This window comes from Euphorbia lathyris, chromosome 5 (genome assembly GCF_963576675.1).
Source record: "Euphorbia lathyris chromosome 5, ddEupLath1.1, whole genome shotgun sequence".
Taxonomy (NCBI): domain Eukaryota; kingdom Viridiplantae; phylum Streptophyta; class Magnoliopsida; order Malpighiales; family Euphorbiaceae; genus Euphorbia; species Euphorbia lathyris.
Genome location: NC_088914.1, coordinates 46,623,255 through 46,695,343, shown reverse-complemented (window position 1 = coordinate 46,695,343; position 72,089 = coordinate 46,623,255). Strand labels below are relative to the sequence as shown.

At 38.2% G+C, this 72,089-nt stretch overlaps 1 non-coding gene across 1 annotated transcript; it reads right to left on the bottom strand.

Annotated features, from left to right (window-relative positions):
- Window positions 1-46,677: 46,677 nt before the first annotated feature.
- LOC136231411 (U6 spliceosomal RNA) lies at window positions 46,678-46,782 on the bottom strand. The gene has a single exon (XR_010689801.1). It is a non-coding gene; the product is annotated as a U6 spliceosomal RNA (small nuclear RNA).
- Window positions 46,783-72,089: the final 25,307 nt, after the last annotated feature.

Below are 72,089 nucleotides of genomic sequence, written 5' to 3'. Positions count from 1 at the left end.
TACAGACCATTTCCCACATTATTCTTTTCGTTGGAGTCCAACAACTCCTCTACATCTTCCTCAAAGGATGCCATCACTACAGTTTCTGTAAAACCAGCTCCGATCGCGCTCACCCTATGATTAGGCAATGGATTGTGCCTAACGGAAGGGTTCGCTGACGAAGGATCAGCTATCTTCTTCTCTTCGATTAAATCTTGGATTTCGTGTTTCAGCCTCTCACAATTCTCTATTGTATGCCCATAACTGCTATGGAATTCACAATACCCTCTAGCCTGTATCTGCGGAGTAGGTTGAGCTTTGTTATACGGGGTAAGGGCTTTCAACAATCCCTTTTTCTGCAGACGCTCAAAAACTTTTGCGTAGGTCTGATCGAACTTGGCGAACCGCCTCTTTTCAATAGCATTAAGATCAACCACTTTCACTGCTGCGGATTCCATACTCGCACTAGGCCCTCCGGCACTATATCCAGACTTCGTCCACTTGGTATAAGCTTTCTTTGGCTCCCCATCCCCTTCAACAGTCAAGGCACAACTATACATCTGATTGAAATCAGTAAATGGCATATACCGCAACTCATTCTTGATATACGGCAACGTGTTGCCAACCACCATTCGGATCTGATCCTGCTCGAGCGGCTTTTGTTTCATCACTGCGGCCTTAGCCCTCCATCTTTTCACAAAATCAGAAAAGGATTCCCCAGCCTGTTGCTTAGTGCTCTCTAACTCTTTCAAAGTGACCTCAAGCATGGTGTTAAAGCTATACTGAGCGATGAATGACTTCGCTAATTTCTTCCAATCCCTCTTTGTCACCATCGGCAATGCATGGAACCATGTGAGGGCAGCCCCCTCTAGGTAGGTGTTAAACAACCCTAGGACTTGATCCTCAGTCAGGATCGTGTGCTTCATCACAGCAACATACTGATTTATGTGAGCGGTGGGATCTCCCGTTCCATCGAACTTTTTCATGTCAGGGAGCCGGAATTTCAAAGGCAAAGCTGTTGCCGACAAACAATTCTTCAAGTTATAGAAGTCCTGACTTCCGGAACTTCCTCCACGCAAGTCCTGCACTTCCTGTGTGATGTGTTGCTTCCACTCCTCTTCCTTAGCTTTCTCTTTCTCTAACTGTTTTCGGATATAATCCTGATAATCCTCCTCATTCCCAAAGCGAGGACCATCGTTCACCTCATTCTCAGCACGCTTACTACCACTCTTGTTGTCCTTCAGTGCTAACTCAGCTAGCTGGGCCAAGATCGCGGCCAGCTGATCATTGATATTGTTCACAGAATTCTCCAATTCAGCCACTTTCTCGTCGGTCGCAGACATACTAACGGAAGACTGAGTATACCCAGACGAAGATGATTCAGAAGCCACAACTACTGATTCTGAACTGTCTACTCGTAGCTGATCAAACTGTCTGACAAGCCGATTACTCTCGCGAAACCACAACCGCTTAATGATGATGTCTGCGCGAACGGTATCCATTAGTATGTATGCATGATTGTATATGCATGATTCGTGGTGTGTGCGTTTATTTATTTACGATTATAAGATAAGAAGAACAAACGTTAGTTCTATTTACACGTATCACAACATCTCTCTTCCACCCTTATTCCTCCACACACTCGTCGGTCCAGGTCTCTTTCTTAGGATTTTGGTTTTTTGGCTCACATTGCGGTCCAGGGGACGCGTGATGCCATCGATTATTGCGGAAAAGTAAATCACCCATCAGACAATACAGTTCATTTTTGACGCATCAGCGTTCAGTGACTAAGAAATCGACCAAGTTGGATTGTCCTTTCGGAATAACTCGTCTTTTGTCCTTTTGCGAGACGCATTAATTCGGGTTTTGACTCCCTTTGAGCACATCTCGTTTTTTAAACGTGGTACGAGTTATTCTTCTATTCCAATCGTTTGTTATTGCAAATGACTCGTTCCCTTTTTATTCACGTGGATTCGTGTCTCGATTTTTGGATTACAACGGGATCTTTTTGGATCTATCGAGAGACGTAACCATGCATTTATTTAGTGATGGAATCACTTTTGGATTTTATTTTAGGGAACGGACTCATCGCGTAACGTGTTTGTTCTTAGCGTCGAGGATTCGTTTGCTCATTTTGCTACACGAAAAGACGGCGAGTCTTATTTGAGCGCACGGTACTCTTTCGGCTAACAACAATCTCTTATTCTTTCCGATCTACAGGATATATCACCTTAGTGTGGTTATAGAAAATCAACGTTTCGTTGAATCGCATGCTTATTCAAAGCGAGGACATCACCGTTTTCTTTCCTTTAGGCACGAATTAAGCAAACAAGTACATCGGGCCATATTTCTTGCGGTTTTGGGTAACGGTCGAAATGATCGAGTCGTTAGTCAAAACTCGCAGTCTCGTCCATATGGCGCAATTATATGGTTTGGCTTAATTCGGCTTCAAAGTTTTAAACAGGGTATACACTCGATCGAGGCACGTATTCAACGGCATTGGTTTATTTTCTTTAACTACTCTTGAGATTGACATATATCGTAGACTCGGAATGATTTTGGTCGTTTAGTTTATTTTTCGCTTTTATTTTCTTAGTCACTTCTGCGGACACGTCCATTTCTCTTAAGAACGACACGGGGCATAACGTAAAAGCTCGTCTTTTATTCGGAAGGGATGGGCTACTTGTGCGAAACTTTTCACGTTACGACAGGGTCGTTCAAGACAGAAATGTTCTTCGTTTTCGTTTCGTCGTGATCTCGTTTTATCCCAATTTATTTAAAGAATGTGAATAACGGCTACTGTTAATATAGTCTTTTGAATCGAAGTATAACTATCCTCAACACCAAACCGATTCATACTAATACGTGCTTACGTCGTAACGCATTTCTTGAACATGTGCCTTCGTCGGGACACCGAAATGGACAAGGCGGGTCGCACATGTTCATTCATACGAGATAACTAAGTCGTCTTTAGTTCAAATCGTTTCGATGTTTTAGGGTAATTAGTGTGTCGATTCATGAGTATATATTAACGCATCGTCTCATTTTCTTTACATACTTTAGGATTAGACACGTATCATGGCGGTTTGAAAACACGAACTGATTCATTTATCACATCAAAAATAGTAACGGGTGATCCTATGGAAACTTCTAAGGCTACTATATCCTGACACGGCTGACCGCGGGACCTCACAGGACCGCACAAATTCGCCCCTAACGAATGGATGGGGACCCTTTGGCGCCTTACTGTAAGGGGGAACTTACACTAGCCTCTTTCGAGCGACGAATGGACTCTCGCTAGAGGTTTCGTGGAAATTACCCAAAGGGTTTGCAATAATGCACATGAATGCATACGAAAAGAAGTAAAACGATCCGTCCCCGTTAAGGGCTTAATACACGCCTTCCGGAATCAAATTTCTCGCTTTCCCAGCAGAGTCGCCACTTGTTAGACGAGGTGCCGCGGCCTAATCTCCCGGGCGGACCGGGGGGTGGACACCTCATGGCGATGTAAGCGGTGATTGGTGCCGAAAGCAACCAATCGTGGAATCAAGCTGCTCGGCAGGACCGGAGCTCGGAGATATGGAAGAGTCGCCACCCACGAATGGGAAAATGAACATCGATCCCTTGCGGGAGACCGGTGTGGGTTCGGGAAACTTAGGTACGAGCCGAGAAGGCTAGCTCCTTTCCGGAGAAAGGCTACTAGGCACCCCGACATCGCCCGGTTATGAACCACCGGCCTCCTACTCAGCATGTTAGGCGATAACGGACTAATCGTATACTTCTTTAAGTTTAAAATTCATTTGAAACCTTTTCTTTCTCTTTTTGGAAACCGTTTTGAGCATATATTATTGAAAAGCCACATTAGTAAAGAATCACCCATTTATATTATACATACACAGAGAAGGGGGAAGAAAGAAGTGATTTATTTACGACCTTATTTAAATGTCATGCTGTGTGTTTATTCTATGCTAACTTATTTCCCCCCAAAACGAGTTTATTTACGTGGTTCGCACCTTAATCGCCGTTGGAACGATTTAGGTGCGTTTTAAAACCCCGATTGGTGAAGTTTACTCGAATCGCCGTTGGAACGACTCAAGTGTTTGAAAACGTTTGAGATAAAAACCTTTAGTAAGAAAACGTGGTTAAACATACAAGTCCATTTTATTTTGTACAAATTCTTTTGAGAAAATGGTTCAAAATATTCGATTATTCACAATGAAAATGATTTTAATTACAAGGTTCACTTAATCCACCTTTGGAACGGATTAAGGTTTTAAAACGTGGTGTTTTGAAAACGATTTGAAATATTAACAAAACAACTATATTTATTTACATTAGGAACCTCTAAAAATTCATTAGTTTAAATAATTAAATTGAAAACTCTCTTTTTGTGATTTATTTTCTCCTTTTATTTAATGGACTCTTTACCTATTATAATTACAATAATAAACCCATTTAAACCAAGATTCACTCCCAAATAAAGCCCATTTGAAACATGGACCTATAAATGGTCCAAAAGAATAAAGAAAATAATTTAAGCATATATATATACATTCAAATCAAAAAGAGAATATGAAAATAAAAGTTAATAAAAAGAAACTATATAATACATATATGAAAATACTAGATATAATACATTCATACTTTAAAGAGGTGGAAATAGTAAATAAATCTCATTAGATAAGAAAATAACATTTATCCAAAATAGTTTCATATAATAAACAATAACATAACCCAAATATCCCAAAACTATATATATACATAACTAATATAGTTTTAAATACCAAAAATAACATATATCCATATACTAATACTTACTAATTAGTTCCCAAAATGCCCAAATAAATAACCTTTTAAAATAGAATCTAATATAACTCAAATGAATAAAAAAGGAGAATATATATATACATATACCTATGCTAAAAAAATTGAATAAAAAATAATATACAAACATCCTAAATAATTATATACACTAAATATCTAAAATGGTTTGAAAATATATATTACATAACTATACATATATATATTAAGGATTAAAAGCTTAAAAGTTAAGAAAAATGGACTGAAATGGCATTTTTTACGTTTTGGCAGATTTACCGACGAAAAATCCGTCGGTAAACAGCAATTAGTGACAGAAACGGAAAATTATAGCAGCACTCCAATTGTTTCCAGATTTATTCAAAAGCTTTAAATTAAGTCTAATTCAATCGTTTTGGATTTCCGAACTACCAAAAATGGATCATATCAATAACGGAAATTCCTAAAACAACGTTTTTATTTTAAAACATTATTCGGAAATTCTTTTAAATTAAAACTTATAATTACAACGTTTCTAACACCCGAACTACTTTTTTATCGAATCACAGTTCGTATTGGGATATCAAAACGAGGTTTTTTATTTTAAAGCAAAACCGAATTTTATTCAACACGAGACGGGAATTAAATAAATACGAAAAATTAAATAAAACATGATAAATAAATAAATGACAAAATAAATAAAATTATAACATAAAAATAAATAAAGGAAAAAAAATAAATTAAATAAAACGAGTCTAGTCCTCGGATAATACCTCAAGTTCGGTATCTGATAGTCGAAGCCGATTGATTCCACGAGTCGTGATTTTCCGGTTTTTTGTGTTTTTTAGTAAAAATTTAACTTTGGGAAATTCGGAATTTTTGAGAAAAAAAATATTTTTCTCAAAAAAATCACTTTCTCTCTCTAAAAATGTTTAGAGTGAGAAAGGCTCCCAAAATTCTCCTCTTTGCATTGGGATCCGTGCCCCTTTTTATAGGGAAACGGGTCCCGGAACAATGGGCGACGCCCGAGTAAAATCGGGCGTCGCCCAAAGCCGTTGGGCGGCCGTCCAAGGCTTGTTGGGCGGCCGCCCAACAATAGTTGGGCGGCCGCCCAACAATTGTTGGGCGGTCGCCCAACAGCGTTGGGCGAGCGCCCAACGCGCGGTTGGGCGCGCGCGCCCAACTGCCGTTGAGCGTCCGCCCGACGCGGTTGGGCGCTCGCGCCTGCCTATCGTTGGGCTTCCGCCCGACGCGGTCGGGCACTCGCTCAACGGCCGCCGGGGCGCGTCTCACGTCGTCGGGTGTGCAAGCCCCGCGGCCGTCGAGCTCGCGTCTCGCGCCGTCGGGCGTTCACGCATCGTGACCGCCGAACGCGTGTTCCGCACTGCCGGGCGCACACGCCTCGTGGCCAACGAGCGCGCGTCCCGTGCCGCCAAGCTCGTGTCTTGCTCGGACACCGAGCGCGTACCATGCATGGTTGATGCGTGCGTCCAACAAACGTCGAGAGCGCGCCTTTCGTCGTCGAGCGGGCGTCCGACTGTCGTCGAACGCGCGCCGGCCGCCGCTAAACACTCGCACCGTGCCGTTAAGCATTCGCGAGCTATCCGATCGACAACAGCGACCGAATGTAACTTATTTATTTTATTATTTTTGAAACTTTCGGAATCAATCGCTTTAACCGTCTTGTTTTCAGGTTTTCGTCACAGGTCCTCCGACTCGGTGTCTACACTAGCGCTTCTTGAAATTTCTTCCAGAACCGAGAAGTGAATTGAGCACCCCGATCCGACACAATAGAGACTGGAACTCCATGTAGTCTAACAATCTCATCAATGTATAACTGAGCAAGCTTAGAGAAATCATAAGTTATCTTCATAGGAAGAAAATGAGCAGACTTAGTTAAACGGTCGACTATCACCCAAACGGAATCGTACCCTCCCATAGTACGAGGCAATCCTACCACAAAGTCCATAGAAATATTCTCCCACTTCCACCCAGGAATGGGTAATGGTTGGAGCAATCCAGATGGTCTTTGATGCTTTGCCTTGACTTACTGACAGGTAAGGCATTTAGCAACAAAGTCTGCAACATCTCTCTTTATTCCACTCCACCAGTATAATTCCCTCAAATCTCTATACATCTTAGTGGAACCAGGATGAAATGTATAAGCTGAACAATGTGCTTCCAAAATTTCACACAGTCTAGTCCCATAACGAAGAACTCCATCATCACCAATCACGAAGTCCTAAACGTTACCCTGACAAACACCATCCCTAACTTTACACAATTGAGGATCTTCTTATTGGGCTGCCTTGATTCTATCTAATAGAATAGGTCTAACACGAAAATGAGCTACCAACGCTTCAGATGTTGCCTCAAATTCTACTCCTTGATCAATCAATTCATGAATATCACCAATCAAAGGTCTCCTCACTATAGAAAGATGAGCTAAGCTACCCAGAGATTTCCTACTTAAAGCATCTACTACAACGTTTGCTTTCCCTGGATGGTACTGAATTGTGCAATCATAATCCTTGAGAAACTCCACCCATCTTCTCTGCCTCAAATTCAAATCACACTGATCAAAGATGTATTTGAGACTTTTATGGTCAGTGAAAATCTCACATGTCTCCCCATACAAGTAATGTCTCCATATCTTTAGGGCAAAGATCACTGCTGCTATTTCCAAATCATGAAATGGATAATTCTGTTCGTGCTGCTTTAATTGGCGAGAAGCATACGCAATCACATGACCATGTTGAAGGAAAATAGGCAAACGTTTGGCAGCGGAAATATAAAAATTTTAACCTATTTCCTTTAACCAAGATTCGTTAAGCGTTATTTCATATAAAGAGGGATAAAAGGAAATACCTTTCGAAGTTCTATCTACTATTGCAATCGTAGTGCCCACAACTCTTACTCCAAGTTCCCGAGCACAAAACAAAACACAATTCAAAAGATGATTAGAACTCAACCGTATAAAAGCAACCAAAGCAGATTGCCTCTAATAAATCAACACAAGATCAAGGATAAAGAGAAAGAGATGAAAAATCAATTGAACGGAAGCAAGCGGTGGAGAATCGATCCTTTACGGTAGGAGGCCGAATTTTCTCTCTCCCAGGATTGCTAGGCATGGTCGAAATTCTCATGAGGGGGGGTATATATATTCTCTTCCATCTAAACCCTAGTCACATAGAATTAGGTTACTGAATAAGAATTTAATTCGGAATAAAATTCTTATTGTTATTATCTATAATTATATTTAGTTACAAAGATAATAATAACCTATTGATAGGATAATAATAGGAGCAATTTAATCTCCTTAAACCTCCTAACTTATTTATCCCATAATTAATTTAATTCATAATCTAATTATAATTGTTTAAATTAAATTAATTTCTTTATGTATTTATTATACATAAATCGCCCCCCTATACTACTGGGCCCTTAGTGGACTCAGTTGGGCTTCCGTCAATTAATTAACATTTGTATCTCTTTTGGGTTCCAAGTCTTATGTGTGACCCATTAGGTTCTTATTGCTTCTAGCCGTATGCAACTATTAAATTAATTTTCTCAGAATTATATTTAATCTTTGCATAATGGAATGAGTATGCGAACTGTGATTGGCAGATCCGAAACATTCCCCTAGAGCTATAAGAAGACAGGTTGATTGACCTTTCCGTATTAGTTACAGTATAATTTGATCCTTTGTCAACTACATCCTTGAACTGAATCTTATGACTATGGGCAATGTCAAGTCACATATAGCGAGACGTTCGTTTTACTTGTACAGGCCGAGTTAACTCCAATTAGATAGGTTAAGTGAAATCTGCATTTCAAGTCTTAAGCTATCACCTTGTAAGGATTTAGAGTTAAGTCTTCCACAAGCGATCCTTGGACGTATCTCCCATTTATCAGGAGTGACAAATGCTCAATCCAATGTATAACTATCTTGCAATTACTTCCTGTGATACCCAACGTCTACCGTACATACCCCAGAGTCATCCTTGTTATGGATCGTGTTACAACAAGATCAAAGTATCACATTCCATAATCCAGAATCACTAATTAACATTCCTTTGAGTCTTAGGATTACTTATATCTATTAATACCAATGAGATGAATATGTGACAAGGATAAATCTACCCATCCTGTTATCTCAAGTCGGGTCCCCAATCCTAATGAACTCCATTCATTGGATCCATGTAACTGTCCAGATATCTGCATATCTGAAGCTTGTGAGATCAGCTCTCTGTCTCGACAGAAAACATTGTTACATGCAAGTCTCAACAGTGTTATGTCAATCCCTATTCAAAACATATCACTTGACTTGGGGTTGCTTTAAGTTTATTAGTTTATTATAATGTTTTGTCTCACTTCATACTTGTATGAACACTTTATAATCACTTTAAATAAACTCAGGGATTTCCTTTTATTAGACTTATTTAGTTCTTTAAAGGAGGTTGCCTTTATACAGTTATGAAACCATATCTTATTAAAACAAATGATATAAAGAACAATTCATTTACATTAGGTTTATATCCTGGAACAATTGTCTATAGGACACTAAACCCCAACATACTCCCACTTGGACTAAAGCCAATTGTTTCTACAACTTATCCCAGTAGAACTTAGATGACGATCATGTACTTTCTGGGTTAAGGGCGTTGTCAACGGATCTGCAACGTTGTCCTCTGTAGGTACTCTTTCTATTCTCACATCTCCTCTTGCAACAATCTCTCTTACAAGGTGGTATCGCTTAAGGTAATGCTTGGATGCATTATGAGACCGTGGTTCCTTTGCTTGTGCAATGGCTCCATTGTTATCACAGTACAAAGTAATGGGATTCACAATGTCAGGCACCACACCAAGTTCTGTAATGAACTTCTTAATCCAAACTGCTTCATTTGCTGCTTCCGCAGCAGCGATGTACTCTGACTCGGTCGTAGAGAAAGCTACGTTTCCCTGCTTGGAACTCTTCCAACAGACCGCGCCCCCATTCAAGATAAACAGGTATCCTGATTGTGATCTAAAATCGTTCTCATCCGTGAGATGACTGGCATATGAAAATCCTTATATTTTCAGACCCCCTTCTCCGTACATTAGGAACATATCTTTAGTCCTTCTCAAGTACTTAAGAATGTTCTTGACGGCATTCCAATGCTCGTCACCCGGATTACCTTGATAGGGACTCGTTATGCTTAACGCGAATGCTACGTCAGGTCTAGTACAAAGCATAGCACACATAATCGAACCGATTGCACTGGCGTACGAAATTACAACCATGCGTTTCTTATCATCTTCGGTTTTAGGACATTGATGATTGCTTAACTTTATCCCATGTACCATGGGCAAGTTACCTCGTTTCGATTCAAGCATGCTAAACCGATTTAGCACCTTTTCAATGTATGTAGCCTGTGAAAGACCAAGTAGTCTTCTTGATCTATCTCTGTAGATCTTTATACCAAGTATATAAGCTGCTTCACCAAGGTCTTTCATGGAGAAGTTACCTAATAACCATACTTTCACCGACTGTAGTAGAGCTATGTCATTTCCCATTAGTAATATATCGTCCACATATAATATGAGAAATGCAACTGAGCTCCCACTTGCTTTCTTGTAAATGCAAGCTTCTTCGCAATTTTGTTCGAAACCAAACTGTTTTATGGTTTCGTCAAAACGTTTGTTCCAGCTTCTAGATGCTTGTTTGAGTCCATAAATGGATCTCTGAAGTTTGCAAACCTTAGTTGCATCTTTTGATGTGAAACCTTCAGGTTGCATCATATATACATCCTCAAGCAGGTTTCCGTTTAGGAAAGCTGTTTTCACATCCATTTGCCAAATCTCGTAATCGTAGTAAGCGGCAATAGCAAGCATTATTCTGATTGATTTGGACATGGCTACATGAGAGAAATTTTCGTTATAATCAATTCCTTGCTTCTGACGATATCCTTTCGCTACTAACCTAGCTTTGTAGGTACTAACCTTTCCATCCATGTCGGTCTTCTTCTTAAAGATCCACCTGCACCCAATGGGTTTTATCCCTTCGGGTGGATCAACTAAAGTCCACACTTGGTTAGTGTACATGGAATCCATTTCAGAATTCATGGCCTCAAGCCATGCTTTAGAATCTGGACTGGTGAGAGTCTCTTCATAATTTTCGGGTTTGTCATCTAACACGGGAACCTCATCATCATCTCCCACTAGAAAATCGTATCTAACTGGGAGTTCACGAACTCTTTGTGATCTACGAGTGGGTGGTGGCACTTGAGTCTCGTCTAATGGGACTGCTTCGGGTTCCTCAACCGCCTCTGTTGTTTCAGTTGGTGTTTCTTCTTCTTGAACTTCATCAAGTTCAATCATGCTTCCCTTTTCTGTTTCTTCGAGAAACTCTTTCTCTAAGAAGGTTGCGTGCTTGGATACTATTACTTTCTGATCATCTGGATGATAGAAGTAATACCCCATAGTTTCCTTAGGGTATCTTATGAAGAAACATTTTTCAGATTTAGAATCTAGTTTATCTGATGCTATTCGTTTTACAAATGTTGAACAACCCCATATTCTCATAAATGAGAAAGTAGGTTTCCTACCAATGAACATTTCATATGGTGTAGAACTGGCGGATTTAGTTGGTACTCGATTTAGGGTGAAGAGGGCAGTTTCTAAGGCATATCCCCAGAATGTCTTTGGAAGTAATGCTATGCTCATCATAGATCGTACCATATCTAGTAGGGTACGGTTCCTCCTTTCGGATACACCATTGTGTTGTGGTGTATAAGGGGGTGTCCATTGTGAGCATATCCCACATTCAGTTAGATAATTCAGAAAATCATCTGAAATATATTCACCACCTTTATCGGATCGAAATATCTTTATTTTTTTTCTTATTTGATTTTCTACTTCATTCTTGAAGCATTTGAATTTCTCAAAAGCTTCAGACTTGTGCTTCATCAAGTAAACATAACCATATCTGGTATGGTCGTCTATGAAGCTTATGAAGTATCTGAATCCTCCTCTTACTTGGACTGACATAGGACCGCATACATCTGAATGTATTAATCCTAGTGTGTCTGATACACGCTCGCCTTTATTGCTAAAGGGTGTCTTTGTCATTTTACCTTTTAAACAGGCTTCACATGTTTCCAATGATTCAAAATCAATTGAATCTATAAGCCCATCTTGATGTAGCTTAAACATACATCTTTTGTTTATATGGCCTAAACGACAATGCCACAAGTAAGTTGAATTATCTAGCTTATGTCTTTTGGTATCAATTGCGAATACAAAGATTTTATCATCTAACACATAAATCCCATTTGTGATATTCCAGAAAAATAGAAAATCCCATCTTTATAAAACTCGCAATGTTTGTTCTTGATTGAAATATTAAAGTCATCGTCAACAAGACAACTACTAGAAATAATGTTTCTGGACATTTTTGGAACATACAAACAGTTCCTTAATTCTATTACAAGCCTAGAGGGCAAACTCAAAGCATAATCTCTAATGGCGAGCGTGACAACTCTTGCTCCATTTCCTACTCACAAGTTTATGCTTCCTTTCATCAATTCCTTATTCCGTCTGAGTCCCTGCATATTCATACAAATATGAGATCCACATCCGGTATCTAATACCCACGATTCAGACTGTGAAATTGTATTTATTTCAATATAGAACATACCAGATGTCGAAGTTTCGGCTTTTCCCTTCTTGAGGGTGGCTAGGTACTCCAAACAGTTTCTTTTCCAATGCCCATCTTCACCACAAAAGTGGAACTCTTCTTTGGGCTTCTTCACTTCCATCCCCTTTGCATTGGTGAGCATGGCCCCCTTGCCCTTCTTAGGATAGATAGGATTGGGAGGGTTCTATTTCCTCTTATTTGATCCCTCAATAGCAAGGGTCGGTATTCCCTCGTTTTCCTTTATATTGGGCTCGACTGTCTTGAGCATATTTGCAAGCTCTTTAAGAGAGGTTTGCAAGCCATTCACTTGGTAGTTCATGATGAACTGTGAATAACTCTCGAGGAGGGATTGAAGAAGTAAGTCTACACTTAGTTCATGATCCATCGCATCTCCAATACTAGAAAACTTGGTAATAAGGCCAATCATCTTGACACAATGTGTCATTACAGATGTGCCCTCCTGCATCCTGCACCGATATAACTGCTTCGATATCTCATAGCATTTGCACCGAGTTTGATTCCCAAACAACTCTTTCAGGTGCACGACCATGGAATAGGCATCCATCTCCTCATGTTGCCTTTCCAATTTCGGTACACCGAAATCGATGCAAGTATGATGCATACCGATGATCGTCATCAGCCTTATGCTTCCGGTAAGCATTGATCTCTTCGATGGGAGCATCACAAGCCGGGGTAGGGGGTATCGATGTATCAAGCACATACCCTTGTTGGTCCCGTGTGATTAGTTCCAAGGGGGGGTTAGGAACTAATATAACTTTTTTGCTAATTAATCTTGCTGACTTAATTATTTTGGTGAGTTTATTAACTCAGCTTTGGTCAGCTTGGCCGAACTTAATGTAAGACAGCTTTAGTCAGATGCTGACTAAGACTGTTTTACTTGAGAGTTGGGAATTGACACTTATGTGGTCAGCTTCCAACTCAACACTCCAATTTACTCAGTGTCAGCTTCTAACAATTTATATGCTGAGTAAATATCACAAGCAACACAAGCACATATATATATATATTTAAGAGAGTTAGAAATTGCTCAGTATTACTTATCCTGGTTCGGCCTCTCCGCCTACGTCCAGTCCCCAGAATCCTCCGGGCTTTCAGAATCCAATACTGAGCTCTTTAAGGGTAGAGCTCAAACCGATTACAGGCAGTTGAATATGCAAGAGTACCTTCCTCTATTCGTCTACTCAACTCCTACTAAATGCTACAACCCAGCACTTAGATTTCTCTACCACTAAGTACTAAATAGCAAGTACGCAGCTCGTACACTCTCAATATTACAATTGATCACACACTTGTTCCTTTTAAGATAAAGAACACTTTAGATGATTACAAATAATCAATCTAACATTTACACAAAGAATAGAAGGTTGGTGTAAGCTTTCTCTTTTGTTTTGAGTGCTTTGAATTTGTATCTTTCTCACTTGTAATTTTCCGTGAATCGGCAATCTTCCAAATGATATCCTTGTCCCTTTTATAGTTGAAATGTGAGGAACAAATCATTTGAATTTGATTTGTCCGTTGAGTCCAAAACGGCTCTTTTGGGGGACAAACCTCTGGTCAGCTTCAAATGTGCAGGCCAATCCTGTCTTCTGAATTCTTCAGATGTCAGATTTGTCTTCTTCCTACAGTCTTTGTTTTCTTATGGCAGTTTGTCTTGTAGCATAGAACAGTTGACCCATGCATCTTGGAATTTGGCTTTTGCGTAATTCAAGACTTGTATTATTGGTGCAGACAGTTGTCGAATTTGTCTTTTAACTAACGGATCAATCATGCTGTCCTGGAGATTACTCAACTTGACTTCGATAATCACTGTTTTCGATTTTCACCAAGTTTCATACTGTGTTCTTTTTCTACTCAGCTTTCATGGTCAAATCCGTTCTGTAGAAACTATTACTTGGAGCAGACTTCTTCTGTGCTGAGCTTCGTTTCACTCAGCTTCTTTGTTTAGCTTTATTCTGAAGCTGTTATTCTGGAGATGACTTATCTTCTCTTATGCTGAGTTGCTCTTCACTCAGCTTGTGTTGTATTCTCATGCTGACTTCGTCCTGTCTTAATCTTTGTTTCTTTTTGTATGTATATTTATACTCAATATTGAACAAACGGATTAGTACAATTAAATCAAAGCACTTAAATTTAATTGTCGCTTAATCATGGATTAAACTTAAATGATTTTGTCAAATCAAAATCTTGTGGAAAGGTGTTTCAACAAACTCCCCCATTTTGATGTTGGCAAAATATTTAATTTATGGAACTCAGTATTGAAATTCCCATGATTGAATTACATTTTATTCTTCTGAAATTACTCCCCCGTAAGGGTTGCATATATTGTCTTGACTTTACTCTAAACCTTAGAGAAGACATGTTTATCCTGACTTAGTTCAATTTTCAGAAGAGTTTAAATGTTTACTCAGTTTGATACATGATTATTTTGGTATCAGAGTTAGGGAGTACTGAGTATTTAATTTGAGGCTATTTTGTTTGTTCAATTTTTAGACAGGTCAGCATATTAATGAGCATCGCAAATCGTTAAGTCAATTTGAAGGAGAAGATACTTAATATATATTCAAATCATCAAGCATACATACAGAAAAAGCTAAGTCCTAAGTTGACTAAGATATTACTTTCTAGCAGCCTGATACAATTTTCCCTTGCCTTTGTCTTTCCGCTGCTTACTTCCTGAAGCTTCACCCGTGTCTTGCTGAGTTCCATCAGCTTGGCTTTTCTCCCCCATTTTGCCACTATCAGACGGAGGTGCAATGAAGGTGTCATTGAGAGCAGCACGAGTTAGTTTGACGGAGTATGCCTTGAGACGTTTTGTGCTTTCAAACAACCCATCAAGCACGGGAACTCCATCATCCAGAACTGAACCTGGGACGCGAATGGAGGAGCTGATCATACTGAGCATGTATTCTTGTGACTTAGCGAACCAGGACATTGCTTCCGCGAGTTGGGCATAGGATTGATGGTACATTCGAATGATAGCCTTGTCATAGATATCACGTTGAGCGTTTGTATGACGCACATGGCGAAATAGGCTTTGAGTGGTTTGGAGAATGGTATTGGTTTTGACCATGTCAGTTTCCATCTCCTCTTTGCTCAGATTCAGAAGACGGACAACTTCACTTATTTCATCCATCGTGCATTGGAAAGATGAAGAGAGAAGATCGCGAGCGCCAATCAGCTCAGAAGTTAGTTTGGTGAAGCAATGATCTAACTCAGCAGAGGTAGCATAGCCCGTGTTGATGGTAGGCAAAGCATTTATCTGTCCTTGAAGGGAATTCATGTGGTTCACCATCATCAATATCAGCTCAGTCAGCTTAACAAAGGATTCTTGCTTGGGTTGCTGGAGTTGGACGGAAGTCATGACACTTACTAAATCTTTGAGATGCTTGATCTCATTGAGAAGCTGAGTGACAGATGAAAACTCTTGTGATTCAGCATTTGCAGACCCAGCAGCATCGGCATGAGAAGTGTTTATATCCTGGAGAAGATGTTGAGCCGAGTCGATGATGCGACGGCCGAACTCAGTGGCATTAAGATAGGCAAATTGTGCCTCAGGATGGACCTCAATGGCCAGAATTCTAGTTTCACCAGATTGAGGAGGTGTTTGGTGCTGTCCTTGAGTTGAAGTGCCAGTATGGTCAGCAACTGGACTTTGATGTTGATGAGCAGTAGGAGCTGACTGCTCAATGTTCTGCACAATAGGATGGGAAGGAGGTGGATCGGCAGAGAGAATTACCTGCTCAACATGGTCTTGAGTTGGTGCAGGGAGAGGCACCTTAGGTTGAGTAGGATTTTCCTTAGCTTGCTTTTCTCCCTGAGTAGCTAGAACTTCGAGTTTTTCCTCGGCTTGGTTTGGATTTTCAGGAGTCTTGGCGTGTTGCTCGGTATGAGTAACAGAGGCTTGGTTTTCCTGTATGGAAGGCTCGGGATGTGATGAGAAGAACCTAAAATGAGTAGTTGTAAGGTCCGTGATTTCATCCCTTGGAGGTGAGTCATCCAGGAGGTCAATAGTGGGAGATTTGTAGGCCTTCTTCTTAAGCCTTCTTAACTTTCTTGCCATTGGAGGAGGGGAGTCAGCAGGAATGGAATCAAGTGATGATTCAATTCCAAGATCAGTGTTGAGCCCTTCCCTGACTATTTCTTGCTCTAGAAGCTCAGCATCACCTGTCACATTCTGTTCAGCTGGACTTTCAACTTCCTCAGCATTCCCTGTTTGTTCGTGCTCAGCATAAGTTTCTTGATGTTGCTCAACATCCTCATTATAATCATGATGACCTTCATTGTCACTTTGTTCTTCTTCATCTTCTTCTTGATCAGCTGGAGTTTGCTCAAGGTCAATCTCTTGGCTTTTGATAAAGTGAGCATCATCAGGAACGACAAAACCAAGAGGAACAGCTTCAACTGGACTCAACTCAGCAGTTTTCTTCTTCTTCTTCAGAGGAGTTTCCTCACTTTTAGCTCCTCATGCTCATCTTACCTTTTCCTTTTCTCTACTGACTTACCTTGGTCAGCATCAATTTTCTTCCCCTTAGAGACAACCTGAATTTTCTTAGGGACAGCATCAACATCCTTTGAGCTGGTTTGGATTACCTTGCGTTTCTTTTCATGTTTGGCTTGGACAGGAACTTCATCTACACCAATATCCTCGTTCTGAGGTAGCTCAGCATCCTCTTCCTCCTGGACTTCCTCCTCAGCTTCTCCCTCAGCTTCCCCCTGAGCTGCCTCGACGACCCCTTTTCCCTTCTTGGGCTTGATAGGTTGGTTGTATACTAACCTAAACAATAACGCAGTAGTAATTTTTGTTCCCACCGTTTCTATTTCAGTTGTCACGTCGATTTGGTGCTCTTCAAGAATTCGGGTTATTAGGGAACCCAGCCTGAGTTTGATAGTGCTTCGTTGGAGTGCTCCTACCAGAAATACGGGCATGTTGAGGGGGCTGTAGGTCCGCATGTGCCAAATGAAGCACTGCTCGAAGTTTGAAGCGGATGATGTTGCGTTGAATTTTGGGAAGATGAAGTTGGTTAGTATATAGTGCGCCATCTTTTGGTTTTGTCCCATGCACGTGCTGGGTATTTCCCCTTTGTGCCCCGCAGGTTTACAGAAGGTGACTGTGTGGTCACGTTTTTCTTTGGTGGTCCTGAATTCCTTTCCAGTGTTTGGAAGTTGGAGCAAGTTTGAGAGATAGGAAGGGGTAATAGTGAGCTTCTTACCCTTAACGTGAGTAACTAGATGGTCAGCATCACTTCCATCAACGCAAAGGTTGGAGTAGAATTCACGTACTAACCTAGGGTAGGTTTTTCCAGGAAGCGAAAATAGTCCAGTCCATCCGTTTTTCGCAATCCATTCACAAAACGGTTGCTCATGTGTAATGAAGCTTGGGGAGAACCACCTACATCGAAGAACCTCATGATTCTTCACACTTGGGTACACCTTGATGAAGAATTTCTCATTCGGCTGCTTATCCTTCTTCTTCTTTGAAGAGGTTGCTGGGTCAGTTTTGGGGTTTCTGTCTGGAGTTAGGTCATGTTGACCTTGTTGAGGATGAGACTTAGGGTTTTCATCGGCGTGGTCATCGTTGTTACTGCCACCGGAAGGACTTTGGGATTTCACCATTTCTTTGAGAATTTTCTGGGATTTAGAGAGATGAATTCGAATGCCAAAGATTTCGTGTGTAAAGAGTGATAAGTGGGAAAACTTCCACTTTTTATAGAGGTGCTAATGAATCCTATATGTTGAAATAGCCGTTTAACCTCGAGATTATCAACCGACAGGGATTCTGTCATTTATGATACGTTCGGCGCATGGGATTTCTCATTATTGCTTACGTAATCCTAGGCAGCTATTAATGCGCGTGCCAGCATTTAATGTTTTAAATGTGTTTTACTCAGCATTAGGAATACCAAACGTTTGTGATTCTGAGCGGTCAGTTTTACGTAGGATTGTTGTTTGTGGACTTAGTAACTCGACTTAGAAGAGAAATCACTCAGCATATATGTCTACTCAGCATAGGATGATTTCATGTCATTCTTAACTCAGCATGCAATCAGTTACTAAAATATCACAATCACTCAGCATGGTAATCACTCAACATTCAATTTAGCACATAGAATTTATTGAAGAGGATTAGACATACCGATAGCTTCCCTTAGTATGTTGAATTGCTCACGAGCCAAGAGCTTCGTAAAGATATCCGCAAGCTGTTCATTTGTTGAAACATAAGTCAGCTTGATCTCACCCTTGAGTATATGATCTCTGATGAAGTGATGTCTTATGCTGACATGCTTCATCCTGCTGTGTTGGATTGGATTCTTAGATAAGTCAATGGCACTCTTGTTGTCAGATTTGACCTCTATTGTTTCTGTTTTGACACCATAATCCTCAAGCTGTTGCTTAATCCATAGGACTTGAGCCACACAGCTTCCAGCAGCAACATACTCAGCTTCAGTTATAGACAAGGCCACTGATGACTGCTTTTTACTAAACCACGAAACCAGACAACTTCCTAGGAATTGGCATCCTCCTGAAGTGCTTTTTCATTCTAGCTTATCTCGTCCATAGTCAGCATCAGTATATCCAATCAGTGTGAAGTCACTTGTATTTGGATACCATAAACCTGCATTAACTGAGCTCTTCAAATATCTGCAAATTCTTTTTACAGCAATTAAGTGAGATTCCCTAGGGTTAGCTTGATATCTTGCACAATAACATACTGAGTACTGAATATCAGATCTACTGGCAGTAAGATAAAGTAGAGAGCCTATCATACCTCGATATAACCTGCTGTCTACAGACTTACCTTTCTCGCCAGCACAAAGAACCGTGTCAGTACCCATTGGGGTTGATATGGGCTTACATTCTTCCATATCAAACTTCTTTAACATTTCTTTGGCGTACTTAGACTGACTTATGAAGATGCCATTCTTACCTTGCTTGATTTGAAGTCCAAGGAAGAAGTTGAGTTTGCATCTGTTTGCTAAACTCTTTGCACATAGAATCGTCAGTAGCACCAAAAATTATGTCATCTACGTAAATTTGTGCAAGTAGAGTATTTTTACCCTTTTTCTTAAAGAACAAGGTTGTGTCAGCTTTGCCTCTAACATAATTCCTGGTCAGCAGGAAGTTGGTCAACCTCTCATACCAAGCTCTTGGAGCTTGCTTTAGGCCGTATAGGGCCTTTTTGAGTTTATAAACGTGGTTTGGAAATTTTGGATCTTCAAACCCTGGAGGCTGACTAACATATACCTCTTCGTTTATAAAGCCATTAAGAAATGCACTTTTAACATCCATTTGATATAGTTTAAAGTTCATGAAACTAGCATAGGCACACAGTATTCGTATAGCTTCTAACCTAGCAACGGGTGCAAAAGTGTCACCGTAGTCAATGCCCTCTTGCTGACTATAGCCTTGGGCTACAAGTCGGGCTTTATTTCTGACTACATTGTCTTGCTCATCTAGTTTATTCCTAAAGACCCACTTAGTTCTTATGGTCTTTTGATTCCTAGGTTTAGGTACTAAATCCCATACCTCATTTCTTGTGAATTGATCAAGCTCTTCTTGCATAGCGTTGATCCAATATTCATCGTGCTCAACATCAGCAAAATTCTTTGGCTCATGCACTGAGACGAAGGCAACATTGCTGAGATACTTTCTAAGCTGATCTCTTGTCATCAGCTTGTTGTCGGCAGCATCAAGAATGGACTTCTCCGAGTGTCCTCTTGGAATTTTTATTTCTTTGGGTAATGTTGAGTTGGTTGGAACATGTGTTTCTACAATCTCTGCAGGAATAGATTGGTCAGCAAATGTTATTTCATTCTCTTGCTTACCTTTGGTCAGCCCTTATATAGATGACTCAGAAGCTTCATTTTGATCAGCGGAAGCTGAGCTTGGTTCATCTTCAGTGAGCTGAGTTGTCTTTCCTGCAGGGTCAGCTTCATCGAACTCAACATGGACAGACTCTTCTACAATCTGAGTTCGTTTATTATATATCCTATATGCTTTGCTGTTAGTTGAGTACCCTAAAAAGATTGCTTCGTCAGCTTTGGCATCAAATTTTGCAAGATTATCTTTTGTGTTGAGTATAAAACACTTACACCCAAAGGCACGAAAGTAGCCAATGTTGGGCTTTCATCCTTTCCAAAGTTCATATGGGGTTTTCTTGAGAATAGGTCTAACTAAAGCCCTATCCAGAATGTAGCATGCTGTGTGGACAGCTTCACCCCAGAAATACTTTGGAAGCCTATTTTCACTCAGCATTGTCCTAGCTATTTCGACAATTGTTCTGTTCTTCCTTTCAACAACCCCATTTTGTTGAGGTGTTCTAGGAGCAGAGAAATTGTGGTCAATACCACTGGTTTCACAGAATTCATCAAACTTTTGGTTTTTGAATTCTCCACCATTGTCGCTTCTAATATGAGCTACTCTTAGGTCTTTGTCATTTTCAAGCTTTTTAATCAATGTGGTAAACATCTCAAATGTTTCATCCTTGCTACTCAGCAAGATGATCCAAGTGTACCGAGAGAAATCATCTACAATGACTAAGGAAAATTTCTTACCACCCAAGCTGAGTGGCTGGATAGGTCCGAAAAGATCCAAGTGTAGTAATTCCAATGGTCTCTTGGTTGAGACAATATTTTTACTTTGAAATGACTTCTTAGTTTGTTTACCTTGCTGACAAGCTTTACATAATTGATCCTTTTCAAATTTAAGTTTGGGTAATCCTTTAACTAGTTGCTTTCTAGCTAATTTGGCAAGAAGATCCATGCTTACATGACCAAGTCTTCTATGCCATAGCCAGAAGTTATCCTCTTTAGACACTAAGCATATATTTTTAGAAAACTGTTTTTCTAAACTCAGCATGTATACATTGTCTACACGAGGGGCAGTTAAAATTAATTCGTTTGTTTTTCCCTCGAGTATTTGGCACTTAGTATCATCAAATACAACCTTTCTGCCGCTCTTGCAAAGCTGAGCTACACTCAACAGATTGTATTTGAGACCTTTAACTAAGGAGACTGACTCAATAGATGGGTTACCTCCGATAGTACCTGAGCCAACTATCTTACCCTTCTTATTGTCTCCAAAGCTTACACTTCCACCTCGTTTAAGCTCTAGTGTGGTGAACTGAGTTTCATCACCAGTCATGTGCCTCGAGCATGCGCTGTCTATATACCACAGTTTTGATTTCTCCACGCATCTCAGGCTCACCTGCATTTTAGACTATTCATCTTTAGGTACCCAATTCTTTGTGGGTCCTCGTTTGTTAGCATAAACAGGTGCAAAGTCATATTTTAATTTGTGACGGCATACTTTGATAGTGTGGCCACTTTTGCCACAGAAGTCACAATGAATTACCCTTTGGGGGTGGTTAGCATTATTATGTTGAGCATGCCAACATACCTTTGTGGTATGTCCTCTCTTTCCACAGAAGTCACATTGGACAGTCCGCTTATTGTACCAGCACACTTCTCTTGTGTGTCCCTTTTTCCCGCAACAGTCACACTATATGAACTGTTTATGCTGACCAGTACTTGAGTACTCAGCATGGGGTTTATTTTTATTTGGACCTCCGAGACAAACTTTTGCATAATTTCCATGTTACTATGCAAAGTTGAGTTGTCTTGGAGAAGATATCGGAGGTCACTCAGCTTGACCTCTTCAATCTCATCACACCGCCTGCTGAGTGCCTTTACTTTCTTATTGCACTTTTTAGTTAGTGCATATAAATCACTCAGGGCATTTACCATCTCATTTCTAAGCAAAAGTAAGGATGTTACCTCATTGTTATGTACCTCCTGGTCAGTTTCATCGGAGAGGTCAGCTTGCTCAGATTGAGAGTGGTCAGCATCATCGGCCATGAAGCATATGTTCGCCGTTTCATTTGCATCAGCTTCGGATGATATTGACTCATCACTGTCACTCCATGTTGCTACCATTGCTTTCTTGTTTCCCTTCTTGTCTCTCTTGAGGTTTGGGTAGCTTGACTTGATGTGCCCAGTTTGGTGGCACTCAAAACATGTGACAGGCTTGGAGCTGTCCTTCTTGTATTTGTCACTGGACTCAGCTTTGTATCTATCATTTTTTTTGAATGGCCTTCTGTTGTTCTTCTCATTCTTCCTAAATAGCTTCTTCATTTTTCGTGTAAACATGGCCATCTCCTCATCGTCTGATGAGTCAGCTTCAGTCGAGTCAACTTTCATGACAAGTGATTTTTGTTTCTTGTCTTTTGACTTTTCTTTCTCTTTAGCTTCAAAGTTTTGCATTGAGATCTCATGAGTCAGCAGAGATCCGATCAGCTCGTCATACTTGTATGTGGTCAGGTCCTGAGCTTCTTCTACAACAGTTTTCTTAGCTTGCTAGCTCTTGGGTAAGCTTCTCAAGATTTTCTTTACTTGCTCTTCTTCAGTGAAGTTCTTGCCGAGTCTTTTCAGCTCATTTATAATATTAGTGAACCTAGCATTCATTCCAGAGATATCCTCGTTGTCGTTCATTTCGAACAGCTCGTACAATCTCATATGTTGGTTCACTTTTGACTCTTTGACCTTGCTTGTGCCTTCATAGGTCACCTCGAGTTTTTTCCATATCTCCTGTGCTAACTCGCAACCTGATATTTTATTGTATTCTGCAGCATCTAGAGCACAGTGAAGCATATTGATAGCCGAAGCATTGTTTTGAAGTTTTCTAAGGTCATCTTCTGACCACTCAGTTTCACTCTTAACAACTTTCTCATTGTCAATAGTTTTATATGGCACGTATGGGCCTTGAACTATTGCAAGCCATGCACTCATGTTTGTGGCTTGGATAAAGTTCTTCATCATATTCTTCCAGAATGTATAATTGGATCCAAAGAATAGGGGAGGCCGACTAATAGATAACCCCTCAGGGAGTATCTGTGTTGTTTGGTTCCCTGGAAGGAAATGAGTGCTGTTCTCAGCCATTTATGGGGATCCGCTCAAGATAGTTATATCTTTGAGTAGTGAGCTTAGGCTTTGATACCACTTGTTGGTCCCGTGTGATTAGTTCCAGGGGGGTTAGGAACTAATATAACTTTTTCGCTAATTAATCTTGCTGAATTAATTATTTTGGTGAGTTTATTAACTCAGCTTTGATTAGCTTGGCCGAACTTAATGTAAGACAGCTTTAGTCAGATGCTGACTAAGACTGTTTTACTTGAGAGTTGGGAATTGACACTTATGTGGTCAGCTTCCAACTCAACACTCCAATTTACTCAGTGTCAGCTTCTAACAGTTTATATGCTGAGTAAATATCACAAGCAACACAAGCACACACACACACACACACACACACACACACACACATATATATATATATATATATATATATATATATATATTTAAGAGAGTTAGAAATTACTCAGTATACTTATCCTGGTTCGGCCTCTCCGCCTACGTCCAGTCCCCAGAATCCTCCGGGCTTTCAGAATCCAATACTGAGCTCTTTAAGGGTAGAGCTCAAACCGATTACAGGCAGTTGAATATGCAAGAGTACCTTCCTCTATTCGTCTACTCAACTCCTACTAAATGCTACAACCCAGCACTTAGATTTCTCTACCACTAAGTACTAAATACCAAGTACGCAGCTCGTACACTCTCAATATTACAATTGATCACACACTTGTTCCTTTTAAGATAAAGAACACTTTAGATGATTACAAATAATCAATCTAACATTTACACAAAGAATAGAAGGTTGGTGTAAGCTTTCTCTTTTGTTTTGAGTGCTTTGAATTTGTATCTTTCTCACTTGTAATTTTCTGTGAATCGGCAATCTTCCAAATGATATCCTTGTCCCTTTTATAGTTGAAATGTGAGGAACAAATCATTTGAATTTGATTTGTCCGTTGAGTCCAAAACGGCTCTTTTGGGGGACAAACCTCTGGCCAGCTTCAGATGTGCAGGCCAATCCTGTCTTCTGAATTCTTCAGATGTCAGATTTGTCTTCTTCCTACAGTCTTTGTTTTCTTATGGCAGTTTGTCTTGTAGCATAGAACAGTTGAGCCATGCATCTTGGAATTTGGCTTTTGCGTAATTCAAGACTTGTATTATTGGTGCAGACAGTTGTCGAATTTGTCTTTTAACTAACGGATCAATCATGTTGTCCTGGAGATTACTCAGCTTGACTTCGATAATCACTGTTTTCGATTTTCACCAAGTTTCATACTGTGTTCTTTTTCTACTCAGCTTTCATGGTCAGATCCGTTCTGTAGAAACTATTACTTGGAGCAGACTTCTTCTGTGCTGAGCTTCGTTTCACTCAGCTTCTTTGTTTAGCTTTATTCTGAAGCTGTTATTCTGGAGATGACTTATCTTCCCTTATGCTGAGTTGCTCTTCACTCAGCTTGTGTTGTATTCTCATGCTGACTTCGTCCTGTCTTAATCTTTGTTTCCTTTTGCATGTATATTTATACTCAATATTGAACAAACGGATTAGTACAATTAAATCAAAGCACTTAAATTTAATTGTCGCTTAATCATGGATTAAACTTAAATGATTTTGTCAAATCAAAATCTTGTGGAAAGGTGTTTCAACAACCCTATCTTATCGAACTTCAAAACGATTTTGAGGTTGCGATACCAGTCGGTGAAGTTTGAACCGTTCAACTTGTTATCGGTAAGTATATTTTGCAGATTGGTTTTAGTCATGATTTTAGGAGTGTTTTAATTTAACCTGAGAGTGAGAAAGAGTAAACGTTGTTGAAACACCTTTCCACATGATTTTGATTTGACAAAATTATTTAAGTTAATCCATGATTAAGGGGCAATTAAATTTAAGTGCTTTGATTTAATTGTACTAATATGTTTGTTCAATGTTGAGCATAAATATAAATACAAATAGAAATAAAAAGTAAGACAGGATGAAGTTAGCATAAGATCATAGCACGAGCTGAGTAGAGTGGAACTCAGCGTGAAAGAAGATAAGTTGTCTTCAGAACAGAAGCTTAACGATCAAGCTGATCAACGAAGCTGAGTGGAACGAAACTCAGTATCAAAAGTAGAAAAGTCTCCTTGAGAACTATGTCTTGCAGAACGAAGCTGACCATGGAAGCTGAGTAAAAGAGAACTCAGTTTATGAATTGACAACAATCAAAGACAACGCCTATCAAAGTCAAACTGAGTGATCTTTAGGACAGCATGAATGATCTGTTTGCTAAAAGACAAGATCCGACAACAGTCTGCACCAATCCGGAACCTTGGAATTACGCAAAAGTCAATTTCGAGATGCATGGGTCACTTGTTCGTTAGCTAAAAGACAAACTGGCGTAAAAAGACGAAACCTGCAAGAAGAAGACAAGTCTGACGACTGTGGAAATTCAGACGACAGGATTGGCCTGCAAAACTGAAGCTGACCAGAACTTGTCTCAAAAAGGAGCCGTTTGGATCAATGGACAAATCCAAGATTCAAATCATTTCTGCTTCCGAACTCAACTATAAAAGGACATGATCATTCTGGGATCATCAACAGATTACAACAAGAACAAAAAGAGCATACATACAAAGCACACAAAAACCAAAAGAGAACTTACACCAAATTTCTATTCTTGTGTAAAAGCTAGATTGATTTTCTGTAATCATCTAAAGTGTTCTTCTTCCGAAAAGAACAAACTTGTATCAATTGTAAATTGAGAGTGTTGTGCTGAGTACTCGGTGTTGAGTGCTTAGTGGTAGAGAAATCTAGGTGTTTGGGTATAGCACTTAGTAGGAGTTGAGTAGACGAATAGAGGAAGGTACTCTTGCATATTCAACTGCCTTGTAAACGGTTTGTGTTCTACCTTTAAAGAGCTCAGTATTAGATTTAAAAAGCCCGGAGGGATTCTGGGGACGGGACGTAGGCGGAGAGGCCGAACCAGGATAAGTCATGCTGAGTAATCTCTAAACTCTCTCAATATATATATATATATATATATATATATATATATATATATATATATCTGTATGTGTTGTTTGTTATATTTACTCGGCATATAAATTGTTTAAATTAACACTGAGTAAATAAGAGTGCTGAGTTGGAAGTTGACCACAAAAGTGTTAATTCCCAACTCATATGTAAAATAGTTCTAGTCAACATCTGACCAAAGCTATCTTACGCTATAATCGGCCGTGCTGACCAAAGCTGAGTTAACTAACTCAAGAAAATATATTAAGTCAGCTTAATTAAATTTGGAAAAAGTTATATTAGTTCCTAACCCCCCCCCCTTGGAACTAATCACACGGGACCAACAAGTGGTATCAGAGCCTAATAGCTCACTATTCAAAGATTTAACAATCTTGAGCTGATCCCGATAAATGGCTGAGAACAGCACTCGTTGTTGAAACACCTTTCCACAAGATTTTGATTTGACAAAATCATCCATGATTAAGAGGCAATTAAATTAAATGCCTTTATTTAATTGTACTAATGTGTTTGTTCAATATTGAGTGCAAAAATATATAATATATAAAGTAAGACAGGTCAGAAGTCAGCATAAGCCAAAGATGAGTTAAACGGAACTCAGCATGAAAGTATGAGAAGCTGAGTGGAGTAGAACTTAGCATCAGAAGCTTCCTACAAAGTCGCCAGAACGAAGCTGACTAAGAAGGAACTCAGCTTGGAAGTAGAACATTCGGAGATAACGAATGAAGCTGAGTGACAGTCAGGACAGCATGGAGGATCCGTTCACTAAAGGACAAAGTCTGCCAATCTTCTGCACCAATATTTGGAACCTCGAAGACACACAAAAGACTAATTCCAAGAAACATGGGTCATTGGATTATTGGTAAAAGACAACTGGCACAAAAAGACAAGTCTGATGCATGAAGACAAAACCTGACGCCTAGAGAAAACAGAGGAAGGGAATGGCGGTACAGACTGAAGCTGACCAGAATCTGTCCCCCAAAAGAGCCGTTTTGGTGTTAACAGTAACAACAATTCAAATGATCCAAATCTGCAGTCTTCCTTCTATAAAAGGACAATGAAGAACCTTGGATAATCACTGAAGCATCAAAAGAAAAATACAAAGAGAGAAAATCTTGAAAGCACTCAAATACAAAAAGATCTTACACCAACTTTTCATTCTCTGTGTAAATGCTAGATTGATTGTTTTGTAATCATCTAAAGTGTTCTTTAGTTGAAAAAGAACAAGTTTGTGATCAATAGGAATATTGAGAGTGTTAAGCTGAGTGCTTGGTTGTAAGCATTCAGTGGTAGAGAAATCTAGGTGCTGGGTTGTAGCACTTAGTAGGAGTTGAAGTAGACGAATAGAGGAAGGTACTCTTGCATATTCAACTGCCTTGTAATTGGTTTGTGCTCTACCGTTAAAGAGCTCGGTATTGGATTCAAAAAGCCCGGAGGACTCTGGGGACTGGACGTAGGCAGAGAGGCCGAACCAGGATAAGTGATACTGAGTAATCTCTAAACTCTCTCTCATATTGCATGTGATGTTTGCTTTATTTACTCAGCATATAAATTGCCAAAGCTGACCTTGAGTAAATAAGTGGTGCTGAGTCTTAGGATTACTTATACCTATTAATACCAATGAGATGAACATGCGACAAGGATAAATCTACCCATCATGTTATCTCAAGTCGGGTCCCCAATCCTAATGAACTCCATTCATTGGATCCATGTAACTGTCCAGATATCTACATATCTGAAGCTTGTGAGATCAGCTCTCTGTGTCGACAGAAAACATTGTTACATGCAAGTCTCAACAGTGTTATGTCAATCCTTATTCAAAACATATCACTTGACTTGGGGTTGCTTTAAGTTTATTAGTTTATTATAATGTTTTGTCTCACTTCATGCTTGTATGAACACTTTATAATCACTTTAAATAAACTCAGGGATTTCCTTTTATTAGACCTATTTAGTTCTTTAAAGGAGGTTGCCTTTATACAGTTATGAAACCATATCTTATTAAACAAATGATATAAAGAATAATTCATTTACATTAGGTTTATATCCTGGAACAATTGTCTATAGGACACTAAACCCCAACACATGTTGCATTAATACACAACCCAGGCCAACCTTTGAAGCATCACAAAACACTGCGTAGCCCCCCGTCCCAGATGGGAGGGCTAACATTAGTGCTGAAGTCAAACGAACTTTCAATTCTTCAAAACTCTTCTCACACGCTTCTGACCACTGAAACTTCACATTCTTCTCGGTTAACTTAGTTAAAGGAGAAGCTATTCGAGAAAAGTCTTGTACAAAACATCGATAGTAACCCGTTAACCCAAGGAAACTTCGAATTTCCGACACTGAACTAGGCCTTAGCCAATGAAGAACAACATCGACCTTCTTCTGATCAACACTCACCCCATCTTTGGATACCACATGCCCTAAGAATGCGACAATATCCAACCAGAATTCACATTTTGAAGATTTGGCATACAACTGGTTCTCTTCTTTACTTTTAGAATACACCAGAATGTCATCTATGAACACTATCACAAAACGATCAAAGAAGGGCTTAAACACCCTATTCATCAGATCCATAAAAGCTGTAGGAGCATTTGTGAGGCCAAAAGGCATCACCAAAAATTCATAGTGACCATACCTAGTCCTGAAAGCTGTCTTAGGTATGTCCATATTTTTAACCCTCAATTGATGGTAACCGGGCCTCAGATCAATCTTAGAAAAGTACTTTGCACCCTGGAGCTGATCAAATAGATCATCAATTCGAGGAATATGATATTTGTTACGTATTGTGACATTGTTCAGCTGTCGATAATCAATACACAACCTTATTGATCCATCCTTCTTCTTCACAAACAACACAGGAGCTCCTCAAGGAGAGACACTAGGGCGGATGAACCCTTTATCAAGCAAGTCTTGCAGTTGTTCCTTCAACTCCTTTAGTTCAGCAGGAGCCATTCGGTAAGGAGGCATAAATATAGGGTTTGTTTCAAGTGCTAAGTCAACACAAAAATCGATCACTCTTTCAGGTGGCAAACCTGGCAAATCTCCAGGAAAGACATCAATAAACTCATTCACCACATCAACATTCTCCAACTCGATACCCTTGGCTTGAGTATCCTTAACATAGGCTAGAAACCCTTCACAGTTCTTATACAACATTTTTCTTGCAGCAATAGCAGAAATAAGACTATAATGAGCCATGCTACGATCTTCTTGAAACTGAAATTCTATCTCCCCAAGAATTTTGAAAGTAACAGACTTGTTATAACAGTCTAAGGATGCATGATACGATGTTAACCAGTCCATTCCCAAAATCACATCAAAATATAACATTTCAAGTAATACAAGATCAGCTAAGAGTTCTCTTTCACCTACTTTTACTAAGCAATTCTTAAAAGTTAGATTTGTGTCTAGGACATATTCCATAGGTGTTGCCACAAATAAAGGAAAATCTAACATAGTGGGTGGTACACCAAATTTCATAGAAAAACAAGGGGAAACAAAGGAATGTGTAGAACCAGGATCAATCAAAACAATAGCATCAAATGAACATACAGAAATGGTACCTGTCACCACTGTATTAGATGCCTGAGCATCCTGATGTGTCAGAGCAAAGGCTCTAGACTGACGTCGACTTGCTATTGCATGATTAGGAGCTGAATTGGGACCTCTTCCTCTAAAACCACGACCACCCTGACCTTGACCTCCTGAATTTTGACCTCTACCACCATACTGAGAGACTGATTGAGTACTGATAAAAGGAGTAGAAACTGCAGCCTGACTCACAATTTGTGTTGTGTTACTGCTTGGACAGTCTTTTCTCCTATGTCCCACTTGTCCACAACCAAAACAAGCCCCAGTTGCTCGGTGGCATGGAGAGTTACCATGAAATTTACCATAAAGTTGACAAGTAAGGAATGACGATCTAGAGGAACTTTGACTATTCTGAGTACTTATGGACTGAGCTCTCTGACCATGTCTCTGATTATTCTTGGAGTATTGCCCTCCTTGACCAAGTAAGGAATGAGACCCCTAAGATACTGAATAGTTACTTCCCCTACTATGTTGACCACTCTGGTTGTCATATCAGGCACGTTTGTTCTGTTCACGAGCTCTACGCTGATCATCAAACATCTCCATTTTTCTGGATCGATCCACCACCTCCTCAAAGCTAGACAATTGTAAAGGAGCAATTCGGTCTAACAGTCTGTCCCGAAGTCCCCTCTCAAACCTCCTTGCCTTCCTTTCCTCAGTTGGAATAAGATGTTCACCAAAATGAGTAAATCAAGTGAATTTCATTTCATATTCACTCACAGTCATACCACCCTGCTTCAGCACTTCAAACTCTAAAGCTTTAGCCTCCTTAACACTAGTAGGAAGGAGCCTCTCCAAGAAAGAATCACGAAACTGTGGCCAAAGGAAAGTATTATCAAGTCCATTCCCTCTTTTGAAAAGATGCCAACTACGTGCCACTCCTTGTAATTGATTCCCTGCTAACAATACCATCCTAGCATTGGTGCATCCCAAGACCTTATAACATCTATCCATCGCATCCAGAAAATCCATAGGATCTGTTACAGAATCCTCACCCGAAAACTTTGGAGGTTGTAACCTCAAGAAGTCACTGAGATCCTGGAATTGAGCTTTATCATTAGGTATAGCAGATCTTGTAGTTCTTGGTTGTCTGTTTTCCCCTGCCACATTTGTTAGTGTTAGGGATTAAAGCCAGTTAATCAATTGTAGCGCAGTGGAATTGCGGTTTAAAATTTATTTTTAATCCCTTTGAGTTTGATCTTTGTCCGTTAACCATTGATTGAATAAAACCTTTTGATCCGTTTAGGGATATAAACATACCCGGACTGTCTCTTCTAGAGACGGCTGAAGAATCCACAAGGTAGTAAGATCTTCGTAGTCAGGTGCACGAACAACTATCGAGTTAGAACCGGTGCTAGCCGAAGAACGAAGAAGAACTGGAGAGATTGTGATGTTTGCCAAACAAATCCCACTTTCTCAAAATCTATGTTTCTGCCGAATTCACTTATCAATGAATGTTTGTGGTGGCCGCAAATCATATATTAGTTAGATAGTTTTAGGTTGGGTAAATTCCAAAAAAACCCCCTGTGGTTTCATCGATTTCCAAAAAAACTCCTATGGTTTGTTTTTACCAAAAAAAAGGACCGTGGTATACGCCGTTACCCGAAAAACGGAAAATGGGTTAACAGTGTTAAATCTGATGACGTGGCAAGGGGCAAAATTATCCGAATTAAAATAAAAAAAAAGAAAAAAAAAACAAAAAAGAAAAAAAAGAAAAAAGAAAATTAAAATCATTAAAAAAATACCCAGATCTTTCTTCTGGCCTTCTTCTTCTTCGCCTCCTTCTTCTTCACCTCTCATGCTCCGTCGCAATCCTCATCGGCATCGACGTTCGCCTCCTTCTTCTTCTTCGCCTCCTTTTTCACCTCTCATGTCTCCATCGGGATCCTCATCGGCGTTGGCTTCGTCAACGGCTGCCAGTTTCATATCTCGATCCTCTTCGCCGTTTGTGAGATTATCATGATCGCCACAACAACAACCAATCTTCGCCGTCTGTAATCGGTCTCTGTCGATGAGGCGGCAGACTTCGCCTGGCTCTTTCCAGTGCGCTTTCCACAAGGCATTGATGAGAAACAGCCGGCAAGACAATCGTAGTGACAATTCTTCACTTCCGACCTGCGACAATCCGTACCGATACGTTAATTTACTGTTTGGATTCTTCACTTCCATTCTCGCCAGTTGTCACGTGTATATAGGTATTTGAAAAACCGATTGCTGTTAATCTTCAATTAACGAATCAATCAATCTCTGAAATATGGATTAGGATTGAAATGATCTGGTTAATAGTTTGTATTCGAAGTAGAAGAAGAAGCCCAGACGAAGAAGAAGAAGAAATCGAGAAGAAGAAGAAGAAGAAGAAGTTGAAGCCAGAGAGAAGAAGAAGAAAATGGTGGTACATTTTTATTATTTTAATTTTTAATTTTTTTTTTTGTTATTTTGTTATTTTATTTTTTTATTTTGATTCGGACAATTTTGCCCCTTGCCACATCATCAGATTTAACATTGTTAACCCATTTTTCGTTTTTCGGGTAACGGCGTATACCACGATCCTTTTTTTTTTGGTAAAAACAAACCACATGAGTTTTTTTGGAAATCGATGAAACCACAAGGGTTTTTTTTTTTGGAATTTACCCTTTTAGGTTTTAGGCTTTTATTATATATAGTGTAGTTATTCCTAAACCTAATTGGTTTAGGGTTAATTGGTTAATTACAAAACTAATCTAATCCTAACATAATCACTTAAATAAATACCAAGAGTATTTATTCTATGCAATTAGTTACACTTAGATTAAATTTAATTACCCCAATTAAATAAACAGCACTAATTAATAAATTGACGTATTAGTTCGATTAATTATTCACGAATGCAATTTAATTAATTTACAAATTAATTAATTACATCCCGTAAACTAATTAACCAATTAAATACTCAACGCCTAAATTTATTAATCAATTACATTGATACAAAGTATCAATTAATCAATTACATTGATACAAAGTATCAATTAATCAATTAATTAACCACCAATTAATTACCTTGACATTTTACTGTCAACCAATTAATTAATCTCATCCCTCCAGTGTACCATTCTATAAGTTCTAACTCAGATGTTCAATGTGCACGATCCTATGGGACTGTCCTTAGCTAGCAGTGGGCTCACGGCCCACAGACAGTAAGTGGGTTCTAGCAAACCATTACTGCCCCTAACCAATACAGTTATTTCAGCAGTCTAAAGATGCAGAGACCCTGTAGTTATCTCTTAACTTCTTTTACCATTTGATATCGATATTATAAACTAGAGGCATGGCGGTTGTCATCCTTTCTGTTGTTTATGATATTTCTTGATCTTAAGTAGATTAATGAATCCGATAAGTAGACTACTTATCAGGGTGTGGCCACACACTTCTCAATCTCACTTATCAAAGTGGCCTATGATATCATCTCAGTATTATGTGAGTGGTAATTCCATCACTTCACTATCAATACCAATGCGTTCACCAGTTCACCCAATCATACCCGTATTTGGCATCCTGTTACAGACCTGTTAGGCGTATGTCAAAGTGAACCGGATCCCACATTGATATTATAATGAAATCTGGTCTGAAGACAGTTAGAGACCTACTTAAGAAAACTAATGACACAACCACCATGTAGTTTTTTCGGGCGGATTAATCCAGTCACATGTATACAACATGTACCCATATTCACAACTGACTTATCAAGTGCTATGGCTAGTATCAATTACTACCATACAGTCGTCGAATATACAAGTCTGTGGTCCTAATCATTCCCATGATAGAATAGACTTAGGATATGGTTTTACGATTATCAATCAATGGATTCTCTATTCATATTATACCACAAGATATAAATGAACTAGATTAATGCCTTTATTAATGTGACACAAATACATTTTATAAAAACCAATGCCTATGAACTAGGGCACACCAACATTTAGCCTTTCAACTGCTTGAAAGACCCCTTGCAATCCAACAGCCAAATCAGTGTTAGATATTTGAGCAGGCTGAGAGGTTGAAGCTGTACGAGTGGGCTGAGATGACCCTCCAGCTGGTTGCAATATTGGTTCAGATGCCGGAGCTGCTCCTCCAACAGGGTGTGAAGCTCCCCCATCAAGTTGGGATGAATTCTCAACAGTTACCCTACTCCTAATACTAACATTAACTGTATTCCTACCTCTTCCTCTTCCTTTAGGAGGTATGATTACCTATCCATGTAGCAGAATTATACACTTTAGCAAATGAGGTATTGAAAATGAGTAAATAGGAAGACCAAAGGTAAATATACAAGATAAGGGATATGAACAGAACACGTGAATCCTATATAGTAAGTCTATAAGAACCTAAACCTAGTCTTTGATACCACCTTTGTCACGACCAAACCCAGGCCATGATCGACGCATAAATTAAATTAACTTTAACCTATGCTAGCCTTAATTCTGAACTAATGGAAATTCCAAAATTAACTAACAGAATATCAATTCGTTGAAATTACATCATAAACCTTAAAGGAACCTAACTATTCAAGTCAAATCTCAATAATCAAAAGTCTCCAAAAATAATATAAAGCTAAATTATTAAGCAGTCTCCTTCAACACCATTCCAATGGTTACCTCACGAACAGGGACCTTAATCTGAAAAAGAAAGATTCAACGTGGTATGAGATTTTCGTCTATACGAGCGAAAACCTCAGTGAGCAGTAGCTATAGCACACAACAGAAAAGGAACAGGCAGGCAGGCTGATACTCTTAAATCATGACCATTATAGTTCAAAATATAGTATTTCAAAACCACCTAAACTAAAGGGTCGATATAAGATCATCAATTCAAATACTAGTAATCGATTGTCAAACATAATAGTGAAACCCTTCAAAATATTTCAAATATTAGAATAATCAGGAAATAAGGCAAAAGCTTTAAAACATATGGTACAGTGTAACAGAGTGGTGATACTACACACCACCAGGGCCAGATAAAAGGTAAGCGCGCTACCAATAACAGATACAGATAACAGATATTTACCTTCACCGATCTTATGCATGATTCTAATATTAACGCAAGTGACGACAAAACCAACAACTGACATCATGACTCGAAGACAGATGCAAAGTCCTAATGTTATGAAGATCGGTGAGAGGCCAGATAATAGATGTAGATACACTGAGCACTTGTACCAGTTTGAAAATATATAGTATAGATACATATATACGTCAGAAAAATCATAACTGACTGAATGAATTATCAGATTTCTAAATAAAAGTAATAACCGCGATAATTCGCGTATCAGAAATGTCAAATCATATCAAATCAAATTTTAATAATTTCATTGTAACTAACAATAAAACAAATCAAATATAAAGGCCTGTTCCCAGAATATACGCTCTAATACTAAGGATATTTAGCAAACAGAAGGTTCAAATCTACGCTTTTATAAATGAAACATATAATCAAATGTCAATTTTTGATAAACAGTTTGATATTTCAATCAAACAGTGTCGTGTACTATAATTACCACTCACCTGGAATTTAAACAGAAGCAAGAATCGAAAAGCTCGTCTCTCAATCAACTAAAGGAGTATCAGAATTTCCTATTGGTTCACAAAGGGAGAATGAATTAATACTAAGCCTAATCATATCTAATCTAATAGGGACCATTAACATATTAGGGGATAATTAATTAAACCTTAATGAATCACCAATTAAGAGAATTCAAAACCATAAAACCAACACTAATAATATGAAAACAATTTGAAAAAAAAAATTGAAAACTCACAGCACCCAACTCTCAATTAAAACCAAATTTCCATTATATAAAATATTCAATGTGAAGAAACCATGATTTGGATGCACAACACCAAAATGGTGCAATTACAATTCTTGAATTCCATTTGTACCTATCATATCCTAATAAAATAAAATCAAAATTTATATCTTGAACTAAATGTAAAACCCATTAACTTATATGGGACAAAACAAATATGTGGTGGGGGTTAGCTTTCCTAGACTAATCCCGGGTTAGGTTTTTTGGCTATTTTGTTTTTCTTTTTCTTTCATTTCCTACCAAAAAAATATGGGACAAAACAAATAGGACAAAAATCAATTTCATCAAAAACGTGAATTACAGATGGATGGCTCTCCGTAGAAGACCGCCGATTCCGCACAACTCATTAGTTTTCTTTTTTTTTTACTATTATTATTTTAATAACAAAAGAAGGATCTCTAATATTAATAGCATAGATGAGTAAAAGGAAGAAAAGGTAAAATCACTTACTTGTATATCACAAATAGGAATTATTTATGGAAGAACAGGTCTGCCAAAAGCTTTGGTTTCAAAAGTTCAAACGTGATTTAAGAATGAGGAGGTTGCGGCTGCTCCCTCTAAAGTAGTTTTATATATTTTAGGTTTTCTAAAATAATTAAGTTATTTATAAAATATAATTGGCAGGGGAAAGCTTGCCCCTAGTACACCCTTGTGGTGGATTCCTCCCCGGACCCTCGCTCAGCGGGGACGCGTAGTGCGACCGGGCCGCCCTTTTTTTATAAAATATAATTAAAAAAAATTTATGATGGTATTTTCGTAATATTATTTATCAAAAACAATACTATTTTCAAAAGTACTTTAAAAAACGGGATATTACAAGATCTTAGGAATAAATGAGTCATATTTGATCGAGTCCAGCGTCGTAGTTAAATATGAAAGACACGTCCCAATGTCCCGCAACTAACATCTATTGTCTTGTAGGTTTAATAGATTTATTTTATAGGACTAGATCTGATGTATTTGGGCTAATTATGCCATTTGTGAAAATGATGTAATAATTTATATTTCAGTATTTATTTATCGATTTTGAACGTTAAAATGATATATAATTGAATATGGAATAGAAATATTATGGTATTTTAATAAAGACAACTCTACGCGTTTATTAATCAAACCATTGAACCGTTTAAGTCACGTACCTAACTCTGAAGAGATGACATGTTGTGAGCCATTGTTCCATCTAATCTTTTGACATGTTCTCGAACATTAAAATCCAGGTGGCGACTCTGATAATAAATATTTTAACCCAAAACATGATAAAAAAAAGGTTAAGGTATAAATAAAATAATGCATACATCGGAAGGGACACGCTAAGTGTTGTTCTTAAAAACGATAAGTGACGGTGTTATGTAAAAACAAAATCTCATTTGCCGAAAATCCATCCTCCCTCACGAGAGTAAAGGGTAATCGGGTTCCACGGCCGCTCACACACGGTAGCATATGGTTGTTGTATATTATCACTGTAGTTTTTGTGGTGTTTATAAATGCTAGGGATAGTCGTGCTTCAGTTTTGGAACAGAGCCTCAAGATTAGATGTTGAAAGACTAAACAAAGATGATGTCCAGAAAATGCAATGGGTGGTCTTAGAGGCTAAGATTGGAATTTGGATACATTACATGTGCATTTCTATAAGTATTTTAGTGACACGATGTCATTTATAGTTTTTTTAGCATGTGATTTAATATGCGTGGTCTCTTGAACTAAATTGTAATATTTTGAACAAGTCAAACTGTTGTTTTGTTTTGTTGGATATGTATGAGATAATAAGGGAACTTTAGCCCGAGGTACTATGTTTTTTTTATCTATGAAGTAATTATAAATATAATAATTATTCCATAAGTTTATGTAGAAATTCATCAGTGAAATATTTATATTTTTCTCTCTCTAAAGTTTTTTAATAGTAGGTTATTTTAATATCCATGGATATAAGAGCAAGTCTAATGGGTGTTACAAGTTTGTTACTTGTAACACCCATCCATTAGACACCTTGTTATATATCTGTTACTAAAATCAGTAAGTTACTTACTGAAGTAACAAACAAAAGTGGGAACTGAAAAATAAAAAAAACCAGATAATAAACAATGACTAGAGAGCCACGCATGGCTTCTTAAGCGCTGCTTAAGGATTGTGTAGTACACGCACCTTATTCAGCGTTTGAGGAGCCATGAAATTGCAAGTTTGTGGCAGACATAAACAACCCACTGTCTGCCACCTTTTTCTTTAAATTGTTTTCATTGTTTTTTTAATTATAAAAACTATCACTTTATGTGAAGTTACTTTTACGGTTGCTATTTTTTTATACAAAAAAACATCCTTTTTATTTTATTTTTTTTGAAACAACATCCTTTTATTGGAGTATAGTGGTGTGTTTTCTTGAGTTGTGTCTTATGCTTAGGTGGCAATCTTTTTGTGACTTTGTGTGTTACAACCCCTATAGTTGCTCTAAGACATAAAATAATTGTCCTACAAAATCGTTTTAAATATGCATATTTCATTGAATGCATCCCGTAGTTCATATGCGAACATATGTATTTTTTAATAGTATTTCTTTTTGACATGGCTAGAAAAAGAACCTAATAAATTTGATTGAGCTTTATACTTACATTATGAGTATTTTCTGTCTTTTATTTACATGGAAGTTACTTTGTTTACCATATTATAACAGTGGTTGTAAGCCAGTTGTGGTTTCTTCCATTTCATTACATGTCCAAATCATATCTCATTTTGAATCATTAAATTTTATGTGTATTAGGGACATGTGGCTACATTTTGAGCATGTTATATATATGTGGCAAATGCAGGGAGAAGACTCAATTTGGGTAAAGGAAAGCTTTATGCCATATTGAATATGCTCAGTTAGCATGTTATAGCCATGTCGATCGAAACTTCATTGCTTTCTTTCTAAATAATGAAGTAAACATTGTTATTTCATTTAGCCAACGACTATGATTTAGGCTGTAATATTGATATTCAATCTTCACGAATCAATAATAAAATACCGATTCATCAAATTATAATTTGATTTGGATGAATCTGCAGAGACATTAACTATTGAGCCAAGCAACTAAAGAAACAATGAAGTTGAACATTATTGCATCTGATTGAATTGCAGGAAGATGTGCTCATCTCATGGTGGTATTAGCTAAAGCTTCAACCCACTATAACCAATGCTTTTCTAATCCGCTAAATTCAATAAGACATTTCAGCTTTTATTTTTATTTATTTTTACTACAATTGTTCATGCTAGTAAAAGATTGGATGTGAATATATTTTGGCTTCACAAAAATGAAGCAATGGTATGAAAATTGGCAATTGCTTGATGGCTCTTGAAGGTTTGAGATGGGAGGGGAAATACGTGAGTCATTTGCTAAAGAGACATGATGAGGGAATTGCAAGTTTTGTAGTTTATTTTTATAATTTTGGATCGCAAAATTAGTATTAGTTCTGGATAAAAATGTTGTTTTTAGCAAGGTATTTTATTTGGTTGTATGCTTGTTGAACGAAAGTTGATATCTTGGATAAAAAAGAGTTTTTGTGCGTATATTGTGTTCTTCATTTGATAACTATATAGATTTTATTCTACCTAAGAGAGTTGCATCCAAAATAAACTTGTGGTTTAGGTTATGCCTTATGCCCATTATATTAAAGAATGTTGTAAAAAAATTGGAAGTATGAAAGTAATAGTCAAAGATCTATGATCCTATGTCCACGTAAAATTGACTAGCATTTTTCTTTAGGATCTCAAGAACTACCATATTAAAGATTGCCAGATTAATTAAATTCACGACCTTTTAATTTTACATCGACTAATATTATAACCAATTTAACATAAAAATCACTTAATTTTGTACTTTCTAATATTATGGCAACAACTTTATCTCAACTAATATTATCACCCATAAATTTCAAAGTGTAAAATAAAAATCACTCAGTGTTATACTTTCTAATATTAAGGCTACTAAACGTTAATTAATGTCATAAAATGACGGTTAACGATCTCAAAATTATGGACATTAATAATCATTTTAAAACGTTAATTGAAATTTAGTAGCCATAAAATTAAAATTTTAAAATTATTTGACTTTTATGTTACTTTTTTAAGTTAGTGGCCGTAATATAGGTAAGAAAAAGAATTTAGTAATCATGGATATATTTTATCTTAACATTGCCCAATACATAAAATTTCATTGAAAACTATTATAATTTAAAGATGTTCTACGGTTCAACATATCGGAAATTTAAATTGTAATTCATTTCTCGACTTTGAGTATGTTAAATATTACATAATAAATTACTATTCAAATTTTAATTAAAACAATGTTTTTTCATCCTTAAAAAAATAATATATTTTTGTGGTTTAGTTTTTTAAAATTATTTCCGGAAAACTACTTTCACATATTGATTTCAATTATCAGCCATGGATGTATGAGGTAATTTCTAAAGTTAAAAGGCAAAATCATATGCTTGCATTCGAAATATAGTTTTCAAATAAATGTTTTAAAATATAGATTGGTTATGTTGAATGTATAGTTTGATATAGGGAAGATTATGGAGATAGAGAGAGATAAGTAATGACACAATTAGTGGTTTGAATCACCTTAGTGATTATGGCTCAGAGGCCTTGTATTTATAGTGAGCCAATAGTAGTTTGTATAGGAATACAATACACAAGTATAATCGTATTAGAACTCTACCTAGCTAGGGTTATAGACAAATTGAAACTCTAACTAGATAAGAATCTATTTACAGAGATAATAGGAACATTATCTCTAACACCCCCCCTCAAGCCGATGGCGGGCACGAACAAAGAGGCGAGAGCGTAGCATCGTGAAGTGGGCCGGAGCTAGCGGCTTGGTGAGTATGTCTGCAACCTGATCATCAGTGGGAATAAATTTGACACTGAGAAAACCTCTGTGAACTTGTTCACGAACAAAATGATAATCTAGCTCAATGTGCTTCGTACGGGCATGGAACACCGGATTTGAGGTGAGATAAATTGCTCCAACATTATCACACCATAGCTGAACCGGGGTGGGTAAGGGAAATCCGAGATCCGAGAGAAGAGATTTGAACCGTAGGAGTTCTGCTGTGGCATTTGCCACTGCCTTGTATTCACTTTCTGTTGAGGATCTGGCTATTGTGGGTTGCTTGCGGGTCTGCCACGATACAATGCTAGATCCAAGATAAACACAGAAGGCACCCGTGGATCGTCGATCATCAGGACATCCTCCCCAATCACTATCTGAGTAACAATGGATGTGCTGTATTGGTTTGATGGACATGACTATGCCAAAGTCTGATGTGCCTTGAATATAGTGTAAGACCCTCTTAACTCCTTTCCAGTGCTCATCAGTCGGACAGTGCAGAAACTGATATAATTTGTTAACTACAAATGCAATGTCAGGACGAGTGAATGTTAAGTATTGAAGTGCTCCCACAATGCTTCGGTATTCATCTCCAGAGGTTAAGCTGGTGCCTAGCTCCTTTGAAAGTGTTGGTGTGGTGGCCATGGGCGTTAGTGTGGGCTTGGAGTCAATCATCTTCACTCTGTCTAGGATGTCAGCCACATACTTGGCCTGACACATGTGAATGCCATCCTTCTCATATCTGATCTCAATTCTAAGAAAGTATTCTGCCTTGCCAAGATTGCGAATGGGAAACTCATGTTCGATGGCTGCAATAGTGTTGGTGATGTGTACAGGATGGTTACTTGTTATGAGTATATCATCAACATAGCACAGAATGTAAGTCTTTTCAGTGTCGGTGCGTCTGATGAACAGAGAGTTGTCAGCCTGTGACATTTTGTACCCAAGGGGGAGGAGGAATGTGCGAAGGCGTGTGAACCATTCTCGCGGTGCTTGCTTTAATCCATAAAGACTCTTTTTCAGAAGACAGACATGATCTGGTCGGTCACTGTCCCAAAAACCCTGCGGTTGTTCCATATATATTGTCTCTAATAAGTTTCCATGAAGAAATGCATTAGAGACATCCAGCTGATTGATGAACCAATTGTTTGCTGCTGCAATGGCAAATACAGACCTAATGGTTGTAGCTTTGATTACTGGACTGAATGTTTCTTTGTAGTCAATCCCAGCTTTTTGAGTGAATCCCCGTGCTACCAAGCGGGCTTTGTGACGATCAATGGTTCCATCAGACTTCTTCTTTGTACGAAAGAGCCACCTGGAGGTGATGACATGCTGATCATGTGGTCTCGGTATAAGTTGCCATGTGCCATTGTCCAGAAGAGCTTGAATCTCTTCAGACATTGTTGTACGCCATACGGGTTGTTTGTTGGCTTTGCTGAAGCATGTGGGATCCACTGTGCCATTTGGATGTGTAGCTAAAAGTCCCTCAAACCTTCCTCTTGACTGAAGAGACGACTGTCGAAGTTGCATATAATGTTGTCGTGGACCAATCATCGGTGCATTGCGAGGCCTGGGCCTTTCAGTTGGAATAGGAGCAGGTGGTGCAGTTTCAGGAGGAGGAGAATCTGTTTGTGGCATGATGTTCTCTTCATGAGGTACTGCATTCTGTATTTCTGGTGTGGTGATGTTCACAGCATCAACTGGTGTACTAGGATCATTCTAAGGAACAGGTGTTGATGCAGCAGTGACCACTGGTGACAAACATTGACGTGGAGCTAAAGGAGCAGTGTTTGTGGCTTCAGAGTCAGGGGGAGTAATTGGTGTACCAGGATGAGGTCTAGAGTGGACAGGTGTGATAGGTTGGGAGCATGGAACTAAGTTAGAAGTAGATAATATAGGATTGGGATTAGAGAAATTACCTGGATACGGGCCGAGTAAAGATGGTAGTTAACACGATGTGCTTACCCCCGAGTTGCTAGATGAAGGTGATGATGCAGTGACTGCTGATGCAGGAAATACTTCTTCATTGTGCTGCACAAATTTGCAGATGTATATGCGTCCAGTGGTATACTCAAGACAGATATCCCCAGAATGATTTTCTGATGGACCAAGGTAGACACGTAGCTTAGAGCGAAAATCAAATTTGTGCTGATTGTATGGACGAAGAAGAGGATAGATACCACTGCCAAAAATGCGTAAGGCCTTATAGGCAGGATGTTTCTTGTAGAACAAGAAATAGGGTGAATTATTGTTCAGGATTTTGGTGGGTAAGTAGTTGATTAGCCTAATGCTGTGTATCATGGCATAGTTCCAGAATTTTAGAGGTAAAGATGCATTGGCTAGCAAAGTGAGGCAGGTGTCAACGACATGTCTAATTTTTCTCTCAGCTATACCGTTTTGTGCATGAGTGTGAGGGCATGCAATTTTGTGTATAATGCCATGTCGTTTGAAAAAAGGTTGTAGTTTTTGAAATTCTCCCCCAAGATCAGAGTAAATATTCTTAACCCTTGCACTATACTGATTAGAAATCATGGCATAAAAATCACAGAAGGTTGAGAAAACATCACTCTTATTCTTTAAACAGAAAACCCATCCAAATCTAGTGAATTCATCAATGATTATTAAAAAATAACGGTGGCCAAGACAAGAAACAACTGGAGCTGGCCCCCAAACATCCAGATGTAAGTTCTCAAAAATAAATGTGCTAGAGCGACTAATAGAGGGTAAAGGGCTTCTATCAAGCTTGCCTAATGGACAAAAAGAACAATTGCTAACTGGTTTTGAAGAGCATAGATTGTTTCCTTTGAGAACTGAGCTGACTGTCTGATTTTGACAATGTCCAAACCGTGCATGCCACCTTTCAAAAGACACCTTCTCTCCAACTAGCGCCTCCTTCAGGGTGGGTGTAAGCACATAAAGCCCATCTTTACTCGGGCCCCGTAACAGGATTTCCCCAGTTGTTTGGTCCTTCACAAGAAAATGGTTAGGCCAAAATTCAAAGAAACATGAGTTGTCACGGGTAAATTTTTGAACAGATAATAAAGATTTGGTAAGCTTGGGAACAAGTAGGGCATCATTAATTTTCAAATCATTGATATTTGAATTTCCAAAGTGAGAAATTTGCAAACCTTGACCATTGCCAAACTGAACTGTATCATATCCTGGATATGGTTGCATTTGATGAAGTTGAGTCGGATTTGCCGTCATGTGATTGGTTGCTCCTGTGTCTGGATACCACGGCTGATTAGGACCCATGAATGGATTTGGTGGTTGTTGCCATGCCATGTGTGCTTGTGGTCCAGGATTGTAGTGTGCTCTTGAATTGTTCTTTGGTCTTTTGCACTTGTCAGCCCAGTGGCTTGGATCACCACAATTGTAGCACTTCCCACTTCTTCTCTTCTTTGGATTCTGCTTCTTTGATTGATTTGTTTCCATGGTGGATACATTGGCCTCCCGATGTGCTGATACACCATCGGGCTGAAGCAGAGTTGTCTTTCTGGTTGATTGAATCATGCCCTCAACTGTCTTCAAGCTATGCAAAATCTCTTGATAGTTGATGTTTGTACCGCGCTGAGTTACCAGATTCTGGACAGTGGAGCGATACTCTTCTGCTAAACCCTTGTAAAGAACTGATGGTAGTAGATGTCGAGGGTAAGGATTCCCTGAGGCAGCTAGATCATCAAGGATGGACTTCACTTTTTGCATATACGCAGTCACAGACATTCCCCTTGCTCAAGCTCATGCAGTTCGACTCCCATCTGAAACTGCTTGCTGCCTGTAATAAGCCCGTAGGCATCCTCTAAGGCTAGCCAAATATCATGTGAGTATTTGAGATATGTAATCTCAGAAAACACCTCTTCGGTGATTGAATTTAGGAGCAAAGTCCTAACCACATTTTCTACATCATCCCATTGAATAAAAGATGGATTTATGATTAAATCCGCAGCTGATGTCACAAAACCTGTTCTAGGAATAAATTTGGGTGGAGGTGGTGTTGAACTAAGAATGTGAGAAAGAAGATGATAGGTTTGAAGGGTAGATTCCATGGACATTCTCCATGCTTTGTAGTTGTTCGGGGTTAATTTGATGTTAATGTTGATATTTGTGGGTGGTTGTCGTGGTTGTTCAACATGAGTGGAGATAGGTTCTGGATGGACAGGATTGTTTGTAGTATTAGGGATGAAGGAGGAAATAAAATTCTGTCTAACATTGTTTGACGGTGCATCAACAGTATTATGAAACGAATTTGAGAAGAAAGATGGTGAGGGATCATGGGATAATTGAGTATCGTAACAAAACGGTGAAGTATGAGATTCAGAGATAACCTGATGTTTGTTACTGGCTTCAGCTGCCTGATACGCTGCTAGGGCAGCAAGAACTGATGGAGAGAATAGAGTTGGAGGTGTCGCGGATTGTTGCAATTGATTAGATGGCTGCTGAACCAAATTTTTTTGATTCCGAGGAGGCGGAATAGTCGCCTGATATGCTGCAAGGGCAGCTAGTACCGCGGCGTCATTGGCGGATGTCGTTGGTATCGCGGTTTGCACAAACCGCTGATTGCATGCTGCTGTTGCGGTCGGAATGGGCGCGGGTTGCGCAATTGCAGCAGACAGAACAGATGCCTGGGCAGCGGCAGCTGAGGCGAGGGGCACAGGAGCCGCGACGGACGGTGTGAGAGGCGCCTGTGCTGCGGATGGGATTTGCGCCGGGGCAACCAACGCGGAGGATGCAGGACGCGCCTGGGCATTGGCCCCCCTTGCGCTGGCCGCCTGGTAAGCTTCGAGCGCCTTGCGAACCTCCGGCGGGAAGGTGTCGCCGACCGTGTGCTGTAGAGGTGCGGCTGCCGCGGCTGTTGGTGCGGCAAGAAATTCTGATTCATCGGTGACAAACGGCGAGGTGAACCGCCATCCAGATGAAGTGAACGATCCACCGTAGGCGTCGTTCGTGTTTTGGGCAACCGCGGAATTAGAGGCGCCGGTTGACGCGATTTGGACGGCGACGACGTCGGTGGCGACGGCGACAGCGGCGGCTGTTGCGGCGGCAGTGGCTTTGAACTATGAATAGGTGGGTGATTGAGGATGATCAGAGGATTCGAAGGATGCGGAAGTTGATACTACTGATACCATGTTGAATGTATAGTTTGATATAGGGAATATTAGGGAGATAGAGAGAGATAAGTGATGACACAATTAGTGGTTTGAATCACCTTAGTGATTATGGCTCAGAGGCCTTGTATTTATAGTGAGCCAATAGTAGTTTGTATAGGAATACAATACACAAGTATAATCGTATTAGAACTCTACCTAGCTAGGGTTATAGACAAATTGAAACTCTAACTAGATAAGAATCTATTTACAAAGATAATAGGAACATTATCTCTAACAGGTTATTCCATTAAATTTATTATCGGTAAACCATGACTGATTTGCCAATGATGATGGAAAATTGTATTCAAGATGTAGTTTTGAAAAAATATTTAATAATAATGATTGAATTATATTATATTTAAATATTTTAATACGCCATATATTAAAAAACTATTACAATAAACTTTAATAATGATATATTCATGAAAATTTTAATCTGTAAATTTCTAGACATCTATACATCTATACAATAGTGATAAAATCAAATAAAAGAACCGTGACTAGTTAAGTAAAAAAGTATTTGAAATTAGAAGTGAAGATGAGTTTGATTATATATCAATTCATTTTTAACGTTATCAATATTTGACATATTAGCCTAAATTTAATAAATTTGTAATTATTAAAACCGATTATCTATTTTTGTTTGAATTAAAAAATTTGGATCAGGGCCTTTCTCGCTGGGCGAGCGCATCCGATTCGTCAGTCCTTTCCTAAACCACTTCCTGCGGATTCCTATGAGTCCTCCTGCCCACTCTTCAATCTTGTCTTTAAAAATAATAGGAAAACAAACCTCTTTTTTTCAGAAAATTTCTTTTTGAAAGAATAGACTATAAACCATTTAGTAAGGTGCACAATTTTTCGATTTATGCGTGCCATTTTTGCAAATGGGTCATGCTAATCTTCTCTGTATCGTTCCAATTTTATCAGAGACCTAATTATCTATATATATATAAAGCTGAAAGAAGTGAACAGTAGCAATTGCAATTTTTTGTCCAATTTTTCCAATTTTACCCTTGAGCATGGCAAAATGGTATTGTAATTTTTGGTTCAAATTTTCCAATCCTACCCTCAGGAATAGCAAAACGGCACCGTTTGGAAACCAACTTATAAACACCAAAACATGTTGGATGACACTCTGCACACTATTCATCTCTTCCCTCTTCTTTTCAAGCAAACATATATTTTAGTCTATCATTAAATTATTATCTTATAATTAAACTCTTAGTATTTTAAATAATTATATTATGTGATTGATCAATTATTTTTTAACACAATAAACCTCCAATATTTCAAATGGATATACTAAGTCGTTCATCAATTACTTTTTTTTAACATATTAAGTCTATTTTGAACAAATCAGTTATGTGAGTAATTCAAACTTTATTTTTAATACGTGTGGAATTGTCAGCATATGACTATTCCTCTATAATAAAAACAAAATTAGAAAGCATCGAAGTATGAATTCTAAAAAACCAGATGCAGTTTTCATAATATTGAAGACAGAGAAAATATGAGAGCAGCAGAAGAAGAGAAAATGAAAATTTGATGAATTATTTTCTTAACATATTAAGTTCTTATTAGTGAGTAATTCAAACTCCATTTAACATGTATAAAATTGTCACATATGACTATTCCTCTAAAATATAACTGTTAAGAAATTATTTTAGGTGACAATATTGATAACATCGAGATATTATCCATAGGATCAAAGCGGATATTTACCAAAACGGCAACGTATTGGGAATGCCGGGGAAGCAGTGGCGTATCAAGCAAGTCATCTCTGTGGCGGATCTCTTAGATTCCGCCACACGCTATCCGTAGTCAAACCTACACGAGATCTGCCTACGCGTCTCGATCCGCCCGCCCGAGCCGATTCCCAATAAAGGCAATTAATGAACCGTTAATGAGCTAACGGCCACAGTTAAGAGAGATCCGTAACCGCCATTAATGAGGTATTAATGGAGACTTTCTGGTTACTAGGAGTTACGATCACATGACTATAAATAGCTTGCACCCCAAGCTATTGAGGTACACATTCACTCTCTTCCTTAAACCCTACCTTTGTCAATATAGTTTATTCTCCTTATACCATACTAACTTTGGCATCGGAGCTTCCCCCCGTCGCACCCAACGACGCCCCCACAAGGAAGAGAGTTGATCGGAAATCCATCCCTAGTTATCAATTGGTGCGATGAACATGGACTCCTAACCTAATAAGGATTTCGTTCACGTTTTAACCATGACAAGCGGAGGATCCAATCCCTCCACAGGAACAGAAACACCATCCATAACACCATCAACTAGTCTCACTACGAACGCTGGTCGCGTTGACCCTGATGCACCCACCGTACATGGAGAGGGGAGCATGTCACCTGACTCTTTTATTGAAGTTTGTGCGGGATCTATCGGAAGAGAGTATGGACCCGCCATGGAAAGTCGGCTAAGGTCTTACATGACAATTCCTCCATTCACCCTCCGTCGTCCTCATCCGGCTCCTACGCCATCACAATGGTAGAATACTCTCATAAGACCCAATGCTCGTGACTCATTGTTTTTTCTTTCTCACCCTGCGGACTCCACAGTTGTTAATCCAGTGCTCGCTAGTAGCCAACCGCCGTTGAATCGAAGGCTATTTTTGGAGATACCGGAAGGGAGTCAAAGGAATGATTCGACTCTTCCTAGGGGCACTGCAAACCCCGGGATCACCATTGGCAGCCAGGAGGGTCGGAGGCACAAGAAGCGTAAAAAGACACATGGAAAGGAGCGCTCTCAATCTCCTTCTCACCCTAGGCGTGGATCACCATGGTGAGGTAGATCTCCTCCGGTATCTGATCGAAGGAGAAACGAGCAGCAAGCTAGATTACCACGGCAGGATAGACAAAATCCGCCACCAAATCAAGGAGAAAATAGGCGAGCTCCTCCAGGCGGACGTGGCGAAGGTGGTAGAAGGTCACCATCATACCCATCATCCGATTCCAGCTCTTCGTCTTCTCAAAGTAGACCTCCAAGTAGAAGGCGTCCTAGAGAGAATCGACGTATTATGGAGGAGCGAATCAGAGCCGAGGTACGCCGTCAGAACGAAGAGAATGCAAGGCATAACCCATTCGCCAACCGTGATTCGCCTTTCACTGCGTGGATCGAGGTTAAGGAAACCGAGAGGCACTTTAAGATTCTTAACATCCAAGTCTACTCAGGTGAGGATAATCCTGAGGCCCATTCAAGAAAGTATCACATGTTGCTTAGCCTTAATCGGGCCAGTGAGGCGGTGCTGTGTCGGATGTTCATCACTACGCTCAAGGGTCCTGCTTACGATTGGTTCCAGTCCCTCCCCCCAGGATCAATAGACAGCTGGGATCAGTTAAGTCGAGAATTTTATGCAAAATTCGCCGGATGCATTCCTCCAGTGGTTAAATCGCGAAAGCTCTTTGAGTTAAAACAAAAAGAAAATGAACCCCTTCGGGAGTATGTGGATAACTTCAACAAATTGTGTATTCGCATCGTTGATGTTGATGTCTCCATGGCAGTGGAAGCGCTGGTGAAAAACACAACATGTAAAAGCTTACAAGAGGATCTAATCAGAAACAAACCAATGAATATGGCCGAACTGATAGAAAGGTGCAAGGACTTTATGGAGGTTGATGACATTCGTAGAGAATCTATATCTCCGCCCAAGAGAGACAAAGGTGAATCTCGTCGACGGGACAAGGAAAAACTCCCTGATTCATCATCCCGAGGTAGCGAAGAGGATCTAGAAACAAATCGGCATACATACCGTCGTTTACACCGTTAAATGCCTCCAAGAGTGAAGTGCTAATGTGGATCGAGAACAGCCAGCACAAGCGGAGCATTTCATACCCCGAACCAAAGGGAGGGGAGTACACCAACATGGGGAAAAATCCCAAAAATTATTGCAAGTACCACAAGAGGAATGGTCATGAGACGGATGCATGCTGGGAGTTGGCCAGGGAGATAGAAAGGCTTATCGAAAGAGGTAAGTTGGACATGTTCGTCCAAAATGATAGCAGGAAAGGCGACGGTGATAAGCCGAGAGATGATCCGAGAAATAAGGCGAAGGGAGTCATCAATGTCATAGCGGGCGGACCAGGATATCAACCCGCACTAAAAAAGGCGAAAACCGTTGCTCTCAATAGGATGTCACTTAATCGCCCTTTCACAAATGTAGGTCCGGAGGTTCCTCCTCATGAAGATGCTCTGGTCATCACCATGATGATAGAAGGATGGGAAATGAAAAGAGTAATGATCGACACTGGCAGTTCATGCAACGTCATTACAAGAGGGGCATTCGCCAAACTCAAGATCGATCCTATCTAGGTGGAGACCACCATTGTAGACATCCTAGGAGTAACAGGACACACAATCCAGATGAAAGGGTAGGTAATGCTGGAATGCGAGCTGGCAGATGAAGATCAAGTCTGGAAGGGAGATTTGGAGTTCTCCATTATGGATGGTCAGTTGGCTTATAATGTCATTTTGGGACGGCCTTGTTGGAAATTAGGCTAAGGTATAGCAGCGGAAATATAAAATTTTTAACCTATTTCCATAAACCACAAGATCCGTTAACCGTTATTTCATATAAAGAGGGATAAGAAAAATTACCTCTTGATGATCAATCTACCGTTGTTAATGAAGTGCCCACAACTTCAAAAGAGATAGAAACTGTCTACCAATCTTCCCCTATCCGAAACAGACCTTCCAGACCTCCGAACGACAATCCCTTCGATGGAAACCGTGGTTCCTTTGCTTGCGTAATGGCTCCATTGTTATCACAGTACAGTGTAATGGGATTGACAATGTCAGGCACCACACCTAGTTCTGTAATGAACTTTCTAATCCAAACCGCTTCCTTTGCTGCTTCCGCAGCTGCGATATACTCTGACTCGGTCATAGAGAAAGCTACGCTTCCTTGCTTGGAACTCTTCCAACTGACCGCGCCCCCATTCAAGATAAACAGGTATCCTGATTGGGATTTATAATCATTCTCATCTGTGAGATGACTTGTGTTTGAAAATCCTTCTATTTTCAGATCACCTTCTCCGTACACTAGGAACATATCTTTAGTTCTTCTCAAGTACTTAAGAATGTTCTTGACGGCAATCCAATGCTCGTCTCCCGGATTCCCTTGGTAACGACTCATTACAGATAACGTGAACGATACGTCAGGTCTAGTGCATAGCATAGCATACATAATCGAACCGATTGCGCTGGCGTACGAGACTACAGCCATGCGTCGTTTATCATCATCGGTTTTAGGACATTGATGATTGTTTAACTTTACACCATGTAACATGGGTAAGTTACCTCGTTTCGATTCAAGCATGCTAAACCGATTTAGCACATTTTCAATGTATGTAGCCTGTGAAAGACCAAGCAGTCTTCTCGATCTATCTCTATAGATCTTTATACCAAGTATATAAGCTGCTTCACCAAGGTCTTTCATTGAGAAGTTACCAGATAACCATACTTTCACTGACTGTAAGAGAGCAACGTCATTTCCCATTAATAATATATCGTCCACATATAGTATGAGAAATGCTATAGAGCTCCCACTTGCTTTCTTGTAAATGCAAGCTTCTTCGCAATTTTGTTCAAAACCAAATTGTTTTATGGTTTCGTCAAAATGCTTATTCCAGCTTCTAGATGCTTGCTTGAGTCCATAAATGGATCTCTGAAGTTTGCAAACTTTATTTGCATCCTTCAATATGAAACCTTCAGGTTGCATCATATATACATCCTCAAGCAGGTTTCCGTTTAGGAAAGCTGTTTTCACATCCATTTGCCAAATCTCATAATCGTAGTGAGCGGCAATTGCAAGCATGATTCTGATTGATTTGGACATAGCCACAGGAGAGAAAGTTTCGTCATACTCAATTCCTTGCTTCTGACGATATCCTTTCGCTACTAACCTAGCTTTGTAGGTGCTAACCTTTCCATCCATGTCCGTCTTCTTTTTGAAGATCCACCTGCACCCGGGTGGATCAACCAAAGTCCACACTTGGTTAGTATACATGGAATCCATTTCAGAATCCATGGCCTCAAGCCATGCTTTAGAATCTGGACTAGTAAGAGCCTCTTCGTAGTTTTCGGGTTCGTCGTCTAACACGGGAACCTCATTATCATCTCCCACTAGAAAACCATATCTAACTCGAAGTTCACGAACTCTTTGTGATCTACGAATAGGTGGCACTGGAGTCTCATCTAATGGCACTCCTTCGGGTACCTCAATCGCCTCTGTTGTTTCAGTCGGTGTTTCTTCTTCTTGAACTTCGTCAAGTTCAATCATGCTTCCCTTTTGTGTTTCTTCGAGAAACTCTTTCTCTAAGAAGGTTGTGTGCTTGGATACGATTACTTTCTGATCATCTGGATGATAGAAGTAATATCCCATAGTTTCCTTAGGGTATCCAATGAAGAAACATTTATCAGATTTCGAATCTAGTTTGTTGGACGCAATACGTTTGACAAAGGCTGAACAACCCCATACTCTCATAAATGAAAACACGGGTTTCCTACCAATGAACAATTCATATGGTGTGGAACTAGCGGATTTAGTTGGTACTCGATTTAGGGTGAAGAGGGCAGTTTCTAAGGCATAGCCCCAGAACGTCTTTGGAAGTAAGGCCATGCTCATCATGGATCGTACCATATCTAATAGGGTACGGTTTCTCCTCTCGGACACACCATTGTGTTGTGGTGTATAGGGAGGTGTCCATTGTGAGCATATCCCACATTCAGTTAGATAATTCAGAAAATCATCTGAAAGATATTCGCCACCTCGATCAGATCGAAGCGTCTTTATTTTCTTTCCTAATTGATTTTCTACTTCATTCTTGAAGCATTTGAATTTCTCAAAAGCTTCTGATTTGTGCTTCATCAAGTAGATGTAACCATATCGGGTATGGTCATCTATGAAGCTTATGAAGAATCTGAATCCTCCTCTTGCTTGGACTGACATAGGACTGCATACATCTGAATGAATGAGTCCTAGAGTGTCTGATACACGCTCACCTTTATTGCTAAAAGGTGTCTTTGTCATTTTACCTTTTAAACGTGATTCGCATGTTTCCAATGATTCGGGATCGATTGGATCTATAAGCCCATCTGAATGTAGCTTTAGCATACGTCTCTTATTTATATGGCCTAAACGACAATGCCACAAGTAAGTTGAATTATCTAGCTTATGTCTTTTGGTATCAATTGCAAAAACAGGAATTTTGACATCTAACACATAAATCCCATTTTGTGATATTCCTAAAAAATAAAAGATCGAATCTTTATAAAAATTGCAACTCTTGTCTTTTATTGAAATATGAAAAGCCATCGTCAACAAGGTGGCTAATAGAAATAATATTTCTAGATATTCCTGGAATATCCTCAGGCTGCATCCGGTATCAAGTACCAAAAGATTCAGACTGTGAAATTTCAATATAAAACATACCAGATGTTGAAGTCCCAGCTTCTTCCCCTTTTGAGGAAGGCTAGGCACACCAACAGTTTCTTTTCCAATGCCCGTCTTTACCACAGAAGTGGCACTCTCCTTTGGGCTTCTTCACTTCCTTTCCTTTAGCTTTGTAGGGCACGGCTTTCTTACCTTTCTTGGGATAATTAGGATTGGGATAGCTCCCTTTCCTTTTCTTTGATCCTCAATGACAAGAGCCGGTATGGCTTTGTCTTTCTTCATATCGGGCTCAACTGACTTGAGCATATTTGCAAGCTCTTCAAGAGAGGTTTGCAAGTCATTCATCTGATAGTTCATAATGAACTGTGAATAACTTTCTGGGAGGGATTGAAGAATTAAGTCTATACTTAATTCGTTATCCATCGCAAATCCAATACTAGAAAGTTTGGTAATGTAGCCAATCATCTTGACACAATGTGTCATGACAGATGTGCCCTCTTGCATCCTACTACGATATAGCAACTTGGATATCTCGTAGCGTTCGCACCTGGTTTGTTTCCCAAACAATTCCTTTAGGTGCATGATGATGGAATAGGCATCCATTTCCTTATGTTGCCTTTGTAATTCCGGTGTCATCGATGCAAGTATGATGCATCCGGCATGATCATCATCAGCCTTATGCTTCTGGTAAGCATCAATTTCCTCAATGGGAGCATCATCAGCAGGGAGAGGGGGTATCGATGTATCAAGTACATACCCTATTTTATCGAACTTCAAAACAATTTTGAGGTTACGAAACCAGTCGGTGAAGTTTGAACCATTCAATTTGTTATCGGTAAGAATGTTTTGCAGATTGGTTTTAGTCATGATTATAAGAGTGGGTTTAATTAAACCTGTGAGTGAGAAAGAGTAAACGTATGTCATTCATTTGCTTAAAGTATATCAATCTAAAATTATAGGCCTTTTAGTTTATTTTAGATTGCTCCCACTATTTTGCCAATTTAATAGCCCTCCATATTAATTCGAAGAATTTCACAAATCCTTTAGTGAGCTAGGATCCTAACTCCTGAGATTTCGCCTTGAGTTTACTCAACAAGCTAGTCTCATTCATTAGGTAGATTCATGTAATCAATCACATTTTTAATGTGATTCCTAGGTTATTGGGTTACTAACCACATTAGTAACTAATATGCTATTCATATTAATCCCAACCGTCTTGTCCATTAGTTTATGACAACATGAGTTTACTCATCCAATTATCATAATCTAATTTAAGTATTACCCCATATTCATGAAAAATGATTTTCGATAATTCAGGTGTTACCGAAAAGACCCCGAGCTTGAGTTTACTCAACAACCCAAAGGCCTTCAGCACTGCCGGCTGAATTATAATATTAGGGAGGGGCAACCGATTTTAATAACTTGTTTATTTACTTAACTTTTTAATTAGGGATTTTATTTTAGGTCTCATAATCTAACTTAGTCTTGATTTGTTTTAGCATACATCAGACACATACATTGGCGTTATGGACATATCATCTAAATTATTCCGTCGAGCCAGAGACGGAATAAAAGGGCAAACCTAAGGAAATACTAACTATTACATATTTCTCTTTAGGTCCTCCGTCTTCTCCATGGCGCCTTGAAATTACATATTAATTTCTATACTACTAAAGAAAACTTCAATTGAATTGAAGGGAATTAGATGAGAGGAGAAATTACAATAGATAGTAGAAATGCAGGATTCGCAGGCCCTATTTCAAAAATACCAAAAGACTAAAAGAGGGTCCAAATATGTCCATAACTCCAAACATGCACAGACTCAATTAAATAAATTTAATTGGTTGATTACATAACTATCTTATGTAATATTTATGTTAATCACATTAACTTATCAAATTAACTTCCATCCAATTTTACTTATAACAGTTTCGTATCTTTTATATTAATTTTTAGATTAATATAACTATACAAAACTTTAATTATGCACGTCCCAATTATTTTGATTTTAATTCATTTAACATTTTGATTTACAAATTGGTAAAACAAACTTTTAAACAAATGTTCATTCGATAATCAAAACAGAAAACTATCAATTTCTGAAACATATATATTTAAATATAAAAACGATTTTAAATATATATATATATCAGTTCTAAAACGGTTTTAAAACGATTTTCAGAAAATAGGAAAAACTACTATAGATTTTCGTTTTATCTTTAGAATTAATAAAACTGATTTTATCAATCTAACTATAAAACTAATAGATTTTGTTATAATGATTATCAACCAAAATAATTAGGAACATACGCATAATCTGTTTTAATTAACAATTAATTAAAACTTATTTATCTTTAGAATTAATTAATCAAAACAATTTGTTAATTAATCCTAACTATAAATATTTATTCAATCCTATTGAAAACTTCTAAATTTTCATATATGAAATAACGGATTTAACGATGGCTCTGATACCACTGTTGGAAATTAGGCTAAGGTATAGCAGCGGAAATATAAAAAATTTAACCTATTTCCATAAACCACAAGATCCGTTAACCGTTATTTCATATAAAGAGGGATAAGAAGAATTACATCTTGATGATCAATCTACCGTTGTTAATGAAGTGCCCACAACTTCAAAAAAGATAGAAACTATCTACCAATCTGCCCCTATCCTAAACAGACCTTCCAGACCTCTAAACGACAATCCCTTCGGTGGAAACGTGGAAGAATATGTCTAGAAGCTCCTGTCCAAAAATCGCGACGATCCGACGGTTCAATCTCTGGGAATCCGCAAAATCGTGAACTGACCTGATGTAGGAGTAGTAAAACGAATTTCTCTCTTTTGTTTGTTTTTCTTCTTCGAGTTCCCAAACACGAAATAAAACACGGAAAGATTAATTTAGTATCAACCGTTGAATAGCAACCAAAGTAGTTTCCCTCTAACTAATCAACACAAGATCAAGGATAAAAGAAATAGATGAAAATTAATTGATCAAACGAAGCCGTAGAGAAATCTCGTCCTCGAACTATGGGTGTCGAATTTTCTCTCTCTTGGACTAGGTGAATTTCGAAAATCACAAGTAGGGTATGGCTTGCTTGGATTTCGAAAATCTCAAGGGAAGGGGTATTTATAATCTCTTGTATCTAATCCCTAGTTAGATAGAATTAGGTTACTGAATAGGAATTCCATTCGGAATAGAATTCCTAATTATTATCTCACTATATATCTAATATATTAAGGATAATAATAATAATCTTATTGGATAATAATATGAGTATATTAATCTAATTAAAACTCCTAACTTAATTATCTCTTAATTAATTTAATTCATATTCCTAATCTAATTAGGATTAACAAAATCAAATTAATTATTCATGTATATCACTACATGAATTTCGACCCCCTTATGTCCATGGGCCTTATTGGGCTCAATTGAGCTTCTATCAATTAATTAACATCTATCTCTCTTTTAGGTTCCAAGTCTTATGTGTGATCCATTAGGTTCTTATTGCTTCTAGCCGTATGCAACATTATTAAATTAATTTTCAAAGAATTATATTTGATCTTTGCATAACGGAATGATGTACAGAGTATGTGATTAGCAAGTCCGTAATCATTCCCCCAGAGCTATAAGAAGACATGTTGATTCTGTCATTAACCTTTCCGTATTAGTTACAGTATAATTCGATCCTTTATCAACTACATCCTTGAACTGAATCTTATGACTATGGGTGATGTCAAGTCACATATAGCGAGACATTCGTTTTACTTGTACAGGCCGAGTCAACTCAAAAAGATAGGTTAAGTGAAATCTGTATTTCTTACTCTTAAGCTATCACCTTGCAAGGATTTAGAGTCGAGTCTTCCACAAGCGATCCATGGATGTATCTCCCATTTATCGGGAGTGATAAATGCTCAATCCAATATATAACGACTCCGTAATTACTTCCTGTGATACCCAATGTCTACTGTTCATACCCCAGAGTCATCTCTGTTAAGGATCGTGTTACACTAGAGTCAAAGCATCACATTCCGTAATCCAGAATACCAATTAATATTCCTTTGAGTCTGAGGATTAGTTATACCTATTAATACCAATGAGATGAACAGGTGACAATGATGAATCTACCCATCCTGTTATCTCAAATCGGATCCCCAATCCTAATGAACAACGTTTCATCGGATCTATGTAACTGTCCAGATATCTGTATATATGAAGCTTGTGAGATCAGCTTTCTGTCGGACAGAAGACATTGTTACATACAAGTCTCAACAGTGATATGTCAATCCCAAACATATCACTTGACTTGGGGTGGTTTTAAGTTTATCAGTTTACTATAAAGTTTTGTCTCACTTCATGCTTGTATGAACACTTTATAATCACTTTAAATAAACTTACGGATTTCCTTTTATTAGACTTTATTTAGTGCTTAAAAGGGATTGCCTTTATATAGTTATAAAACATATATCTCATTAAACAAATGATATAAAGAACAATTCATTTACATTAAGTTTGTATCCTAGAACAATTGTCTATAGGACACTAAACCCCAACATACTCCCACTTGGACTAAAGCCAATTGTTTCTAAAACTTATCCCAGTAGAAATTAAATGACGATCATGTATTCTCTGGGTTAAAGGCTTTGTCAACGGATCTGCAACGTTGTCCTCTGTAGGTACTCTTTCTATTCTCACATCTCCTCTAGCCACAATCTCTCTAATGATGTGGTATCGCTTAAGGTAATGCTTGGATGCATTACGAGACCGTGGTTCCTTTGCTTGCGCAATGGCTCCATTGTTATCACAGTACAGTGTAATGGGATTGACAATGTCAGGCACCACACCTAGTTTTGTAATGAACTTTCTAATCCAAACCGCTTCCTTTGCTGCTTCCGCAGCTGCGATATACTCTGACTCGGTCATAGAGAAAGCTACGCTTCCTTGTTTGGAACTCTTCCAACTGACCGCGCCCCCATTCAAGATAAACAGGTATCCTGATTGGGATTTATAATCATTCTCATCTGTGAGATGACTTGTGTTTGAAAATCCTTCTATTTTCAGATCACCTTCTCCGTACACTAGGAACATATCTTTAGTTCTTCTCAAGTACTTAAGAATGTTCTTGACGGCAATCCAATGCTCGTCTCCCGGATTCCCTTGGTAACGACTCATTACAGATAACGTGAACGCTACGTCAGGTCTAGTGCATAGCATAGCATACATAATCGAACCGATTGCACTGGCGTACGAGACTACAGCCATGCGTCGTTTATCATCATCGGTTTTAGGACATTGATGATTGTTTAACTTTACACCATGTAACATGGGTAAGTTACCTCGTTTCGATTCAAGCATGCTAAACCGATTTAGCACATTTTCAATGTATGTAGCCTGTGAAAGACCAAGCAGTCTTCTCGATCTATCTCTATAGATCTTTATACCAAGTATATAAGCTACTTCACCAAGGTCTTTCATTGAGAAGTTACCAGATAACCATACTTTCACTGACTGTAAGAGAGCAACGTCATTTCCCATTAATAATATATCGTCCACATATAGTATGAGAAATGCTATAGAGCTCCCACTTGCTTTCTTGTAAATGCAAGCTTCTTCGCAATTTTGTTCAAAACCAAATTGTTTTATGGTTTCGTCAAAATGCTTATTCCAGCTTCTAGATGCTTGCTTGAGTCCATAAATGGATCTCTGAAGTTTGCAAACTTTATTTGCATCCTTCAATATGAAACCTTCAGGTTGCATCATATATACATCCTCAAGCAGGTTTCCGTTTAGGAAAGCTGTTTTCACATCCATTTGCCAAATCTCATAATCGTAGTGAGCGGCAATTGCAAGCATGATTCTGATTGATTTGGACATAGCCACAGGAGAGAAAGTTTCGTCATACTCAATTCCTTGCTTCTGACGATATCCTTTCGCTACTAACCAAGCTTTGTAGGTGCTAACCTTTCCATCCATGTCCGTCTTCTTTTTGAAGATCCACCTGCACCCGGGTGGATCAACCAAAGTCCACACTTGGTTAGTATACATGGAATCCATTTCAGAATCCATGGCCTCAAGCCATGCTTTAGAATCTGGACTAGTAAGAGCCTCTTCGTAGTTTTCGGGTTCGTCGTCTAACACGGGAACCTCATTATCATCTCCCACTAGAAAACCATATCTAACTCGAAGTTCACGAACTCTTTGTGATCTACGAATAGGTGGCACTGGAGTCTCATCTAATGGCACTCCTTCGGGTACCTCAATCGCCTCTGTTGTTTCAGTCGGTGTTTCTTCTTCTTGAACTTCGTCAAGTTCAATCATGCTTCCCTTTTGTGTTTCTTCGAGAAACTCTTTCTCTAAGAAGGTTGTGTGCTTGGATACGATTACTTTCTGATCATCTGGATGATAGAAGTAATATCCCATAGTTTCCTTAGGGTATCCAATGAAGAAACATTTATCAGATTTCGAATCTAGTTTGTTGGACGCAATACGTTTGACAAAGGCTGAACAACCCCATACTCTCATAAATGAAAACACGGGTTTCCTACCAACGAACAATTCATATGGTGTGGAACTAGCGGATTTAGTTGGTACTCGATTTAGGGTGAAGAGGGCAGTTTCTAAGGCATAGCCCCAGAACGTCTTTGGAAGTAAGGCCATGCTCATCATGGATCGTACCATATCTAATAGGGTACGGTTTCTCCTCTCGGACACACCATTGTGTTGTGGTGTATAGGGAGGTGTCCATTGTGAGCATATCCCACATTCAGTTAGATAATTCAGAAAATCATCTGAAAGATATTCGCCACCTCGATCAGATCGAAGCGTCTTTATTTTCTTTCCTAATTGATTTTCTACTTCATTCTTGAAGCATTTGAATTTCTCAAAAGCTTCTGATTTGTGCTTCATCAAGTAGATGTAACCATATCGGGTATGGTCATCTATGAAGCTTATGAAGAATCTGAATCCTCCTCTTGCTTGGACTGACATAGGACTGCATACATCTGAATGAATGAGTCCTAGAGTGTCTGATACACGCTCACCTTTATTGCTAAAAGGTGTCTTTGTCATTTTACCTTTTAAACGTGATTCGCATGTTTCCAATGATTCGGGATCGATTGGATCTATAAGCCCATCTGAATGTAGCTTTAGCATACGTCTCTTATTTATATGGCCTAAACGACAATGCCACAAGTAAGTTGAATTATCTAGCTTATGTCTTTTGGTATCAATTGCAAAAACAGGAATTTTGACATCTAACACATAAATCCCATTTTGTGATATTCCTAAAAAATAAAAGATCGAATCTTTATAAAAATTGCAACTCTTGTCTTTTATTGAAATATGAAAAGCCATCGTCAACAAGGTGGCTAATAGAAATAATATTTCTAGATATTCCTGGAATATCCTCAGGCTGCATCCGGTATCAAGTACCAAAAGATTCAGACTGTGAAATTTCAATATAAAACATACCAGATGTTGAAGTCCCAGCTTCTTCCCCTTTTGAGGAAGGCTAGGCACACCAACAGTTTCTTTTCCAATGCCCGTCTTTACCACAGAAGTGGCACTCTCCTTTGGGCTTCTTCACTTCCTTTCCTTTAGCTTTGTAGGGCACGGCTTTCTTACCTTTCTTGGGATAATTAGGATTGGGATAGCTCCCTTTCCTTTTCTTTGATCCTCAATGACAAGAGCCGGTATGGCTTTGTCTTTCTTCATATCGGGCTCAACTGACTTGAGCATATTTGCAAGCTCTTCAAGAGAGGTTTGCAAGTCATTCATCTGATAGTTCATAATGAACTGTGAATAACTTTCTGGGAGGGATTGAAGAATTAAGTCTATACTTAATTCGTTATCCATCGCAAATCCAATACTAGAAAGTTTGGTAATGTAGCCAATCATCTTGACACAATGTGTCATGACAGATGTGCCCTCTTGCATCCTACTACGATATAGCAACTTGGATATCTCGTAGCGTTCGCACCTGGTTTGTTTCCCAAACAATTCCTTTAGGTGCATGATGATGGAATAGGCATCCATTTCCTTATGTTGCCTTTGTAATTCCGGTGTCATCGATGCAAGTATGATGCATCCGGCATGATCATCATCAGCCTTATGCTTCTGGTAAGCATCAATTTCCTCAATGGGAGCATCATCAGCAGGGAGAGGGGGTATCGATGTATCAAGTACATACCCTATTTTATCGAACTTCAAAACAATTTTGAGGTTACGAAACCAGTCGGTGAAGTTTGAACCATTCAATTTGTTATCGGTAAGAATGTTTTGCAGATTGGTTTTAGTCATGATTATAAGAGTGGGTTTAATTAAACCTGTGAGTGAGAAAGAGTAAACGTATGTCATTCATTTGCTTAAAGTATATCAATCTAAAATTATAGGCCTTTTAGTTTATTTTAGATTGCTCCCACTATTTTGCCAATTTAATAGCCCTCCATATTAATTCGAAGAATTTCACAAATCCTTTAGTGAGCTAGGATCCTAACTCCTGAGATTTCGCCTTGAGTTTACTCAACAAGCTAGTCTCATTCATTAGGTAGATTCATGTAATCAATCACATTTTTAATGTGATTCCTAGGTTATTGGGTTACTAACCACATTAGTAACTAATATGCTATTCATATTAATCCCAACCGTCTTGTCCATTAGTTTATGACAACATGAGTTTACTCATCCAATTATCATAATCTAATTTAAGTATTACCCCATATTCATGAAAAATGATTTTCGATAATTCAGGTGTTACCGAAAGGACCTCGAGCTTGAGTTTACTCAACAACCCAAAGGCCTTCAGCACTGCCGGCTGAATTATAATATTAGGGAGGGGCAACCGATTTTAATAACTTGTTTATTTACTTAACTTTTTAATTAGGGATTTTATTTTAGGTCTCATAATCTAACTTAGTCTTGATTTGTTTTAGCATACATCAGACACATACATTGGCGTTATGGACATATCATCTAAATTATTCCGTCGAGCCAGAGACGGAATAAAAGGGCAAACCTAAGGAAATACTAACTATTACATATTTCTCTTTAGGTCCTCCGTCTTCTCCATGGCGCCTTGAAATTACATATTAATTTCTATACTACTAAAGAAAACTTCAATTGAATTGAAGGGAATTAGATGAGAGGAGAAATTACAATAGATAGTAGAAATGCAGGATTCGCAGGCCCTATTTCAAAAATACCAAAAGACTAAAAGAGGGTCCAAATATGTCCATAACTCCAAACATGCACAGACTCAATTAAATAAATTTAATTGGTTGATTACATAACTATCTTATGTAATATTTATGTTAATCACATTAACTTATCAAATTAACTTCCATCCAATTTTACTTATAACAGTTTCGTATCTTTTATATTAATTTTTAGATTAATATAACTATACAAAACTTTAATTATGCACGTCCCAATTATTTTGATTTTAATTCATTTAACATTTTGATTTACAAATTGGTAAAACAAACTTTTAAACAAATGTTCATTCGATAATCAAAACAGAAAACTATCAATTTCTGAAACATATATATTTAAATATAAAAACGATTTTAAATATATATATATATCAGTTCTAAAACGGTTTTAAAAAGATTTTCAGAAAATAGGAAAAACTACTATAGATTTTCGTTTTATCTTTAGAATTAATAAAACTGATTTTATCAATCTAACTATAAAACTAATAGATTTTGTTATAATGATTATCAACCAAAATAATTAGGAACATACGCATAATCTGTTTTAATTAACAATTAATTAAAACTTATTTATCTTTAGAATTAATTAATCAAAATAATTTGTTAATTAATCCTAACTATAAATATTTATTCAATCCTATTGAAAACTTCTAAATTTTCATATATGAAATAACAGATTTAACGATGGCTCTGATACCACTGTTAGAAATTAGGCTAAGATATAGCAGCGAAAATATAAAAAATTTAACCTATTTCCATAAACCACAAGATCCGTTAACCGTTATTTTATATAAAGAGGGATAAGAAGAATTACATCTTGATGATCAATCTACCGTTGTTAATGAAGTGCCCACAACTTCAAAAAAGATAGAAACTATCTACCAATCTGCCCCTATCCTAAACAGACCTTCCAGACCTCTAAACGACAATCCCTTCGGTGGAAACGTGGAAGAATATGTCTAGAAGCTCCTGTCCAAAAATCGCGACGATCCGACGGTTCAATCTCTGGGAATCCGCAAAATCGTGAACTGGCCTGATGTAGGAGTAGTAAAACGAATTTCTCTCTTTTGTTTTGTTTTTCTTCTTCGAGTTCCCAAACACGAAATAAAACACGGAAAGATTAATTTAGTATCAACCGTTGAATAGCAACCAAAGTAGTTTCCCTCTAACTAATCAACACAAGATCAAGGATAAAAGAAATAGATGAAAATTAATTGATCAAACGAAGCCGTAGAGAAATCTCGTCCTCGAACTATGGGTGTCGAATTTTCTCTCTCTTGGACTAGGTGAATTTCGAAAATCACAAGTAGGGTATAGCTTGCTTGGATTTCGAAAATCTCAAGGGAAGGGGTATTTATAATCTCTTGTATCTAATCCCTAGTTAGATAGAATTAGGTTACTGAATAGGAATTCCATTCGGAATAGAATTCCTAATTATTATCTCACTATATATCTAATATATTAAGGATAATAATAATAATCTTATTGGATAATAATATGAGTATATTAATCTAATTAAAACTCCTAACTTAATTATCTCTTAATTAATTTAATTCATATTCCTAATCTAATTAGGATTAACAAAATCAAATTAATTATTCATGTATATCACTACATGAATTTCGACCCCCTTATGTCCATGGGCCTTATTGGGCTCAATTGGGCTTCTATCAATTAATTAACATCTATCTCTCTTTTAGGTTCCAAGTCTTATGTGTGATCCATTAGGTTCTTATTGCTTCTAGCCGTATGCAACATTATTAAATTAATTTTCAAAGAATTATATTTGATCTTTGCATAACGAAATGATGTACAGAGTATGTGATTAGCAAGTCCGTAATCATTCCCCCAGAGCTATAAGAAGACAGGTTGATTCTGTCATTAACCTTTCCGTATTAGTTACAGTATAATTCGATCCTTTATCAACTACATCCTTGAACTGAATCTTATGACTATGGGTGATGTCAAGTCACATATAGCGAGACGTTCGTTTTACTTGTACAGGCCGAGTCAACTCAAAAAGATAGGTTAAGTGAAATCTGTATTTCTTACTCTTAAGCTATCACCTTGCAAGGATTTAGAGTCGAGTCTTCCACAAGCGATCCATGGATGTATCTCCCATTTATCGGGAGTGATAAATGCTCAATCCAATATATAACGACTCCGTAATTACTTCCTGTGATACCCAATGTCTACTGTTCATACCCCAGAGTCATCTCTGTTAAGGATCGTGTTACACCAGAGTCAAAGCATCACATTCCGTAATCCAGAATACCAATTAATATTCCTTTGAGTCTGAGGATTAGTTATACCTATTAATACCAATGAGATGAACATGTGACAATGATGAATCTACCCATCCTGTTATCTCAAATCGGATCCCCAATCCTAATGAACAACGTTTCATCGGATCTATGTAACTGTCCAGATATCTGTATATATGAAGCTTGTGAGATCAGCTTTCTGTCGGACAGAAGACATTGTTACATACAAGTCTCAACAGTGATATGTCAATCCCAAACATATCACTTGACTTGGGGTGGTTTTAAGTTTATCAGTTTACTATAAAGTTTTGTCTCACTTCATGCTTGTATGAACACTTTATAATCACTTTAAATAAACTTACGGATTTCCTTTTATTAGACTTTATTTAGTGCTTAAAAAGGATTGCCTTTATATAGTTATAAAACATATATCTCATTAAACAAATGATATAAAGAACAATTCATTTACATTAAGTTTGTATCCTAGAACAATTGTCTATAGGACACTAAACCCCAACATACTCCCACTTGGACTAAAGCCAATTGTTTCTAAAACTTATCCCAGTAGAAATTAAATGACGATCATGTATTCTCTGGGTTAAAGGCTTTGTCAACGGATCTGCAACGTTGTCCTCTGTAGGTACTCTTTCTATTCTCACATCTCCTCTAGCCACAATCTCTCTAATGATGTGGTATCGCTTAAGGTAATGCTTGGATGCATTACGAGACCGTGGTTCCTTTGCTTGCGCAATGGCTCCATTGTTATCACAGTACAGTGTAATGGGATTGACAATGTCAGGCACCACACCTAGTTCTGTAATGAACTTTCTAATCCAAACCGCTTCCTTTGCTGCTTCCGCAGCTGAGATATACTCTGACTCGGTCATAGAGAAAGCTACGCTTCCTTGTTTGGAACTCTTCCAACTGACCGCGCCCCCATTCAAGATAAACAGGTATCCTGATTGGGATTTATAATCATTATCATCTGTGAGATGACTTGTGTTTGAAAATCCTTCTATTTTCAGATCACCTTCTCCGTACACTAGGAACATATCTTTAGTTCTTCTCAAGTACTTAAGAATGTTCTTGACGGCAATCCAATGCTCGTCTCCCGGATTCCCTTGGTAACGACTCATTACAGATAACGTGAACGCTACGTCAGGTCTAGTGCATAGCATAGCATACATAATCGAACCGATTGCACTGGCGTACGAGACTACAGCCATGCGTCGTTTATCATCATCGGTTTTAGGACATTGATGATTGTTTAACTTTACACCATGTAACATGGGTAAGTTACCTCGTTTCGATTCAAGCATGCTAAACCGATTTAGCACATTTTCAATGTATGTAGCCTGTGAAAGACCAAGCAGTCTTCTCGATCTATCTCTATAGATCTTTATACCAAGTATATAAGCTGCTTCACCAAGGTCTTTCATTGAGAAGTTACCAGATAACCATACTTTCACTGACTGTAAGAGAGCAACGTCATTTCCCATTAATAATATATCGTCCACATATAGTATGAGAAATGCTATAGAGCTCCCACTTGCTTTCTTGTAAATGCAAGCTTCTTCGCAATTTTGTTCAAAACCAAATTGTTTTATGGTTTCGTCAAAATGCTTATTCCAGCTTCTAGATGCTTGCTTGAGTCCATAAATGGATCTCTGAAGTTTGCAAACTTTATTTGCATCCTTCAATATGAAACCTTCAGGTTGCATCATATATACATCCTCAAGCAGGTTTCCGTTTAGGAAAGCTGTTTTCACATCCATTTGCCAAATCTCATAATCGTAGTGAGCGGCAATTGCAAGCATGATTCTGATTGATTTGGACATAGCCACAGGAGAGAAAGTTTCGTCATACTCAATTCCTTGCTTCTGACGATATCCTTTCGCTACTAACCAAGCTTTGTAGGTGCTAACCTTTCCATCCATGTCCGTCTTCTTTTTGAAGATCCACCTGCACCCGGGTGGATCAACCAAAGTCCACACTTGGTTAGTATACATGGAATCCATTTCAGAATCCATGGCCTCAAGCCATGCTTTAGAATCTGGACTAGTAAGAGCCTCTTCGTAGTTTTCGGGTTCGTCGTCTAACACGGGAACCTCATTATCATCTCCAACTAGAAAACCATATCTAACTCGGAGTTCACGAACTCTTTGTGATCTACGAATAGGTGGCACTGGAGTCTCATCTAATGGCACTCCTTCGGGTACCTCAACCGCCTCTGTTGTTTCAGTCGGTGTTTCTTCTTCTTGAACTTCGTCAAGTTCAATCATGCTTCCCTTTTGTGTTTCTTCGAGAAACTCTTTCTCTAAGAAGGTTGTGTGCTTGGATACGATTACTTTCTGATCATCTGGATGATAGAAGTAATATCCCATAGTTTCCTTAGGGTATCCAATGAAGAAACATTTATCAGATTTCGAATCTAGTTTGTTGGACGCAATACGTTTGACAAAGGCTGAACAACCCCATACTCTCATAAATGAAAACACGGGTTTCCTACCAACGAACAATTCATATGGTGTGGAACTAGCAGATTTAGTTGGTACTCGATTTAGGGTGAAGAGGGCAGTTTCTAAGGCATAGCCCCAGAACGTCTTTGGAAGTAAGGCCATGCTCATCATGGATCGTACCATATCTAATAGGGTACAGTTTCTCCTCTCGGACACACCATTGTGTTGTGGTATATAGGGAGGTGTCCATTGTGAGCATATCCCACATTCAGTTAGATAATTCAGAAAATCATCTGAAAGATATTCGCCACCTCGATCAGATCGAAGCGTCTTTATTTTCTTTCCTAATTGATTTTCTACTTCATTCTTGAAGCATTTGAATTTCTCAAAAGCTTCTGATTTGTGCTTCATCAAGTATATGTAACCATATCGGGTATGGTCATCTATGAAGCTTATGAAGAATCTGAATCCTCCTCTTACTTGGACTGACATAGGACTGCATACATCTGAATGAATGAGTCCTAGAGTGTCTGATACACGCTCACCTTTATTGCTAAAAGGTGTCTTTGTCATTTTACCTTTTAAACATGATTCGCATGTTTCCAATGATTCGGGATCGATTGGATCTATAAGCCCATCTGAATGTAGCTTTAGCATACGTCTCTTATTTATATGGCCTAAACGACAATGCCACAAGTAAGTTGAATTATCTAGCTTATGTCTTTTGGTATCAATTGCAAAAACAGGAATTTTGACATCTAACACATAAATCCCATTTTGTGATATTCCTGAAAAATAAAAGATCGAATCTTTATAAAAATTGCAACTCTTGTCTTTTATTGAAATATGAAAAGCCGTCGTCAACAAGGCGGCTAATAGAAATAATATTTCTAGATATTCCTGGAATATCCTCAGGCTGCATCCGGTATCAAGTACCAAAAGATTCAGACTGTGAAATTTCAATATAAAACATACCAGATGTTGAAGTCCCAGCTTCTTCCCCTTTTGAGGAAGGCTAGGCACACCAACAATTTCTTTTCCAATGCCCGTCTTTACCACAGAAGTGGCACTCTCCTTTGGGCTTCTTCACTTCCTTTCCTTTAGCTTTGTAGGGCACGGCTTTCTTACCTTTCTTGGGATAATTAGGATTGGGATAGCTCCCTTTCCTTTTCTTTGATCCTCAATGACAAGAGCCGGTATGGCTTTGTCTTTCTTCATATCGGGCTCAACTGACTTGAGCATATTTGCAAGCTCTTCAAGAGAGGTTTGCAAGTCATTCATCTGATAGTTCATAATGAACTGTGAATAACTTTCTGGGAGGGATTGAAGAATTAAGTCTATACTTAATTCGTTATCCATCGCAAATCCAATACTAGAAAGTTTGGTAATGTAGCCAATCATCTTGACACAATGTGTCATGACAGATGTGCCCTCTTGCATCCTACTACGATATAGCAACTTGGATATCTCGTAGCGTTCGCACCTGGTTTGTTTCCCAAACAATTCCTTTAGGTGCATGATGATGGAATAGGCATCCATTTCCTTATGTTGCCTTTGTAATTCCGGTGTCATCGATGCAAGTATGATGCATCCGGCATGATCATCATCAGCCTTATGCTTCTGGTAAGCATCAATTTCCTCAATGGGAGCATCATCAGCAGGGAGAGGGGGTATCGATGTATCAAGTACATACCCTATTTTATCGAACTTCAAAACAATTTTGAGGTTACGAAACCAGTCGGTGAAGTTTGAACCATTCAATTTGTTATCGGTAAGAATGTTTTGCAGATTGGTTTTAGTCATGATTATAAGAGTGGGTTTAATTAAACCTGTGAGTGAGAAAGAGTAAACGTATGTCATTCATTTGCTTAAAGTATATCAATCTAAAATTATAGGCCTTTTAGTTTATTTTAGATTGCTCCCACTATTTTGCCAATTTAATAGCCCTCCATATTAATTCGAAGAATTTCACAAATCCTTTAGTGAGCTAGGATCCTAACTCCTGAGATTTCGCCTTGAGTTTACTCAACAAGCTAGTCTCATTCATTAGGTAGATTCATGTAATCAATCACATTTTTAATGTGATTCCTAGGTTATTGGGTTACTAACCACATTAGTAACTAATATGCTATTCATATTAATCCCAACCGTCTTGTCCATTAGTTTATGACAACATGAGTTTACTCATCCAATTATCATAATCTAATTTAAGTATTACCCCATATTCATGAAAAATGATTTTCGATAATTCAGGTGTTACCGAAAGGACCTCGAGCTTGAGTTTACTCAACAACCCAAAGGCCTTCAGCACTGCCGGCTGAATTATAATATTAGGGAGGGGCAACCGATTTTAATAACTTGTTTATTTACTTAACTTTTTAATTAGGGATTTTATTTTAGGTCTCATAATCTAACTTAGTCTTGATTTGTTTTAGCATACATCAGACACATACATTGGCGTTATGGACATATCATCTAAATTATTCCGTCGAGCCAGAGACGGAATAAAAGGGCAAACCTAAGGAAATACTAACTATTACATATTTCTCTTTAGGTCCTCCGTCTTCTCCATGGCGCCTTGAAATTACATATTAATTTCTATACTACTAAAGAAAACTTCAATTGAATTGAAGGGAATTAGATGAGAGGAGAAATTACAATAGATAGTAGAAATGCAGGATTCGCAGGCCCTATTTCAAAAATACCAAAAGACTAAAAGAGGGTCCAAATATGTCCATAACTCCAAACATGCACAGACTCAATTAAATAAATTTAATTGGTTGATTACATAACTATCTTATGTAATATTTATGTTAATCACATTAACTTATCAAATTAACTTCCATCCAATTTTACTTATAACAGTTTCGTATCTTTTATATTAATTTTTAGATTAATATAACTATACAAAACTTTAATTATGCACGTCCCAATTATTTTGATTTTAATTCATTTAACATTTTGATTTACAAATTGGTAAAACAAACTTTTAAACAAATGTTCATTCGATAATCAAAACAGAAAACTATCAATTTCTGAAACATATATATTTAAATATAAAAACGATTTTAAATATATATATATATCAGTTCTAAAACGGTTTTAAAACGATTTTCAGAAAATAGGAAAAACTACTATAGATTTTCGTTTTATCTTTAGAATTAATAAAACTGATTTTATCAATCTAACTATAAAACTAATAGATTTTGTTATAATGATTATCAACCAAAATAATTAGGAACATACGCATAATCTGTTTTAATTAACAATTAATTAAAACTTATTTATCTTTAGAATTAATTAATCAAAACAATTTGTTAATTAATCCTAACTATAAATATTTATTCAATCCTATTGAAAACTTCTAAATTTTCATATATGAAATAACGGATTTAACGATGGCTCTGATACCACTGTTGGAAATTAGGCTAAGGTATAGCAGCGGAAATATAAAAAATTTAACCTATTTCCATAAACCACAAGATCCGTTAACCGTTATTTCATATAAAGAGGGATAAGAAGAATTACATCTTGATGATCAATCTACCGTTGTTAATGAAGTGCCCACAACTTCAAAAAAGATAGAAACTATCTACCAATCTGCCCCTATCCTAAACAGACCTTCCAGACCTCTAAACGACAATCCCTTCGGTGGAAACGTGGAAGAATATGTCTAGAAGCTCCTGTCCAAAAATCGCGACGATCCGACGGTTCAATCTCTGGGAATCCGCAAAATCGTGAACTGACCTGATGTAGGAGTAGTAAAACGAATTTCTCTCTTTTGTTTGTTTTTCTTCTTCGAGTTCCCAAACACGAAATAAAACACGGGAAGATTAATTTAGTATCAACCGTTGAATAGCAACCAAAGTAGTTTCCCTCTAACTAATCAACACAAGATCAAGGATAAAAGAAATAGATGAAAATTAATTGATCAAACGAAGCCGTAGAGAAATCTCGTCCTCGAACTAGGGGTGTCGAATTTTCTCTCTCTTGGACTAGGTGAATTTCGAAAATCACAAGTAGGGTATGGCTTGCTTGGATTTCGAAAATCTCAAGGGAAGGGGTATTTATAATCTCTTGTATCTAATCCCTAGTTAGATAGAATTAGGTTACTGAATAGGAATTCCATTCGGAATAGAATTCCTAATTATTATCTCACTATATATCTAATATATTAAGGATAATAATAATAACCTTATTGGATAATAATATGAGTATATTAATCTAATTAAAACTCTTAACTTAATTATCTCTTAATTAATTTAATTCATATTCCTAATCTAATTAGGATTAACAAAATCAAATTAATTATTCATTTATATCACTACATGAATTTCGACCCCCTTATGTCCATGGGCCTTATTGGGCTCAATTGGGCTTCTATCAATTAATTAACATCTATCTCTCTTTTAGGTTCCAAGTCTTATGTGTGATCCATTAGGTTCTTATTGCTTCTAGCCGTATGCAACATTATTAAATTAATTTTCAAAGAATTATATTTGATCTTTGCATAACGGAATGATGTACAGAGTATGTGATTAGCAAGTCCGTAATCATTCCCCCAGAGCTATAAGAAGACAGGTTGATTCTGTCATTAACCTTTCCGTATTAGTTACAGTATAATTCGATCCTTTATCAACTACATCCTTGAACTGAATCTTATGACTATGGGTGATGTCAAGTCACATATAGCGAGACGTTCGTTTTACTTGTACAGGCCGAGTCAACTCAAAAAGATAGGTTAAGTGAAATCTGTATTTCTTACTCTTAAGCTATCACCTTGCAAGGATTTAGAGTCGAGTCTTCCACAAGCGATCCATGGATGTATCTCCCATTTATCGGGAGTGATAAATGCTCAATCCAATATATAACGACTCCGTAATTACTTCCTGTGATACCCA